The 72089-nt window shown below is 45.3% G+C and overlaps 1 protein-coding gene across 2 annotated transcripts; it reads left to right on the top strand.

The window, feature by feature from the left end:
* The first annotated feature begins 29037 nt into the window (after positions 1-29037).
* LOC147526184 (spindlin-Z-like) lies at positions 29038-54647 on the top strand. 2 transcript variants are annotated; one of them, XM_086630155.1, is made up of 5 exons: positions 29038-29046; positions 32693-32741; positions 47091-47344; positions 48315-48548; positions 51029-54647. In XM_086630155.1, exons 2-5 carry the CDS (start codon positions 32716-32718, stop codon positions 51226-51228), a joined length of 714 nt encoding a protein of 237 aa, XP_086486281.1. In that variant the 5' UTR covers positions 29038-29046; positions 32693-32715; the 3' UTR covers positions 51229-54647. The 2 variants fall into 2 exon arrangements, with proteins under 2 accessions (XP_086486281.1, XP_086486280.1); XM_086630154.1 differs by lacking the exon at positions 29038-29046 and adding an exon at positions 30453-30509.
* The last annotated feature ends 17442 nt before the right edge of the window (positions 54648-72089 follow it).

Below are 72089 nucleotides of genomic sequence, written 5' to 3'. Positions count from 1 at the left end.
TACAGGCTGGGCGGAGAATGGATTGAGAGCAGCCCTGAGGAAAAGGACTTGGGAGTGCTGGTGGATGAGAAGCTCAACATGAGCCGGCAATGTGCGCTGGCAGCCCAGAAAGCCAACCGTATCCTGGGCTGTATCAAAAGGAGCGTGGCCAGCAGGTTGAGGGAAGTGATTCTGCCCCTCTACTCAGCTCTCGTGAGACCCCACCTGGAATACTGCGTTCAGCTCTGGAGTCCCCAACACAAGAAGGACATGGAGCTACTGGAACGAGTCCAGAGAAGGGCCACGAAGATGATCCGAGGGCTGGAACACCTCTGCTGTGAAGACAGGCTGAGAGTTGGGTCTGTTCAGCCTGGAGAAGAGAAGGCTCCGGGATGATCTTATAGCAGCTTTCCAGTACCTAAAGGGGGCCTACAGGAAAGCTGGAGAGGGACTTTTTACAAGGGTGTGTAGTGATAGGACAAGGGGCAATGGATTCAAACTGAAAGAGGGCAGATTTAGGTTAGATATAAGAAAGAAATTCTTTACATTGAGGGTGGTGAGGTACTGGAACAGGTTGCCCAGAGAAGTTGTGGATGCCCCATCCCTGGAGGTGTTCAAGGCCAGGTTGGATGAGACTTTGGGCAACCTGGTGTAGTGGAGGATTTCCCTTGCCATGGCAGGGGGGTTGGAACTAGATGATCTTTGAGGTCCCTTCCAACCCTAACCATTCTATGATTCTATGATTCTATGATAATGAACAATAACATTACAGTGGATTTGAGGTATCACAGTGTGAACTTTATGTTGAGGGTAAATTTTGTGAATGAAAATTGGTAGTTTTACTTTACGTGTTGAATAGAAAATGTCACTATTTGTCTTCATAATTTTTAAAAATATATATTTTAGATGGCCACACTTTCTATTGTTATTTTATTATATTTTATACTATAATTTTCATCTTCATTTTGCACCATGCAAAATCATTATGATTGATAGTCAGATTTCTTTAGATGCCATTTTTACTTTTTAATATCTCTACACAACAGTTACTATTTAGGTCTTTAAACAAACCTCATACAGAAAAAAAAAATCTTAACTGAAGAGTCCTTAATTTATCCTCGTGTCTGATTAATATGGTATCACTATCTTTTTGATGCACATCTCCAAGTAGTATATGTTTGGTAAGTCTCAACTCTGGACATAGTCATTGTCTAGGCTGGGGTGTTGCCAGCTTCCAATGTCTGGATATATATTCTTGAATATATATATATATATTCTGATCTTGCTGTTGTTGCTTCTTCTGCTGATCATATTTCATGAGCTGTGGGTAGTGATACCGTAAAAGTTGACAGAGAAAAACCCTCTAAGACTTATTTTGAAGTTTTAGAAGGCAGGCATTCTTTATTGCAGCACTGGAGACATGGGGGATAATTCCTTCAAATGTGTCTGTTTAAGACTTAAATTACAAAGCTTTTCTTTGTGATACCTGTTCATAAGATTTCCAGGAATTCATATGCATATTTAGTAAGATATTTCCTGTAGCTTATTTACATATTTTCACACATGCTCTGTCTCCTTAATTGAGTCGGAGTGCATTGTTCTTGTTTGTTTCCACACACTAATACTGTCCTGTTCCTTCAGGAACCGTCCACCAGTACGAACTAACTACAACTTCTCCCATTTTTGTGATATGTTTACATTGGGAGTAATTTCCAACCTGAATACTGTTGGGGCACAGTATCTTACTTGTTTTCACATTTCCACATCTGCTGAACCAGTTAGTGTAACTATCAGGCCCATTTGGGGTCCTAACAACTGTTTCCTGATCTCAGATTGTCTGGTTTACTTTAAATTATCTATTCATCCATAGGCCGGCAAAAGAGATATTTGGAGGAATAGAGACTCCTATTAAGACCACATTTTTCTCAGCATTTTCTGGAATTTGTGTACAGATCCAACAATCTGATTTGTTTAGAACCTGCACTATCTATTGAGGTAGTTTTAGAGGTGAATTTTTAGCCCAATGAACAGATTGACATATTTGACGTATGGTTGCCAAACCTAACCAAATCAAACCTTTATTCATCCTGTCGTTTCAAATGATGTCGCAATGGTCCTTGTGACTGGACTTTCCATGGAGGTGATGCTTTCTTAATTTTGGGATAATGTATCCATGGTCCTTTCTCTCAAATCTTCACTGTCGTATAGGTGGTCAACAGTATCTGAAAAGGTCCTGTCCACTTCTCAGTCAATGGTTCTGAGTTCCAGGATTTCATGTAGACCCAATATCCAGGCTGAAACAGATGTGCTGGGGAATCAAGGCCTAAAGATTTGTTTAAAACCATTTGTTTATTAATTTCTTGCAGAGTTTTCCCTAACAATATCAAATACCTTCTCATGTCAGTCTCTCCAGTTATATGCATATCTCCTGGCAAACTAGGCACTTGATATGGTCTACCGTACAGAATCTCATAAGGGCTCACTTTATGTTTTCCTCTAGGTTGAATCCAAATTTTTAATAAAGCTAGGGGTAGAGCCTGTATCCAAGTCATAGAAATTTCCTGTCACAGTTTTCCTAACTGTGTCTTAAGAGTAAAGTTCATTCTCTTCACTTTTCCACTCGATTGTGGTCTATAAGGTGCGTGGCAGTCCCAGGAAATTCCCAATAATTTGCTCATTTGATTAACCACTGCTGCTATAAAATGAGATCCCCTATCTGATGACATTCCTAAAGGAATTCCAAACCTTGGAATGATTTCTTTCAATAGCATTTTAACCACTTCTTTGGCCTTGTTGATATGTCGTGGAAAAGCCTCAGGCCGTCCTGAGAAAGTATCTACCAAAACAAGTAGATACTTTAACCCCTCTTTTCTTGGCAATTCAGTAAAATCAATCTGCCAATATTCTCCAGGTAAATGACCTTCTCTATTTGTCCCAAATAAACTTTTGTTCTGGGCTTTTAGATTATTTTTGAAGCACAACTCACATATTTCAGTTACTGACTTCACAATTTCTACCATATTTCGACTGATTATCACCTTTTGTAAATGTTTTGGTAAATTTTCAGTTCCCCAATGCAGTTTATTATGTTCTTGTTGTACAAGGTTCCTCATAAGAAAATAGGGTATTACTACTTGACCACTAGAGGTCAATGCCCACCCATTCTCTTGTTTATGAGCTAGCAAGGTGTCAATTTTTGATCCTGAGGATCACACTTTGGTTCCTCTGTTAAGAGAATTCTCTTTTCTGGAACTAAGGTTAACATCTCAATGCCTTTTTCTGCAACCTTCTTTGTTGTTAAATCGGCTAATCTATTTCCTTTTCCTTGAGTGGTTTTGTCCAATTGATGTGTTTTATAGTTCATTATAGCAATGGCTTTTGGGGCTTTTACACTTTCTAATAAGTTCAGGATTTGTTTGGCATGCTGTCCTAGTTTTAGTTGGGACAGTGTTAGCTCTTCTTTTTAGCAGCTAGAAGAGCTCCGTGTTTTGGTTTTACTCAGAGGCTCGCTCTGAGAAGAATGCTGATAGCAAGTTGATGTTTGTGGTTGGACGTGAGACTGCAAGGACTTTTCAGTGTGCCGGAGTGCAGAAGCACGGTGGGATAAGGGGGGAGCATAGCTGGGACAAGGGGGCCACGATTCCCCTTGTGATTTGTGGTGGAACTTAAGATTGAGGGCCAAACTGGCCAATTAGTATTCCATATCATGCAGCGTCATGCCCAGTATAAAAGCGAGGGTCAGCCGGAAAGAAGGACTTTTGTGCTTTGGCTCTTTCACCACTTTTGCTCTTTTGCGCTTGCTGTGCTTTTGCTCTATTGCCTTTTTTTTTCCTCTTTCTTCCAGTACTCCCACTCTCGGAGTACTATCTCTCTCTGCCCCTCTCTATTTCGGGGCCTCGCGTTCGTCCGGGATTGCAGCTTCGGGACGAGACGGGCTGCGGATAAGAGGGGGTGGTGAGCATCTACACTGTGTATTACTTATCTGTATTAAATTGTTCTTATCTCAGCCCACGGGTTTCCCGTTTCTCCTTTAATTCTCTCCCTCATTCCTGGGGGTGGGGGAGGGTGAGTGACCGGCTGTGTGGGGGGGGTCCAGTTGCTGGAGCAGCCCAACCCACAACACATGCTTAATTTCAGTCCCTTGTGCTGATGACAATCCTCTTTCCTTCCAAATGGCACCGTGAGCATGTACTACCCCAAATGCATATTTAGAATCAGTCCAAACATTTACAGTTTTTCCAATACTTAGCTCCAGGGCTTGCATTAGGACTATTAATTCAGCCTTCTGTGCAGATGTTTTTGGAGGGAGAGCCCTTGCCTCCACTACTTTTTCGAGTGTGGTTACTGCATATTTTGACAGGCACATTCCATTTTGCACAAAGCTGCTACCATCAGTATACAATTCCCAGTCTGGATTTTCCAAAGGAATAGCTTTCAGATCTAGTCTGCTAGAATATGTTTCCTTGATGGTTTGCAGACAATCATGGTCTGGTGTTCCTTTGACCTGTCTAGTGGAGAGGAAGATTGCAGGGTTAACAATAGCAGTTGTTTGGAATGTAACATCATCTTGTTCCATCAGGACTACCCTATATTTTAACATCCTGCTGGGAGATAGCCAGTGTCCTCCTTTTTGTTCCAATACTGCAATGACCATATGTGGAACAAATACTGTCATTTTCTCTTTCAAAGTGAGCTTCCGGGCCTCCTGGATCAACAATATTGTTGCTGCCACTGCTCTCAAGCACCCTGTCCATCCTTTGCTCATGGGATCTAATTGTTTTGAAAAATAAACTACAGCACATCTCTGGTCTCCTACGTGCTGCTCCTACTCCTAAAGCTACTGCTTGTCTCTCATAAGTGAATAGTTCAAAGGATTTTGTAAGGTCTGGTAGTCCAAGAGCTGGCGCTTTCATTAAGGCTTGCTTAAGTTGTTTGGAAGCATTTTGACTCTCATCACTCCACTCCAAGTGATTTTTAGGTGAAATCTTTAATAGTTCATATAGAGGTTTCACTAATAGTCCGTAATTTGCAATCCACGGGCGACACCACCTGACCATTCCCAGAAACATATGTAATTCATGCGTATCCTCAGGCTCTGGAAGCTGACATATAGCTTCTTTCCTCTTCGTGCTTAGTTGTCACTGACCTTTCAAAATCTCAAATCCTAGATAAGTCACAGTTTCCTGAGCAATTTGTGCCTTCTCTTTTGACACCCGGTATCCACTCAGTCTCAAAAAATTGAACAAACTTATTGTTCATGCCAGACATGAATCTTGGGATTCTGTAGCAATCAGTAGATCATCTACATATTGTAGCACTGTTCCCTTTTCTTCATATTTCCAGTTCCTTTGCTAATTCCTTTCCTAAAATCATAGGGCTATTTTTAAACCCTTGGAGTAGCACTGTCCAGGTGTATTGTGTCTTCTGCCTCATCTCAGGATTTTCCCATTCAAATGGGAACAATTCCTGGCTATTTGAATCAAGAGGTATACAGAAAAAGACATCTTTTAAATCTAAAATAGTAAACTATCCCTGTTCCTCAGTTAGTGTGGTTAACAGAGTGTAGGGGTTAGCTACTACAGGATGAATGTCTGGATTGCTCTAAGATCTTGGACTAGTCTATATGTTTTCCCATCTGCTTTTTTTAACTGGTAATATTGGAGTATTATATTTAGATTCACATTCTATCAATAGTCTGTATTTAAGAAACTTTTGAATTATTGGAATTAGCCCTGTCCCATATCAACTAAAAATTCTACTTCCCCTCCTCCTAGCTTTATTTTAACCAGAGGTTTCGCTGGGACAGATCTCTCCAGTATCCTTTATTCAGTTTCTAAAGAAAGCAAAGCAGTAGGTCCAGTCTCTGCTTTTCGGGAGGGACACTCATTTTTCCAATGCCCTTCCTGCTTACAAAACAACATTAATTGTAAAAGAGTATTATATTTCAGAGTGCCATTCTTCCTGGCTCTCTAAAATATACAGTGGCCACCAATGATCACAATATTCTATTTATTTTTTTTTTGTTAGAGAGTCTCCCTTGAGATCTTTCCAATGCTTCAGAATACATCCTAAGGGAGATTTTTTTAAAATTTTCCCTCCTGATGAATGCTTATTATTTTCCATTACGAGATAGAAATGACAAATACAACAAATGTAACAAACACAGCTGACACAAGGAACACAAATTGGTTGAAGTGAGGGGGTAACCATGAGACACAGAGAATAATATAAGGACATGAAACACAGTACAATAACAGAATACATCCCAACTGAGATTTCTTGAGGATGCTGTTTTCAGACAGCGATGATGATGACCCAGCCTCCATGGCTTAATACTTTAATACAGAGCTCTTAAATTAAACCAAACCAGTCCAACCCTGCAGAGTTTTTGCCCCCGTCTCATGGACAGGCAACCAGAAAACCCAAAAGAATGCCTTTAAAATCTTTAAAATTTACTCACCACTCAGGGTCTTGGCTTGGAAGTTGCTGGTCCAGGATCGGGGTTAAACCAAGAATCCCTCGGTGCCAGATGAAACTCCCCTTGATGCTGGCACTGTCAGCTTTCACAAGCGAAGTCCCATCTGGGGTGTCAAAATCATACCGTAAAAGTTGGCAGAGAAAAACCCTCTAAGACTTATTTTGAAGTTTTAGAAGGCAGGCATTCTTTATTGCAGCGCTGGAGACAGAGAGGATAATTCCTCCGAACGTGTCTGTTTAAGACTTAAATTATAAAGCTTTTCTTTGTGATACCTATGCATATTCATAAGATTTCCAGGAATTCGTATGCATATTTAATAAGATATTTCCTGTAGCTTATTTACATATTTTCACACATGCTCTCTGTCTCCTTAATTGAGTCAGAGGGATGCTTTTGCGACCGACCACCGGCCCAAATTCCCTGTGTCCTTTGGTCTTCATCCAAGGTCGTTTATCCATATTTGGCTTGTTCTTAGCTTATCTTGGGGAAGCTACCGATCTTAGTTGGTACATCTTGCTTGTTAACATTCCAAAGTGGCTACTATCTTCAATTGTCTGTCTTCTCAGGCACCTACTATCTTTACTGTTTGTATATCTTCTCACAAGAAGGCACTTAATGCATCAAACTTGTCCTTAAAACACACAGCAAACCCGCGAAGCATGCAAATGGTTAAGGCCTTGGTATCAGTAGTTGGCCTTTATTGCTTTTTTAAAAAAAGTTTTATGTGATGATGGAATTATCTGCTGTATGTTTCCTAATTATAGATGTATATTATGAAAAAGCGTACCAGATAGCCATTATTAGGAGACTGCATAAACAACTCTATAATGTGTTTGTGTGTGTGTTAGGGTTTTTTTTAAACATACAAATACTGAGCAGGAAATACAGAACACTTGTTTATCATCGTAGTTTCAGACATAGCAGTCAAAATCTTTGAAAAGAACAGCAAAAGCAGTAACTGATTTCATTAGAGTTTCTAAAATTAAGATTTTGAAGACTGAAAGAAAGACCTTGCAATGTGATTGTCATGGTTTAGCCCAGCCATCAGCTATGCTACCATGAAGTGTCTCACTCACTCCTCCCTCTTCCTCCTGGTGGGGTGGAGAGGAAAAAAAATGTAACAAAGGGCTTGAGGGTCGAGATAAGAACAAGGAGAGATCACCCACCAACCATGGCCCTGGGCAAAGCAGGCTCTGGCTTGGTGACAAATCAATTTAATTTGTTATCAGCTACTTCAGAGAGGATAAGGAGAAACAAAACCAGATCTTAAAAAACAGCTTCCCCCACCCCTCCCTTCTTCCCAACTCTACCTTCTCCACTCCCAGTGGCGCGAGGGGACAGGGAATGGGGGATTGCAGGTCAGTTCATCAAACACTATTTCTGCCACTCCTTCCTTAAGGAGGAGGACTCCTTACACTCTTCCCCTGCTCCAATGTGGGGTCCCTCCCACAGAAGACAGTCCTCCACGAACTTCTCCAACATGAGTCCTTCCTGAAGGATGCAATCCTTACCCATCGGATTGCTCCAGCATGGACTTTCCCACGGAGTCATGGCTTCTTAGGGCGCAGCCACCTGCTCCAGCATGGAGTCCCTTCCCACAGACTGCAGATGCATCTTTGCTCCATCGTCAATCTCGAGCGGCCTGGGTTCCTTTCCCACAGAGACATTCCTCTATGAAATCCTTTGGGCACAGGCATCTCTGCTCCACCACGGGCTCCTCTCCCACTGGCTGTGGGTAGATCTCTGCTCCACTGTTTCTCTCATGGGCTGCAGGGGGGCAGCCTGCCATCTCACCACGGACTAGAGGGGAATCTCAGCTCCAGCATACCTCCTCCCTCTCCATCTTACAGAATCATAAAATGGTTTGGGTTGGAAGGGACCTTAAAGATCATTGAGTTCCAACCCCCCTGCCACAGGCAGGAACACCGTCCCCTAGATCAGGTCGCTCATCCAACCTGGCCTTGAACACTTCCAGGGACGGGGCATCCACAACTTCTCAGGGCAACCTGTTCGAGTGCCTCACCACCCTCATTGTAAAAAATTTCTACCATAACTCAAATTTAAATATCCCCTCTTTCAGTTTAAAGCCATTGCCCCATGTCCTATCACTACAGGCCCTTGTAAAAAGCCCCTCTCCAGCTTTCCTGTAGGCCCTCTTTAGGTACTGGAAGGCTGCTAGAAGGTCTCCCCCGAGCCTTCTCTTCTCCAGAATGAATAGCCCCAATGCTTTCAGCCTGTCTTCATAGGAGAGGTGCTCCAGCCCTCGGATCATCTTCGTGGTCCTCCTCTGGACACGCTCCAGCAGCTCACAAGAAGATGTCCTTCTTGTGATGGATACTCCAGAGCTGAATACAGTATTCCAGGTGGGGTCTCACAAGAGCAGAGGGGCAGAATCACCTCCCTCAACCTGCTGGTCACACTTCTTTGGATGCAGCCCAGGATATGGTTGGCTTTCTGGGCTGCAAGTGCACATTGCCGGCTCATGTTTTGCTTCTTATCAACCAGCACACACAAGTCCTTTTCCTCAGGGCTGCTCTCAATCCATTCTCCGCCCAGCTTGTAGTTGTGCTTCGGATTGCCCCGACCCACGTGCACGACTTTGCACTTGGCTTTGTTGAACTTGATGAGGTTCGTACAGGCTCACCTCTGCAGCCTGTCAAGGTCCCTCTCGATGGCATCCCTTCCCTCCAGTGTGTCAACCACACCACACAGCTTGTTGTCATCAGCAAAATTGCTGAGGGTGCACTTGATCCCACTGTCCACGTCGCCGACAAAGATGTTAAACAGCTCCGGCCCCAATACCGACCCCTGAGGAATGTCATTCATCACTGGCCTCCACATGGACATTGAGATGTTGACCGCAAGTCTTTGAGTGCGAACATCCAGCCAATTCCTTATCCACCGAGTGGTCCATCCATCAAATCCATGTCTCTCCAGTTTAGAGACGAGGATGTAGTGCGGGACAGTGTCAAATGCTTTACACAAGTCCAGGTAGATGACATCAGTTGCTCTTCCCTTATCCACCAATGCTGTAACCTCATCATAGATTGTCACCAAATTAGTCAGGCAGGATTTGCCCCTAGTGAAGCCATGTTGGCTGTCACCAATCACCCCCTTATTTTCCATGTGCCTTAGCATAGTTTCTAGGAGGATCTGACACTGATGAAGTTGCTAAACCATTATCCATCATATTTGAGAAGTCGTGGCAGTCTGGTGAAGTTCCCAATGACTGGAAAAGGGGAAACATAGCCCCCATCTTTAAAAAGGGAAAAAAAGAAGACCCGGGGAACTACAGGCCAGTCAGTCTCACCTCTATACCTGGCAAGACTTTGGAGCAGATCCTCCTGGCGACTATGCTAAGGCACATAAAAAATAAGGTGATCGGTGACAGCCAACATGGCTTCACTAAGGGCAAATCATAGAATCATAGAATCATAGAATGGTTAGGGTTGGAAGAGACCTCAAAGATCATCTAGTTCCAACCCCTCTGCCATGGCAAGGGAAATCCTCCACTACACCAGGTTGCCCAAAGCCTCATCCAACCTGGCCTTGAACACCTCCAGGGATGGGGCATCCACAACTTCTCAGGGCAACCTGTTCCAGTACCTCACCACCCTCAATGTAAAGAATTTCTTTCTTATATCTAACCTAAGTCTGCCCTCTTTCAGTTTAAATCCATTGCTCCTTGTCCTATCACTACACACCCTTGTAAAAAGTCCCTCTCCAGCTTTCCTGTAGGCCCCCTTTAGGTACTGGAAAGCTGCAATAAGATCATCCCGGAGCCTTCTCTTCTCCAGGCTGAACAGACCCAACTCTCAGTCTGTCTTCACAGCAGAGGTGCTCCAGCCCTCGGATCATCTTCGTGGCCCTTCTCTGGACTCGTTCCAGTAGCTCCATGTCCTTCTTGTGTTGGGGACTCCAGAGCTGAACGCAGTATTCCAGGTGGGGTCTCACGAGAGCTGAGTAGAGGGGCAGAATCACTTCCCTCGACCTGCTGGCCACGCTCCTTTTGATACAGCCCAGGATACGATTGGCTTTCTGGGCTGCCAGCGCACATTGCTGGCTCATGTTGAGCTTCTCATCCACCAGCACTCCCAAGTCCTTTTCCTCAGGGCTGCTCTCAATCCATTCTCCGCCCAGCCTGTACTTGTGCATGGGATTGCCCCGACCCATGTGCAGGACCTTGCACTTGGCCTTGTTGAACTTCATGAGGTTCTCACAGGCCCATCTCTCCAGCCTGTCAAGGTCCCTCTCGATGGCATCCCTTCCCTCCAGCGTGTCCACAATACCACACAACTTGGTGTCATCTGCAAACTTGCTGAGGGTGCACTCAATCCCACTGTCCATGTCACCAACAAAGATGTTAAATAGCACTGGTCCCAGTACCGACCCCTGAGGAACACCACTCGTCACTGGCCTCCACGTGGACATTGAACCGTTGACCACAACTCTTTGAGTGCGACCATCCAGCCAATTCCTTATCCACCGAGTGGTCCATCCATCAAAAACACGTCTTTCCAGTTTGGAGACATGGATGTTGTGTGGGACAGTATCAATTGCTTTGGATAAGTCCAGGTAGACAATGTCAGTTGCTCTTCCCCTATCCATCAATGCTGTAACCTCATCATAGAAGGCCACCAAATTAGTCAGGCAGGATTTGCCCTTAGTGAAGCCATGTTGGCTGTCACCAATCACCTTATTTTCTATGTGCCTTAGCATAGTTTCCAGGAGGATCTGCTCCATGATCTTGCCGGGCACAGAGGTGAGACTGACTGGCCTGTAGTTCCCTGGGTCTTCTTTTTTCCCCTTTTTAAAGATGGGGGCTATGTTTTCCCTTTTCCAGTCAGTGGGAACTTCACCAGATTGCCACGACTTCTGAAACATGATGGATAGTGGCTTAGCAACTTCATCTGCCAGTTCCCTCAGGACCCGCGGATGCACCTCATCAGGTCCCATGGACTTGTCCACCTTCAGGTTCTTTAGATGGTCTCGAACCTGATCTTCTCCTTCTCGCCTTTGTCTTCCGTGACTTGGGCCATGCCACTAGAGCTCTTGCCAGTGAGCCTGCTATGCACCCTCCTTGCTTCTCTAAGTATCTTGAATTCTACCATTTCATGATCGCTGCAGCCAAGGCTGTCCTTGAGCATCACGTTCCCCACCAGCCCTTCTTTGTTAGTGAGAACAAGGTCCAGCAAAGCACCTCTCCTCATTGGTTCCTCTACCACTTGGAGAAGGAAGTTATCATCCATGCATTCCAGGAACCTCCTGGATTGCCTGTGCCTTGCCATGTTGTCCTTCCAACAGATACCAGGGTGGTTGAAGTCCCCCATGAGGACCAGGGCTCATGAACGTGAGGCAGCTCCTATCTGTCTGTAGAGGGCCTCATCCACCCAGTCCTCCTGGTCAGGTGGTCTGTAGCAGACCCCTACTACTACATCCCCTGTCCCTGCTCTGCCTTTAATCCTAATCCATAAGCTCTCAGTCGGGACCTCATTCGTCCCCAGGTACACGGGAGTCCATGCACTCTAGCTGGTCCTTGACATAGAGGGCAACTCCTCCTCCTCTTCTTCCCTGCCTATCCTTCCTAAAGAGCCTGTACCCTTCTATTCTGACACTCCAGTCATAGGATTCATCCCACCACGTCTCCGTGATGCCAGTAAGATCATATCCCAACAGGCGCGCACACACTTCTAACTCCTCTTGCTTATTCCCCATGCTGCACGCATTGGCATAAAGGCATTTAAGTTGGGCCCCAGATCAATCTGACTTCCTGGCTGGAGTGGCTGGAATTCCCTTCTTCTGTTCTACAGGTACTTCCAGCATATCATTATCATTCTTGATATTCCTCCCCTCCCCCTTCGAATCTAGTTTAAAGCCCTGTCAATGAGCCCTGATAGCTTTTGCACTAAGATCCTCGTTCCCCTCTGAGAAAGGCAAGTCCCATCCGTTGCCATCAGACCTGGTTCAGCGAAAGCCTCCCCATGATCAAAGAAACCAAATCCTGTGTGACTAATTTGGTGGCCTTCTATGACGAGGTTACAGCATTGATGGATAAGGGAAGAGCAACTGACATCATCTATCTGGACTTGTGTAAAGCATTTGACACTGTCCCGCACGACATCCTTATCTCTAAACTGGAGAGACATGGATTTGATGGATGAACCACTTGGTGGATAAGGAACTGGCTGGGTGGTTGCACTCATAGAATCGTAGAATCATCTGGTTGGAAGAGACCTTCAAGATCATCGAGTCCAACGATTCACCCTGCACTGTCAGGGTCCCTAAACCATGTTGCTCAACACCAAATCTACACGGTTTTTAAACACCTCCAGGGATGGGGACTCCACCACCTCCCTGGGCAGCCTGTTCCAATACTTCACAACCCTCTCTGTAAAAAAACTTTTCCTCATATCTAACCTAAATTTCCCCTGGCGCAACTTGAGGCCATTCCCTCTCGTCCTGTCATTCATAACGTGGGAGAAGAGACCGACCCCCATCTCCCTACAACTTCCCTTCAGGTAATTGTAGACAGCAATAAGGTCCCCCCTAAGCCTCCTCTTCTCCAGACTAAACAGTCCCAGCTCCCTCAGCCGCTCCTCATAGGACAAGTTCTCTAAACCCTTCACTAGTTTTTTTGTCCTTCTCTGAACCCGCTCCAGCACCTCAACGTCCTTCTTGAAGTGAGGGGCCCAAAACTGGACACAGTACTCCAGGCGTGGACTCACCAGTGCTGAGTATAGGGGAACAATCACTTCCCTGCTCCTGCTGGCCGCACTGTTTTTGATACATGCCAGGATTCCGTTGGCTTTCTTGGCTACTTGGGCACACTGCTGGCTCAAAGAGTTGTGGCCAACAGTTCAATGTCTAAGTGGAGGCCAGTGACGAGTGGTGTTCCTCAGGGGTCAGTACTGGGGCCAGTGCTATTTAACATCTTTGTCGGTGACATGGACAGTGGGATCAAGTGCACCCTCAGCAAGTTTGCTGACAACACCAAGCTGTGTGGTGTTGTGGACACGCTGGAGGGAAGGGATGCCATCGAGAGGGACCTTGACAGGCTGGAGAGATGGGCCTGTGAGAACCTCGTGAAGTTCATCAAGGCCAAGTGCAAGGTCCTGCACAAGGGTTGGGGCAATCCGAAGCACAAGTACAGGCTAAGCGGAGAATGAATTGAGAGCAGCCCTGAGGAAAAGGACTTGGGAGTGCTGGTTGATGAGAAGCTCAACATGAACCATCAACGTGCACTTGCAGCCCAGAAAGCCAACCATATCCTGGGCTGCATCCAAAGCATCATGGCCAGCAGATTGAGGGAGGTGATTCTCTCCCTCTGCTCTGCTCTCGTGAGACCCCACCTGGAATACTGCATTCAGCTCTGGAGTCCACATCACAAGAAGGACATTGAGCTGCTGGAGCAAGTCCAGAGGAGGGCCATGAAGATGATCTGAGGGCTGGAGAACTTCTCCTATAAAGACAGGCTGAGGGAGTTGAGGTTGTTCAGCCTGGAGAAGAGAAGGCTCCGGGGTGATCTTATTGCATTCTTCCAGTATCTGAAGGGGGCTTACGAGAAAGCTGGACAGGGACTTTTTGCAAGGGCATGTAGTGATAGGACAAGGGGCAACGGCTTTAAACTGAAAGAGGGGAGATTTAGATTGGATATAAGGAAGAAATTCTTTACATTGAGGGTGGTGAGGCACTGGAACAGGTTGCCCAGAGAAGTTGTGGATGTACCATTCCTGGAAGTGTTCAAGGCCAGGTTGGATGAGGCTTTGAGCAACCTGGTGTAGTGGAAGGTGTCCCTGCCCATGGCAGAGGGGTTTGAACTAGATGATCTTTAAGGTCCCTTCCAACCCAAAGCATTGTATGATTCTATGTATTTTTATTAGTTTCTCAGAGGTTTTGCACTAACCTATATTCCCGAGTCCTAGGTTTCTTTACCGGTAGAATGGGAGTGTTAAATTCAGATTTGCATTCTCTCAATAGTCCATATTCCAGAAAGGCAGTTATTAAGGGTTCTACCCCTTGCCTCGCTTCCAATTTCATAGAGTGTTACTTCCTTCTTACTGATTGTGACCCTGCTTGTAATTCAGTCGTGACTGGGGTCATGTTCCTGGTGCATCCTGGTTTCCCAAATGCCCAAACCAATGGAATTACATGATGTCCTCGGGTATGTTAGGGTCTCCAGATAATTCATCATTCCCTTCCAGTAACAGGCAAAGTTGGGCCTTCCACGCTATTTCTTCCAGTACATGTAACTGAATAGACTTGTCAGAAAAAGCTACTTGTGTATTTAATTTGCATAATATGTCTTGTCCCAATAAGGGTAAAAAGGCATTCTGGCATATAGAGAAATTCATGAGTTGCGGCGGGTTAATGCACGGACTCCGTAGATGTGATACCAGAGACGTTTATTACAATTTACAAGCAGCTTTTATAGATTATTTTTCCAGCCACGATGTGTCCATGCACCCTTTGCTTAGTTATGATTGGTTACAACCAGTAGTGCACGTGCCTATTTTAGCTTTGCTATTGGCTATGCCTAAAAAAGCATTATTTTCTATCTGCTAAGCTGAATGTCAGCTTCTCACACTCCCTATGCCAGCTTCTCACACTCCCTTTTCCTTTTTATCCGCATTCTTCCTCTTTATTGGTGTTTCCCAACTTCATCAAGAACACAGGCTTAAATCATCAAGGTCAAACCCCAACTGTAACTGTGTGTATGATTTCACAGTTCCCCTTTTTTTGTTTTTCTATGACCATTACTTGATGAACCGTACTCTGTACCATCCACCGAAAGCATGACAATAGGCAGGGGATGATTATTACTGAGCATAAAAGGATTACTAGTAATATAATCCCTGCCTTTACTAAAGATTCTAACCAAACTGTAATTCATTCACCCGCTCCTTCAATTTCTGTATCATTTCATGAATTGATTCTGAGTGATGAGACAAGTTCATACAACACATTCCTTCTAGTATCTCACAACCATGCCCATTGTCCTGGTTTTAGCTGGGACAGAGTTAGCTCTTCTTTTTAGCAGCTAGAAGAGCTCCGTGTTTTGGTTTTACTCAGAGGCTCGCTCTGAGAAGAATGTTGATAACAAGCTGATGTTTGTGGTTGGACGGGAAACTCCAAGGACTTTTCAGTGTGCCGGAGTGCAGAAGCACGGTGGGATAAGGGGGGAGCATAGCTGGGACAAGGGGGACACGATTCCCTTTGTGATTTGTGGTGGAACTTAAGATTGAGGGCCAAACTGGCCAATTAGTATTCCATATCATGCAGCGTCATGCCCAGTATAAAAGTGAGGGTCAGCCAGAAAGAAGGGCTTTTGCGCTTTGGCTCTTTCGCCGCTTTTACTCTTTCGCGCTTGCTGCGCTTTTGCTCTATAGCTTTTTTTTTTTTTTTCTCTCCCAGTACTCCCACTCTCGGAGTACTATCTCTCTCTCCCTCTCTCTATTTCAGGGCCTCGCGTTCGTCTGGGATTGCAGCTTCGGGACGAGACGGGCTTCGCATACGAGGGGGTGGTGAGCATCTACACTGTGTATTAAATCATCTGTATTAAATAGTTCTTATCTCAACCCACAGGTATCCCATTTATCCTTTAATTCTCTCCCTCATTCCTGGGGCTGGGGGAGAGTGAGTCAACGACTGGGCGGGGGGTGGTTTGTTTGCTGGAGCGGCCTAACCCACAACACCCATGCATTAGCAATAAAAAATCTATGGCGGCTTGATTTTGCAGTGTAGCATGTCTAAAGTGGAAGCTGTAGCATTAGTTTGCTTCGCAAGCCAACAACCCAACTTATTCAGTGTAGTTAACGCCTGTGTCACTCCAGCTCCTGGTGCAAATATTGAAGCTGCAATGATTTTAGCTGGTTCCCAAAATTCTGCTCTGGAATCGCACTAGCTATCATAAGCATGCGTGCTTTGCCTATTCCAGGTGTGTCTATGACTTAGGATCATGATGGTATTGGGTAAATTCATTCCTAAAGTCTCTACAGTGCATAGATCTCCCCTTATATGCGAAGGAATACCCTGCCAAGCTCTATTATAGCCCTGCAGAAGCAGTTACTAGCATATTGTTCCCCTTTCTGGGAGTCTTACCATCTCGACTATGCCCAAGATTCTGCTGAGCAGGAGGGTGTCAATCAGCAGGGTCATCGTGGAGAAGAGAGGCAGGCACAACACCTTCAGGGCATCCCCTGTTTATCCACAAAGTATGCTCTGTGGCCTCCTTCCGCTCCGCTCTGAGCCATCTCTTTTACACCCTCAACAGAGTCTATGAAAAAGATACTGACGTGGTGTTGCTGCACGCGTGGCCAGTGCGTGCAATAAGGCTGCCCAGTATGTGCTCTGCTGGCCAACAGCGTTTTTTGTGGATCACAACATGTTGTTCAATAACAACCCTCCCAGCTTCCTTTTTCAAAGTTACGTGCTCACAACTAAGTCCAGTTAGTAATTCTTTGTCATTAATTTGATACCAGTCAATTCTTTTCCTACCAGTAGCTATGGGTGGAATCCATACACCTTCCGATCGGAAAAAACACACAAAGCATATATACAAGCAACTTTCACACGCGTAATATACCAAATAATCAGAAACATAAAACCAGTTTATATATTAACATGAAATCTTCTATTATGAGTCTTTTGAACCATTCTCCTCATTCGGCGTTTCTGTGATCTCTGCTTGTGTCGTGGGTTAGGTGGAAAACCACCCCCCCGACACAGAGCCGGTCACACCCCCTCCCCCACCCCCAGGAATGAGGGAGAGAATTAAAGGAGAAACGGGAAACCCGTGGGTTGAGATAAGAATGATTTTAATACAGATGATTTAATACACAGGATAGGTGCTCACCACCCCCTCATATGCGAAGCCCGTCTCGTCTCGAAGCTGCAATCCCAGACGAACGCGAGGCCCCGAAATAGAGAGGGGCAGAGAGAGAGAGAGAGAGAAAAAAAAGGAAAGAAAAACAACAGAGCAACAGCGCAGCAAGTGCAAAAGAGCCAAAGCGCAAAAGCCCTTCTTCCCGGCTGACCCTCACTTTTATACTGGGCATGACGCTGCATGATATGGAATACTAATTGGCCAATTTGGCCCTCAATCTTAAGTTCCACCACAAATCACAAGGGGAATCGTGTCCCCCTTGTCCGAGCTATGCTCCCCCCTTATCCTGCCGTGTTTCTGCACTCTGCACACTGAAAAGTCCTTGGAGTTTCACTTCCAACCACAAACATCAGCTTGCTATCAACATTCTTCTCAGAGCGAGCCTCTGAGTAAAACCAAAACACGGAGCTCTTCTGGCTGTTAAAAACTCTGTCCCAGCTAAAACTAGGACAGTATCCACTCCTTATTCCATACCATGCACGTCATGCTCAAACCTTACATATATACTATTCCCTTAGCCATGGGTCATTCCTCCAAAATGTGTCTTCATCTGTTACAGCAGTCTCTCAGGGCAGGAAAGATGACATGGAATTCGCTCAGTTGGTAGAACGGATGAAGCGTAGTCTTTGTTGTGTGTGGCATCTGGAGCTCGTAGTTGGTGTATCCAGCCGCCGTCTGCAGGTTGAAGATGTTGATCTCGAAGAAGTTGCTGGGTGTTTGGATTCTGACGAAGTTCATTCTTCATTAACCTGGATGATTCTTAATATAATGACATTAGTACAATGTGACAACCATAGCGATGATGGTATGCAGGGACAGGGTTATTCAGCAATTAATATCACACAATTCAATTCATTTTATCATCTATTTTCACCCAACATCAAATCCCCTTGAGGTACACATCGGACTTCCCCGTCCTTTTGCATCACCCAACAAGTGCACCCAGGTCCCTGAGCAAAAGCAATCCCACGAATGGGTTTACCTTTACCCGAGGCAGGAATAAACCAAACTGTCTTCCCGAGTATATTCCTCATGTGCACTACAGGGACTTTATCTCATTCTACAGTACGTAGAAGTTCTGATTGGGCAGGACCAGCTCGATTGGCAGATCCTCTAGTGTTGACTAATCAGGTGGCTTTTGCTAAATGTGTATCCCAATGTTTGAAGGTTCCACCACCCATTGCTTTCAGTGTGGTTTTTAGCAATCCATTATATCGTTCAGTCTTCCCAGAAGCTGGTGCATGATAGGGGATGTGATATACCCACTCGATGCCATGCTCTTTGGCCCAGGTGTCTATAAGATTGTTACGGAAATGAGTCCCGTTGTCTGACTCAATTCTTTCTGGGGTGCCATGCCGCCACAAGACTTGCTTTTCAAGGCCCAAGATAGTGTTCCGGGCGGCGGCATGGGGCACAGCATAGGTTTCCAGCCATCCAGTGGTCGCTTCCACCATTGTAAGCACGTAACGCTTGCCACTACGAGTTTGTGGAAGTGTGACATAATCAATTTGCCAAGCCTCTCCATATTGATATTTCAACCAACGCCCTCCATACCAAAGAGGTTTTAACCACTTGGCTTGCTTGATTGCAGCACACGTTTCACATTCATGGATCACCTCTGCAATAGTGTCCATAGTTAGGTCCACCCCTCGATCGCGAGCCCATTTGTATGTGGCGTCCCTTCCTTGATGGCCTGAGGCATCATGGGCCCAACGAGCTAGAAATTTTTCACCTTTATGTTGCCAGTCCAGATCCACCTGAGCCACTTGAATCTTGGCGGCCTGATCCACCTGTTGATTGTTTTCATTTTCTTCTGTGGCCCGACTCTTGGGTACATGGGCATCTACATGTCGTACTTTTACAACCAGCTTCTCTACTCGAGCAGCAATGTCTTTCCACAACGGGGCAGCCCAGATGGGTTTACCTCTGCGTTGCCAGCTGCTCTGCTTCCATTGCCGTAGCCATCCCCACAGGGCATTTGCTACCATCCAAGAGTCGGTATAGAGATAGAGCATTGGCCACTTTTCTCATTCAGCGATGTCTAAAGCCAGTTGGATGGCTTTCACCTCTGCGAACTGACTTGATTCGCCTTCTCCTTCGGTAGCTTCTGCGACCCATCAAGTAGGACTCCATACAGCAGCTTTCCATTTTCGATGCTTTCCTACAAGACGACAGGATTCGTCAGTAAACAGAGCGTATTTCTTCTCATTGTCTGATAGTTCATTATAAGGTGGAGCCTCCTCAGCTCCTCCAAAACCCAAGAGGTCGACCTCGCGTCTCCCCTGGCGCTTTTTGCCAGAGACTCCAGGTAGGACCATTCTCCCCGGCTGCAGTGTAGAGCACGTTTTTGACATCTTGTCCTGTCCGGACTGGTCCCAGGGCTACCGCATGGACTATTTCTTGTTTAATTTGTTCAAAGGCTTGTTTTTGCTCTGGGCCCCATTCAAAATTATTCTTCTTCCGGGTTATTTGATAGAGGGGTTTTACAATCTGGCTGTAATCTGGAATATGCATTCGCCAGAAACCCACAATGCCTAAGAAAGCTTGTGCTTCCTTTTTGTTGCTTGGTGGGGACATAGCTGTTATTTTATTAATCACGTCCATCAGAATCTGACGACGCCCATCTTGCCATTTTATTCCCAAAAACTGAATCTCCTGGGCAGGTCCCTTGACTTTACTCTGTTTTATGGCAAAGCCTGCTTTCAGAAGGATTTGGATTATCTTTTCACCTTTCTCAAAAACTTCTTCTGCTGTGTTGCCCCATACAATGATGTCATCAATGTATTGCAAATGTTCTGGGGCGTCACCCTGTTCCAGTGTGGTCTGGATCAGTCCATGGCAAATAGTGGGGCTGTGTTTCCACCCCTGGGGCAGTCGATTCCAGGTATACTGGATGCCCCTCCAAGTGAAAGCAAACTGTGGCCTGCATTCCGGTGCCAAAGGAATTGAGAAAAACCCATTAGTGATATCAATTGTAGCGTACCACCTGGCTGCCTTTGACTCCAGTTCATACTGAAGTTCCAGCATATCTGGCACGGCAGCACTCAACGGTGGTGTAACTTCATTCAAGCCACGATAGTCTACCGTCAGCCTCCACTCGCCATTGGACTTACGTACAGGCCATATAGGGCTGTTAAAAGGTGAGCGGGTCTTTGTGATGACTCCTTGACTCTCCAGTTGACGAATCAACTTATGGATAGGAATTAGAGAGTCTCGGTTGGTACGATATTGCCGTCAGTGCACTGTTGTAGTAGCAATTGGCACCTGTTGTTCTTCGACCCTCAGTAACCCCACAGCAGAAGGGTCCGTTGAGAGACCAGGCAAAGTAGACAGTTGTCTGCCTTCTTCTGTCTCTACTGCAGCTATGCCAAAAGCCCACCGATACCCTTTTGGGTCTTTGAAATACCCTCTCTTAAGATAATCTATGCCAAGGATGCACGGTGCTTCTGGGCCAGTTACAATAGGGTGTTTTTGCCACTGCTCTCCAGTTAGGCTCACTTCAGCCTCTAACACAGTCAGTTGTTGAGACCCCCCTGTCACTCCAGAAATACAGATGGATTCTGCCCCTCTAAAGTTCGACGGTATCAAGGTGCATTGGGCACCAGTATCCACTAGAGCCTTATACTTTCTGGGGTATGATGTGCCAGGCCACCGAATCCACACAGTCCAGTAAACTCAATTATCCCTCTCCTCCACCTGGCTGGAGGCAGGGCCCCTCTAATGCCTGTTATCATATTCATCAGAGGAATCAGCAGGATTGGAGTCAGGGTGGCTAGGAGGATCAGCCCTCCCATTTTGACTAGTGGACTGCTCACTGTAGACTGGGGCAACGGCTGTCCTGGAGGAATTGGAGAAAGTTCTATTTCTGTTGGTTCTTCCTCCCAACTGGTGTATCCTGGCCTCTAAAGCGGAGGTGGGTTTTCCATCCCACCTTCTCATGTCTTCTCCATGATCACGGAGGTAGAACCACAGCTCACCCCGTGATCTGTACCGTCTCTCTTGTCTCTCTCGAGGAGGGTAACGCCTGGTTCTGACAGCTGAAATTCTAGAACGTTCAGGTGGTGAGAAATCTACTTTTTCTCTTAATTCTCGGACCTCTTCAGACAGCTTTTCCACAGCCGCAACACAGGTTCGTATAGAAGTGTTGTCATCATATCGTCGGAGGTAGGTGACCAGATTACCTATGGATAGTGGTGCTTCATCGTCTGCGAAGTCCATTATTGCCAATGAGGTGGAATATGCTGCTGGCGCACTCCGTATAATCTTCTGCCACATTGGTCGTGTGCACCGGACGTCATCTGGATCTTCGAGTCTTGGTCCGCTTCTCGAGTCAAGATAAATCAACTCTCGCACAGCCAGTTCTCTCAGATACTGAATAGCTTTTTCTATGTTGGTCCACTTGCTTACATTACATGGCACCTCGTCCTTGTAGGGGTACCTTTCCTTTATAGCTGCCAGGAGCCGTCTCCAGAGGCTGCGGACTTGTGTCTGCCTTCCAATAGCTTTATCAATGCCTCCATCCATGGCAAGGGCTCCCAGCTGCCTGGCTTCATTACCATCTAACTCCAGACTATTGGCTCCCATGTCCCAGCATCTGAGCAACCAAGAGACAATGGGCTCACCTCTAAGACGGCCATAATCTTTTCTAATATCTCGCAGCTCGCTCATTTTTAGAGATCGGTTGGTTATCGTCTCATCTATGATGTCACTTCTCCTCCATTGAGATTTTCTCTGGAGCGAAACAGAACGCTCCCGCTTCATTTCTCGTGATGGTCCTGGTTGCTCTTCATCATCATCATCCTCTCCTCTGCGTTCTGACTTTCGCACACATTTCCTCGATTGCTCTTCCTCCAATCGTTGTGATGGCCCTGGTTGCTCTTCTTTGTCTGGTTGCTCTGATGGCCCTGGTTGCTCTTCCTCATTTGATTGTTCTGATGGCCCTGATTGCTCTTCTTCTTCATCTTCTAACTTTTGTATACATTTTCTTTTCCTTACGGGGGCAACTGATACCGTTGTAGTCTGAGTAGCTATAGTGCTTGTCATGGGAGTCGAGATGGCAAGCACAATAACCTGAGAAATAAACTGATATACACCCCTAAATGGCCGATTGATTTTGAATATATAGATAATTAAACATATATTCAGGAGACCTTGCAGGACAATCAAACCGGTTAAATTATTCCAATGATGTTCGGCATTATAAAAATCAACATAAGCTTTTGTGAATGAAAAGTCACCGGTATAATTGGCGATGATATCCGCCAGGTGACGCTCAAAATTAATAAACGAGCTCCACATCACCATCCCCCTCTGCACCGCCGAATACAAAGACTGAGCCGGTCCCAGCACCGATGATCTTACCAGTGTTACACTGTACAGTATAGCAAAGCCCTTAATTACCGATAACATACTTTTCATGCTGGTCCAACACCCAGAGCCAGAAAACTGCATAAACATTCCACCTAACATCATATAGGGTAAATAAGGCAATAAATTATAAATGTCCGGTAACATGTATGCAAGCATAACAAACAGCATTCCAGCCAGCAACATCGTTATCTCAACCCCTTCGTGCCCCACATTGGGCGCCAATTAAGACTGTTGTGGGTTAGGTTGAAAACCCCCCACACACACACACAGCTGGTCACTCCCCCTCCCCCACCCCCAGGAATGAGGGAGAGAATTAAAGGATAAACGGGAAACCCGTGGGTTGAGATAAGAATGATTTAATACAGATGATTTAATACAGTGTAGGTGCTCACCACCCCCTCGTATGCGAAGCCTGTCTCGTCCCGAAGCTGCAATCCTGGACGAACGCGAGGCCCTGAAATAGAGAGGGGCAGAGAGAGAGAGAGAGAGAAAGGAAAGAAAAACAACAGAGCAAAAGCGCAGCAAGCGCAAAAGAGCCAAAGCGCAAAAGCCCTTCTTCCTGGCTGACCCTCACTTTTATACTGGGCATGACGCTGCATGATATGGAATACTAATTGGCCAGTTTGGCCCTCAATCTTAAGTTCCACCACAAATCACAAGGGGAATCGTGTCCCCCTTGTCCCAGCTATGCTCCCCCCTTATCCCACTGTGTTTCTGCACTCCGCACACTGAAAAGTCCTTGGAGTTTCACTTCCAACCACAAACATCAGCTTGCTATCAACATTCTTCTCAGAGTGAGCCTCTGAGTAAAACCAAAACACGGAGCTCTTCTGGCTGTTAAAAACTCTGTCCCAGCTAAAACTAGGACAGCTTGCTCTGCTAATTCATGGATCTGCCTTTCTCTATCTGTAGTTTCAAAAGTCCTGGTTGGCTTTACATTTCTCGCCGGTAACCAGTATGGACCTGTGGGAAGAAGAACACAAGCAGACCCTCTTCCCCATGTAAGCAGAGGCACAGGGCCGTCCCAATGAGCTGAGCCCAGTTTCTTATACCATTGGTTTTTCTACAAAAATGGCACTGGTTTTAAAATGACAATCCACAGCCGTAGTATGTTGCCTAGAAGCAGACAAATTAAGAACATTTAAAACATATGTAGTTTTGTCTAAGGATTCCTGTGGGGAAGTATACGGAAGGTTCCCCCTTTTTTGTTTATCAAGCATTTGTTTTAACATTAAATGAGTTCGTTCAACAATAGCTTGTCCCGTAGGCGAATGAGGGATACCGGTAGTGTGAGTCACTCCCCAATCCTGTAAAAAGGCACCATACTGGACCATTGTCTGTCCCGATTTTCTTCGGTACTCCCATGGTTTTCTCCAGTGTGAGCAGTAGCAACAACAAAGGCAGAAAACATATCAACAGTTACATGCACGTATGTAGATCCACAAAACAATTGAATATAAGTAATATCAGTTTGCCATAATTCGTTGGCACATAAACCTCTTGGATTTACTCCTGCTGCAGCATTTGAAGGCACAATACGTTGACGGTCAGGGCAGGCGCGTACAATCTGCTGAGCTTGATCTGCTGTCTGACCTGACGGAGAGCATCATCTACCATCAATTGACAAACTGTAGGACTATTCATCATTCCCTGAGGCAGTACAATCCGATGATATTGTTGCATGGATCATTCATTGTTAAGCACTGGAACTGAAAAGGCAAATCTAGGACAATCGTTAGGGTGTAAATAAAAAAAAAAAGTAAAAAAGTAAAAAACCCCAGTATTTTAAATCAATCACCATCAAATGCCAACATTCTGGAATCATAGTAGGATTTGGTACACCCGGTTGTAATGCACCCATTGGTGAAATGATTGCATTAATAGCTCTTAAATCTTTTAATATAAATCTCCATTTTCCTGATTTCTTTGGGATAACAAATATTGGAGTATTCCATGGGCTAGTGGAGGGAGCTATATGTCCTAATTTGAGCTGTTCATCGACTAATTTTTGAGCCCACTCCAGCCGCTCACCTTTTAATGGCTACTGATTGACCCAGACCGGCTTGCCAGTCAACCAGTCCAGCTTGAGTCGGGGCTGGACATCAGTGACCTGTGCTAAAAATTTGTGATTAGCCTCACATTCCACTGATTCAACAAATCCCGATCCCATAATGTACATGGGACATCAAGAACATATGGTTTCAAAATAGCTTGTTTGTTACCTGGGCCTACTACTAACAAGGACTGTGCACTCCGCTGTGGGATCTGTGTTTCACCTACTCTGATCACAGCTGCCGAGGCTTGTATCAGAGGCCAAGAGGGTGGCCAGTCAGAATTTTTCACTAGAGATACATCAGCCCCTGTGTCAATTAGGCCAGAAAAAGCCTTCCCATTAGTGATTACTGTTAAACGAGGTTGTGCAGCTGTGACTTTCTGTGTCCAAAAATTTCTTGGTTGGCCTGTACTACCAAATGCTCCTATACTGCTGTGTTACATAATGGAGGTGATATGGTGCTTCGAGGCATCAAAAGCAATTGGGCTATTCTTCCTCCAGCTGGAATAGTGCATGGTGCTGAGGGAGTCTATGCTATGATTTTTTTATTTTTTTTTTGTTCTCAATTACCCTCGGGAGTAATTTCGTGGTGGATGATTGTCCCAGCAATAGTGCACATAATCCTTGTGGTATAAGACCAAAGACACCAGTAGGAATTAAATGCACTGACGTGTCAGTGATCACTGTTGATTGAAACATTTAGTTGCCAATATCTCTGCTTCATAGTGTTCCGAGCGCACATTCTTACACGCCTTTATTAAATCTGCAATTGTTTTTGACCGATTTCTAATAGGATTGATAGCTTGCCAGCAGTCTGCATTAGCATTTTCAATCGCTAACTGGAATAACAACACATCTGCAGCAGCCGGCTTTTCTATTTGTCTCTGAACTGCCATTTGTAGCTGATCAAGGAAATGCTCATAAGGTTCCTGTGCTCCCTGCCGAATGGAAGCAAAGGAAGCCTCCCCTGTCCCAAAAATCAGGGACACGTCTTAATGCTCTCTTAGCCAATTCAGTCAGTTGTTGGAAAGCCACTTGCTGTAACCCTGCCTGTGCCTGATCTTGACTGAGATGTGACATTTTATCCATCCCAAGATGTTTAGCCATCGGAGCTAGATCATCTTTTCATTGATTTAAGAAATTTAACACCTATAAGGCTTTAGCTATTCTTTCATTGGGAGATTTCCCTATCATTCCCCCTTCTTGTTTTAAAAGCATATTTTCCAAAGTACCATGTGTGCGTTTTATGATCGCTTGCCCAGTAAGATTGTAAGGAATACCAGTAACATGCTCAATACCTCATGATGACAAAAATACATGTGTCTGATAAGAGGTGTATGCTAAGGTTCTTGTGAGTGTAAACCACGAGGATTAACACCATCCATTGGTGGCATGATCATATTTTGACAGCTACTACACGATTGTACGATTGAGCGGGCTTGGTCTCTTGTTAAGCCAAATTGCCGCCTAATAGCATCAGCATTCTGATGGTAGCAGTCATGTGAGATTTGTGCCTGCATTAACGAGTTTGGTACAAGAGCTGCACTCGTGAGAGGGTCAGCTCGCCTGTTCCCTTCTGCTATAGGCCCTGGAAGTGTGGTGTGTGCTCGCAGGTGTGCAATGGAATATGCATGTTTACGGTTTTGCAACACTGATATTAATTGTTGAAATTGCTGGAACAGAAGAGGATTAGTTATTCCCGCGATGCCGATCGAGATGATGCAAGTTATAAGTGTTGGATGTGCTGCCTCTTGGTGAAACCTGGGCCACGGGCAGCGGCGAAGCGGCCGCTCTCCAGGCGCGGCCTGCGGCGGCGCGGGGGAGCGGAGGCAGCAGCGGCGGCGGCGGGGGTTTAGCCCTCTCTCCCCTCAGCCGGCCCCGGTGCAGCGGGGCGGGGCGAGGCGGGCCTCACAGGCCCGCGGGGCGGGGGGGGCGTGGAACGGGGACCCAGCCGCCCTGTGACGGCCGCCCCCGGCCGGCGATCCGGCCCTGGATCAAAAGGATTCGATGATGACTCTTCCAGGCCGGCAGCTCCACAAAGTTCCTCTGCCGGTGGGGCCGCGGGGCAGGCGGGGCCGAGGCTGCCGGTGCCACCGGGGCTGCTGGCGCTGCCGGTTCCGCGGGGGGAGGCGGACGCCGACGCCCCCTCGCCCCCACTCTCTCCCGCTGTGCCCTTCAACGCCTCGAACACAGCGCGCCAGGCTGTCAGCTGTCGCTGCGCGGCGGCATCCCCACGGGTGGCTGCGTCCCAGAGTTTAATGTCTATAGTGTCCCAACTCCTTGTCATGTATATATTTGAAGAGTTTGCCTCCGGTACATGGGCCGATACCCAAACCAGGAGTTGTATCAAGTCAGTGCTGTTGACAGTGCCATTCTGTTTCTCTAGCACTTTTGTCAACACCTTAAATACAGACTTATGTTCTGTTGAAGCCGTGCTTCCCATTGTTCCCAGTCGCTCACCTCCTCCTGTTGAGGTAATTGTCGCTTTTTCTCTTTCGGTTCCTAATTCTTCGTGTCTCCCGATATGGAAAACCCCATCGTCCCTGGCTACGCACCTGCCTTCTGCAGGAGTCACTGGTCCGGACTCTTCAGCTCTCATATCCTGCTGATAATTTCGGTCTGGACCGTTCAGCTCTCAACTGCCGATTCATCCAGCCAGGCTCCGCCGCCGTTCACTCGCACTCTGCAACTCAAAGGCCCATCAGTCAACTTGAATATCAGGTCCCTGTTCGGGCGCCATTTGCGTAGATGTGATACCAGAGACATTTATTACAATTTACAAGCAGCTTTTATAGATCATTTTTCCAGCCACGATGTGTCCACGCGCCCTTTGCCCAGCTGTGATTGGTTACAACCAGTAGTGCACACGCCTGTTTTAGCTTTGCTATTGGCTATGCCTAAAAAAGCATTATTTTCTATCTGCTAAGCTGAATGTCAGCTTCTCATACTCCCTATGCCAGCTTCTCACACTCCCTTTTCCTTTTTATCAGCATTCTTCCTCTTTATCGGTGTTTCCCAACTTCGTCAAGAACACAGGCTTAAATCATCAAGGTCAAACCCCAACTGTAACTGTATGATTCCACAATGAGTCAATTTTGTATTTCCAATTGTACACTCCATAGGCTTTAAAAACTTCTTCAACATCTGCCTTCCTGTTTCCCCAGTGATCAGTATACGAGTTTTACTCAAAGGTCCCTTGCAACTAGTAACTACAGAATGAGTAGCCCTGATATCTATTAAGAGGTCTATGGTTTCATTCTCCAGCTTTACTGGAACCAGGGGATTGGCTGGGGAGACTTTCAACTTCATATCTTTTTCCCCTGGTCCTCTTCAATCCTCATTAACATCTTCCAACAGAATAAGATCTGCATCCCTCTTATCCCCTGCTCCATTCCTTCCCTGTTGGATAGGACACTAACTTTTCCAGTGTCCCTCCTTTCTACAGATGGCACACTGGTTTGAACCTAAAAGGGGATGTCTAATTGGGATGCATCCCTGTCTAGCCCTATTCCATTCTCCTCTTCCCTGACCTCTTCCTCTACCTTTTCCTCTGATATTATTTCTATTGATTGCCACTGCTAACAGAGATGCTTGCAGTTTCATTCTGTTCTGTTTTTCTTTCTTTTCCTTTTCTCTTCTGCCAACACATGCACTCCATTATCATCCACACTTAACAGATTACATTTTTTTCACGTTTCATGATAATTTCTTAAAGAGGAAAATAAATCAACACACAGCACTCTAATCTCATTTATCCATCTTTCTACAAAACAACATTAATTGCAAAATAGTGTTATATTTCAGAGATCCATTTTCAGACCACTTTTCACCATCCTCCAATTGATATTGTGGCCACCATTGATTACAATACCATTTTAATTTATCTTTAGTCTTGGGGTCCCCTCCAAATTTACTCCAGTTCTTTAGGATGCATCCTAAGGGAGAGCAAAGGGATATCTCCTGAGAAGCAGCGGAACCCATTTTGGTACCGAAAAAGAATTTCCAACATTTCATACACAAAATAATCAAAATGAGGTATTCTTCTCCCTTCGTTACCAATACAACATGTGCACACAAAATACTACATGTAGAAACAAAAGTATGCTACTGCTGCATACTTTTCCTAGCATGACTTATACAGACCTTATCCAACTCCAGCTGCTTCCTCAGAGATCTTTTTTCCCCCCCTTTTTCCCTTAAATGCCTCTTTAAATAGCATTGCACTGTTGTGTCACTCACTGCCTGACTGCAAGAAGAAGAGTCGATGGAGTCCTCGATCAACAGGTTGGTGCATGCTGGAGTCCAAGCTGACTACCTCTCCCCATTGGTTATGGCAATATGATCCAGGCAAGGCTGTCAGCGCGGCCTCGCGTTGGATGCCAAAGCTGTTGTCCCAAATCTGGGATTCGTTTACCCAGTGTGCGAAATCATAGAATCATAGAATCATAGAATGGTTAGGGCTGGAAGGGACCTTCAAAGGTCATCTAGTCCAACCCCCCTGCAAGGAACAGGGATATCTCCAACTAGATCAGGTTGCTCAGGGCCTCGTCCAACCTGGCCTTGAACGTCTCCAGGGATGGAGCATCCACCACCTCTCTGGGCAACCTGTTCCAGTGTTCTACAACTCTCATGGTAAAAAATTTTTTCCTAATATCCAATCTGAATCTACCTCCCTCTATTTTAAAACCATTACCCCTTGTCCTATCACAACAGGCCCTCCTGAACAGCCTCTCCCCATCTTTCTTATAGGCCCCCTTGAGGTACTGGAAGACCGCTATAAGGTCACCCCAGAGCCTCCTCTTCTCCAGGCTGAACAGCCCCAACTCTTTCAGCCTGTCCTCATAGGAAAGGTGCTCCAGCCCTCTTATCATCTTCGTGGCCCTCCTCTGGACCCTCTCCAACTGGTCCATGTCCTTCTTATGTTGGGGACTCCAGAACTGGACGCAATACTCCAGGTGAGGTCTCATGAGGGCAGAGTAGAAATGCCAATATACACACAGAGTCGAGGTATTTATTGCATTTTTGTGCAAAGATGGGTGCTTGTCCCAAGACAGCACACTCCTTCCAAAACTCAGAGAGCATTTATACAGTATGTATTAGCATATTTATTGTTTGTTTAGCATATATTATTTATTAGTATATATTCATTGTTATTCCCTTAAATGATGGGTTAGTTTTCTCTCACCTAGCATGTAAATTAGTTTGCATGCTCAGTCCATTGCCTCCGCCCCTTTCTTTTTTGAGTCTGAGGTATGTTTAGGGTAGGTGGTCCATGAGGTTGCGATCTCCCCCTGCTGCCTTTACCTTTCCCCTAGTTACTGCTGACTCTTGCTTACTTTATATTTGTGATATTTTTCCAATCTCCTTAACCTTCCTCATGGCAAGATGTTTTCCTTATCAGTCTTTGAAGTCCTTGCTTTGGCTCCTCCTTTAGTGATTAATGGCTAGCAGAGTCATTAACACTTGCCAGATGTTTTGGACTTACAAGGATGTGTGTCCCTCTCTTGACTATTTTAAGGCTCCTCTGCTATCCCTCATTATCTTAAAGGAAACAAAGTCTAGTACATCCTTGCATTACTCAGAGCCTTCTCTTCTCCAGGCTGGACAACTCCATCTCTCAGCCTTTCTTCATAGGAGAGGTGTTCCATCCCTCTGATCATTTTTGTTGCCCTCCTCTGGACCTGCTCCAACAAGTCCATGTCTGTCTTGTGCTGGGATCTTCATGTACTTTGTTATCATCTCTTCTTGTAAGTAGGCTATATTCACATTATTCATCTAAATGCTATAACTTTGTATTAAACTGGGCACTACCTTAAGTTACCAACACAAGAAACTGAGCAGTACTCAGTTTGCTTAGTTGAATTTTGTTTAGAGCTAGATATATGAACAAGCAAGCTCATTTTCACCTGACAGCAAAAAAGGGTATTCTCCTCTCAAACTCTTAGTTCAGTGTTGTTGTAAATATTTCATGCATGGAGATTGTGTATGGATAGCTGAGAAATTTTGGACATAAGTGAATTTGAGAGAAAAGACATCTGACTGTAGAGCTTGAGTCCTATCAAAAATAAGAGGTGCCTAATGTGAGCAGTTACTGAACAGGGCAAACACTCAGAATGAGTAGCATGCATAGCTTCTCCTTTGTGTTTTTTTCAGCTTCTGTAATAGATCTTCCTTCTATGTACCTGTAGAGTTCCTTTTGTTTTGGAAGGCTAAATGTGTTGCACTCTATTCAGAGTCTCTGAGCAGAGGACAGAAAACAAGTTTTGTGCTGAATCACCCTGCTAAATATGTGGGTGTTTTTTCTATAGTGTTTTAACTGAGCTGATGTTGTTAAATCTTACTTTGTCTCATCAGTCAGTAATAGAAAACATGAAATCTCTGTGTTCATGTTCTTTTACTTTGTGAGAACACATTTTTTTTTTTAAGTAGTATGTTTTTAAACTTTTTTCCTTGTATAACTAAGGGGTGGCTAATGATGAGAACACTTGTTTAGTAGTTGCAGTGAAGTCCCAAAGTCTTCTGGATTTCTATTCAGACTTTTTGTGATATATTTTATTTTAATTTCTAGCTGATAGTTCTTATGAACATATTCAAAGGGAAGTTCTATTTACTTGGTCTTTTCATAGTCAAAAATTGCAAATAGGATCTTTACTGTAGTTATTTGCATGGAGGGCCTCATTTTTGAAAACTTAAAATTCCAGCTGTTGTTAAAACTGGAGATGCATCTTTCCATGTATTCAGTACAAGCTTGAGTGTTGGAAACAAGATGTATGTAGTCTTATTTTAATTCTGCCATTTCTGTCACTTGATATATGTCCTCTTTATTTCTCCATCTGAAAATCCAAAGATTAAAATATTTATGAAAACTTTTAAGATTAATTGCACTTTCAGTACGTAACTCTTGTGTGACACTACTGCTATTATGAAAATTAATTTTCAAAATACATATGCCAAAGCTATGCTTGGAACATGCATATAATGTTAAAGAATTTGTTTGGATCTGTAAAGAAACCTCAATTAAGTATTTCTCTGTAGGTATGAATTTAAACATCCTTAGATGAAATTCTGAACATGTTTCTACAGATACACGAGGGTTTTTTTTTATTGATAACATACATTTGTCCAACACTCTCTGACTGGATTCTTCTAGATATTTCATATTTAGAGAGTTTAATACCAACTTTAGTTTTTTGAAGTTATTTGACATTACATGGGACTTCGATTTAGCAGAATGATACAGCAATTTACTTAAATTACAGTACAAGTATAAGTTACATTTAGCAATTGCAATATACAGTCAAATCACAATACAGATGCAATTCTCATTACTGGTCTCCATCACTATGCTGGGCATCCCCAGTCATTGGGAAGGAATATGTGGGTTGAAACTGGCTCAAGCCTGTTGCTCTTTTCAAAGTTCTTTCTGTTAGTTGTAAAGTTTTCATATTGTATATGCTATACTGAGTCTTTATACTCAGTTTTGGCTCTATACTGAGTTTTTATACTCAGTTTGGCTAAGCCACGTATACACCCACCCATTCTGGACTCGCTAACTCAGGAAGATACGTATTTGCTGCTGCTGCTTATTATTATTAACTCAAGGGCAGTTATGCAGCCATTTGATTCCCTCAACTGTTGTAGCCATTTATCTAGAACAAAGACTACCTCCCATCTCCTTTGTGTTGAGATAAGTTCAGCTTTTTGTAACAGTTGTCATCAGTCACTCCCTACTTCTTCACTTAGCTTTGTGAGTAAATAGTCCTTGCTTGTCTCCTCAGAGCCTCCTTCCATTGTAGGAGCTCATTGATCAATCACAACATGAAGTGTTTAATTTTTTTACTTGAAAAAGAGAAGTTTTCTGTAAGATACCTTTTTAACATCGTGTATAAACACACATTATTGTTCAATAATTCCATCATTTACATTGTAGGTCATGCAGGAGTCTCTGCGAGCATGATGAAGAAAAGAAGTTCCCACAAGTAAGTTGCTAATATCTTTCCTAAAGTATAGTTCTCAATAACTGGAAGTACCATTTTAGAAATGTATCTGTATTGTTCCAGTCATTTTACTCTTGAAAATCATGTGGAGTGGTATTATGTGTGTGGAGTCAGACTTTAATTCTTTTGGGAGGACAGTGGAAAAGAATGCACCATTGGTAGAGTTCTAAACATCATTTTGAATGCTACTCTGAGAGAAATTATCCTGTCGATACAATTCTGTAATTTACTCTATAATTCAGAGACAAGAGGTTGCAAACCAGAAATTGGGCATGTACTCTAGGATTCATTACAGCTTTAGTTTTTGAAAAGGATTTTTCACCTTTTTTTTTAAATAAAGAGCATACTGAAGTACTTCTATAAGGCGGCTGCTATTTGGGTGAAGGATACTTGCTTATCCTATACATTCATGGCATGTATTATTCTCTCTACTACATTTTGAAATAGTAGCAGCTAAACGCTGCTATGAGTAAATGTGAGAAGATAGAGGTAATAGTTTAGACATGTTTGACCTTAGTGTCTAACAGCTAAATGTTGCATCTGGCTGCATCTCTGCTGAGTGAACTCTAAAATAAGCTGGGGAAAGGTGAAATTTATTAAAATGCTAATAGTTATATTTTGAGTATGAAGTCCTATAGTGGTGATATACAACATGCATCAATTCAAAGCAATTTTTTTGGCAGAAATATCTTCTGTGATTAACATTAACTGTTATTAACTGTTTCCCAGACACAACATCTGATGTAAAACTACTCTAATAATTCCTTCCACCAACTCTTCACTATTCAGTCTTATCTATCTCCATACAAGGCAAAGATAAACATTTATTTGTCTAGAGACAGGTAGAGTTAAAATTTAATTTCTCTTGTTCTTTTTCAACCGCTCAGAGAAAGGAGTGTATGATGGGAAGACTATCAGAGGTGGGTTGCCTTTTGTACTTGAGGGTGGCTAGATTTTTTCTTTATTGTTGTGTTGATATACACTTATTTAAATACCTAAATAGGTTGTATATTTTTTAGCATAAAGGCTTTTATGGGGCATATTAAGTCATGATCCTAAGTCACATGATTTTGAGGCATTTAACTTAAGCGCCCAACTGAGTTTTATGTTAATTTAGCCTAGTTTAATTGTTTAAGAATTGTTTGGTAAAGGTTTTATTTTGTACCAAACCAAGATGATTTTGTGTGCTGCTCACTGACTTCTCTGAGAATGACAGAGAGTAGTATAGAGTTGTTTTTATTTGATATTCATTGCTTGCGTTTTTGAAATGAACAGTAAGTAGTGCTGTAGACATGTTTATAGTAAACAAGTGGGATATGAATCACTTTAAAAATGTATGCTGATACTACTATGAGCTGTTACAGCAGACTATGAATTAGTAATGCATACTTTGTCATTGATTTAGTTATGATGACTTACATTCCTCATTTAAAGAAAAAGAGGAACAAGTCTACTGGCACTTGAAAGCCATAGAAGAGATTCTAAACTAGGTATAGAAGTTCATGGAGGAGGGAAGACCCAACAGGATGGAACAGGGCATGGTCCAGTAACTGAGGAAGTGATCAAATGAGCTGTGTGGATTAGTCTTATGAACTCTTCTTAAATATAATGGCAGTTAACCATTGACCCTTTTGGAAGGGGGTCCCATGGTTATAGGTCAGCTGTAAAAGGGCAGTTCTTCTGAGTGCTCTGTTCATGTCAATGGGTAGCGATGATCTCTGTGAATATGAAGTTGACCCTATTTGTGTCATATAAGTCAGTAGTCTCTTGGCTCTTATCCTTTTCACCCTTGGTGCATAAGGAAAGAGTGCACCAAACAGTGTAAGTGTAAAAACTTCCTTATGCTCTCCAGGTTTCTCATAGTTGGCAGTTGAAGGACTTTGAGGTGGAGGTTGTATCTGCAGTTTAACTACCATTGTACTTCTCCCTTGTGAATTTCTGATCACGCTTTAAACTAACTGGTGGTGGTGGGTTACTAACTGGTGGTGGTGGGTTATACTTGGCTGTGGGTCAAACTCCCACCCATCTGCTCACTCCCCCTCCTCAGTGGGGCAGGGGGAGAAAATAGGATGAGAAAGCTCATGGGTCAAGATAAAGACAGGGAGATTGCTTACCAGTTATTGTCACAAGCAAAACAGGCTTGATTTGGGGAAAATTAATTTATTGCCACTTAAAATAGATTCAGGTGGTAAGAAACAGGAAGACAAACATTGAAACACCACCTTTCCTCCCCCATTTCCCATGCTCAACTTCACTCCTTAACTCCAGACTCCTCTGCAACCCACCACCTCCAGGGTGGTGCAGGGGAAATCAGGGAAGGGAGCTTATAGTCTGTACATAACGGTTGCTCTCTGCCACTCCTTCCCTCTTGTACTTACTTTCCCCCTGCTCTAGTGTGGGTTCTCTACAGGCCACGGTTCCTGTCAGAAAAACTCTGCTCTGGCATGGGTTCTCCATGGGTTCTCCATAGGCCACAGTTCTTTCAGGAAACATCTAACTGCTCCAGCATGGGTCCTACACAGGCTGAAGTGTGGATATCTGCTCTAGCACCATGGAATACCTCCTTTTCTGAACTTGGTGTTTCCTCTGCTGTTTCTCACTTTATTTTTTCTTTTTTTTTTCCCTCCTTCTCTGCCTGTCCAATGTTTTTTTCCCCTTTCTTAAATATGTTTTCACAAAGGCACCACCAACTTCGCTGACTGGCTCAACTTTGGCCTGAAGTGGGGCCATTGCTGAGCCAGCTGGAACCAGTTGTGTCTGGCATAGGGCAGCCCCTGACTTCTCACTGAAGTCAGGCACCTACAGGTGTTGTTGTGTATGTGTGTCTGCTACCAAAACCTTGCCACATATACCCAATACACTTGTAACCCTAAGAAAATTGATTTCACAACTGAATGATGGCTTTTGAAGGAGTACGGAAAGTACTTCAAAACTTCTGTCTCTAGTAATGTGCCTCATAGATTGAATACTGAGAAAAAATAGTTTATAAAAATTCTTTGACCATATGTCTCGTGTTAGTAAGTCTGTAGTAAGATCGACGTAAGATAATGGAAGAGCAACAGATGTCATCTACCTGGAATTCTCCAAAGCATTTGACACTGTCTCACGCAACATCCTTGTCTCTAAACTGTAGAGACACGGATTTGATGGATGGACCACTCAGTGGATAAGGAATTGACTGGATGGTCGCACTCAAAGAGTTGCAATCAACGGCTTGATGTCCAGGTGGAGGACAGTGGCAAGTGGCGTTCCTCAGGGGTTGATATTGGGACCGGTGCTGTTTAACATCTTTGTTGGTGACATGGTGTTGTGGTTTAGGCGGATCCGGCAACTAAACTCCACACAGCCGCTCTCTCACTCCTTCCCCAGTGAAGTGGAGAGGAGAAAAATATAATAAAAGGACTGAGGGTCGAGACAAGAACAGAGAAGAACCCACCAACCATGGTCCCAGGCAAAACAGACTCGGCTTGGGAATAAAGCAATTCATTTTATTAACAGCTACTTAAAAGAATAAAGAGAAACAAAACTAGTTACTTGAGAGGATAAAAAGAAATAAAGCCAGATCTTAAAAACAACACCTCCCCCAAACAACACCTCCCCTCCTTTCCTTTTCTTCCCGGTTCTACCTTCTCCCCCAGCGGCACAGGGGGACAGGGAATGGGGGATTGCAGGTCAGTTCATCCCATGTTGTTCCTGCTGCTCCTTTTCTTAAAGAAGGAGGAGTCCTTACACCCTTTTTCCCTTGCTCCAGTGGATCCCCTACTCACGAGGAAAATCCACAGACTTCTCCAGAGTGAGTCCTACCCACAGGATGCAATCCTTCCCCATCGGATTGCTCCAGTGCGAGCTTTTACCACAGTCTCGGATTCTTAGGGAGCTGTTGCCCCTCTCTCTGGCATGGGTCGTCACACGGACTTTAGATGCATCTCTACCTTGTCGTGCGTCCCATGCTCCATGACTGTCCTCAGGCTCAGGCATCTCTTCTCCAACGTGGGCTTCTCCACAGGCTGCAAGTGGGTCTCTGCTCCACCGAGTCTGTCCTGGCTGCAGGGGGGCTGCCTACCGTCTCGCCACCAGTTGCAGAGGAAACTCAGCTCTGGCACACCTTGTCCCATTCCATCTTCACTGACCTGGTGTCTGTGTGGCCGTTTCTCTCAGATCTCAGTCCTCTCTGGGGTGAACTCGGCCCAGTGGCACTCCGGGAGTGGGGCACTCCCCGAGTTCCCCAGGCAGCTCCGCTGCCGCCATCCTCAGCAGGTGGTGCCTGCCTGGCGCAGGCAGCCACAGGCCAGGAGCCAGGGAGGAGGCAGTGCCCTCCTCCCTTCTCTCCTCACTGCAGGGCAAAGCACCTTTTCCGGTTCCTTTGTCCCAACTTAAATAGGGCAATTTGCAGAGGTGCCGATTGGCTCAACCCCGAAGGGGATGGGAGTTCGATCTGGTGGCCAGAACTGGGTCTGACCCGGTTCCAAAACCAGGGAACTCACAGGGAGCAAATCCCCTCTTCTGCCACCAGAACCCCTTTACATCAAACCATCACACATGGACAGTGCAATTGAGTGCACCTTCAGCAAGTTTGCTGACAACACCAAGCTGTGTGGTGTTGTGGACATGCTGGAGGGAAGGGAGGCCATCCAGAGGGACCTTGACAGGCTTGAAAGGTGGGCCTGTGCAAACCTCATGAAGTTCAACAAGGCCAAGTGCAAGGTTCTGCACGTGGGTCGGGGCAATCCCAAGCACACGTACAGGCTGGGTGGAGAATGGATTGAGAGCAGCCCAGAGGAAAAGGGCTTGGGGGTGCTGGTTGATGGGAAGCTCAACATGAGCCGGCAATGTGCGCTTGCAGCCCAGTGGGCCAACCATATCCTGGGCTGCATCCAAAGCAGTGTGGCCAGCAGGTCGAGGGAGGTGATTCTGCCCCTCTGCTCTTGTGAGACCTCACCTGTAGTACTGCATTCAGCTCTGTGTTCCCCAACACAAGAAGGACATGGAGCTGTTGGAGCAGGTCCAGAAGAAGGCCACAAAGATGATCTGAGGACTGGAGCACCTCTCCTATGCAGACAGGCTGAGAGAGTTGAGGTTGTTCAGCCTGGAGAAGAGAAGGCTCTGGGATGATCTTATTGCAGTCTTCCAGTACCTGAAGGGCGCCTACAGGAAAGCTGGTGAGGGACTTTTTACAAGGGCCTGTAGTGATAGGACAAGGGGCAATGGCTTTAAACTGAAAGAGGGGAGATTTCAATTAGACATAAGGAAGAACTTCACTCTGAGGGTAATGAGGCACTGGAACAGGTTGCCTAGAGGAGTTGTGGATGCCCCATCCCTTGAGGTGTTCAAGGCCAGGTTGGATGAGTCTTTGAGCAACCTGATCTAGTGGAAGGTGTCCCTGCCCATGGCAGAGGGGTTGGAACTAGATGATCTTTGAGGTCCCTTCCAACCCAAACCATTCTATGATTCTATGATTCATTCTAATTTGGGCCCTATTTTTAATAACTTTTCTACATGACACCATGAAATATAGAAATTGCACTGACTGTTGCTACTCTGCTTCATTTCTTCTTTTTTCTAAATTTCTTTGAACTTTCCATCATCTGGTTCTGCTAATAAAACTTTTTAGTGTAACAAGATTTTACTTATCAGCTTAATGCCTTCAAGATAAATACTCATTCACCAAGGCGAGCAGCTCTGGTGCTGACACGATCCACAGCAGAGCTCTCAACCTCAGTTTATAGAGGGATTTCCTGAGCAGGAGGAACCTCAGGGGGAACTGAGAGAGCCACCAGGAGCCCACAGCTCATGCAAGAGTGGCTGACAAGACCTGGGTGGGGCCAATAGCAGCAGTGGGAGATTTAAACAGTGTAACCAAAACTAGCGCTCAGTCACTGAGGTGAGCAGCTCCCGTGGTGGCACGATATGCAGTAGAGCTCTCAACTGTGGTGTACAGAGGGGGTTCCTGAACTGGGGGAACCTCAGGGGGAGACGAGAGCTGCCAGGAGCCCACAACTCACACGACAGCAGTTGATGAGACCTGGGCAGGGCCAGGAGCAACAGCAGCCAAGTCCCCTCCAGACATATAAAAGAAGCCCCTAGGGAGCACTAGCAGACAGGGCGAGCAAACAGGGCATGGCATGGCAGTTGGCACAGAAGGGCATGCAGAAAGTGCACTGTAGCTCTGGCCAGCTCGACCAGGAAGCAAAGGTATCCACCCAGCAGAAGGCTATGTTCACTCTAAACTCTGCACCCGCCGTGACTGACACAGCTTCCCAGACAGAGCGCCGATGGGAACACACTGCTACCCAGGTGTCAGGCTGCAGGGTGTGTCCTACTCTTACACCAGTATCGGATGGCATTAGTGAGCACACCTCTGGGAGGTATGCCCAGGTAGAGGAACTCCTCTGCTTAGTGACAGAGCTCTGAGGGGAGGTGAATAGGTTGAGGAGTATCAGGGAGTCTGAGAGAGAGAGATAGACTACTGAAATCGCACCCTACCTTCCCTGGGGCAGGCCCATCAGGCAGACATAACACATGATACTGAGGATTCCCTGTCCTCTCTCTGCCTGACTGAATGTGGTGACTGTCCTGGTTTTGGCTGGGAGAGAGTTGGCTCTTCTTTTTAGCAGCTAAAAGAGCTCCATGTTTTGGTTTTACTCAGAGGCTCACTCTGAGAAGAATGCTGATAGCAAGCTGATGTTTGTGGTTGGAAGGGAAACTCCAAGGACTTTTCAGTGTGCCGTGTTCTGGCCGGAGTGCAGAAATACGGTGGGATAAGGGGGGAGCATAGCCAGGACAAGGGGGCCACGATTCCCCTTGTGATTTGTGGTGGAACTTAAGATTGAGGGCCAAACTGGCCAATTAGTATTCCATATCATGCAGCGTCATGCCCAGTATAAAAGTGAGGGTCAGCCGGACAGAAGGGCTTTTTGCGCTTTTGCTCTTTCGCTGTTTTTGCTCTTTTGCGCTTGCTGCGCTTTTGCTCTATTGTTTTTCTTTCTTTTTCTCTCTCTCCCAGTACTCCCACTCTCTCTCTGCCCCTCTCTATCTCGGGGCCTCGTGTTCGTCCAGGATTGCAGCTTTGGGACGAGACGGGCTTTGGTTAAGAGGGGGTGGTGAGCATCTACACTGTGTATTAAATCATCTGTATTAAATTGTTCTTATCTCAACCCATGGGTTTCCTGTTTATCCTTTAATTCTTTCCCTCATCCCTGGGGCTGGGGGAGGGCGAGTGAGCGACTGTGGGGGGGTTGGTTGCCGGAGCAACCTAACCCACGACAGTGACTTAAGGGATAGAGGACAACAGCGACAAGTTCCTGCCCGGTGCAGCATGCGCATCTTCTCAGTGACTATCCCACCTTCCTAGGTGCCCTTGCAAAATAGGTATGAGTCTCTGCAAGTGAACAATACGAGGATGATGGTTCATTTAGCTTGGAGGTGTCACAAAGGTTAAGTCGACCTATGTACTGTATCAAAACTACTTCCATAAAGACAAAACGATGAGTTATTGTCATAAAATCATAGAATGGTTTGGGTTGAAAGGGACCTTAAAGATCATCTAGTCCCAAATCTCCTGCCACGGACAGGGACACCTTCCACTAGATCAGGTTGCTCAAAGCCTCATCCAACTTGGCCTTGAACACCTCCATGGATGAGGCATCCACAACTCTTCTGGGCAACCTCTTCCAGTGCCTCACTACTCTCATTGAAAAAAATTCTGCCTTATGTCTAATTGAAATCTCCCCTCTTTCAGTTTACAGCCATTTCCCCTTGTCTTATCACTAAACGCCCTTGTAAAAAGTCCCTCTCCAGCTTTCCTGTAGGCCTCCTTTAGGTACTCGAAGACTGCTATAAGATTACCTCAGAGCCTTCTCTTCTCCTCTCTTGTCATAGGAGACTCTCTTCTGAGGGGAACAGAAGACCCAATATGCAGACCAGACCCACTTCTCAGGGAAGTCTGCTGCCTCCCTGGGGCCCGGGTTAAAGATGTAATGAGAAAACTTCCTACCCTGGTATGACTCTCAGACAGTTATCCATTATTGATTTTTCAGGTAGGCAGTGATGAAGTTGCAACAAGTCCAAGGGCAACCAAGAGAGACTTCAGGGCCTTGGGATGACTGGTGAAGGGATCAGGAGCACAAGTAGTGTTTTTCTCTATCCTTCCAGTTGCAGGGAATGATGAGGGAAGGAACAAGAAGAGCCAGCAGATCAATACCTGGCTCCAAGCCTGATGTCACTGGCAGAATTTGGGGTTTTTTGAACATTGAATAGTCTACATGACTCCAGGCCTGCTGGCAACAGATGGGATACACCTGTCTCAAAGGGGAAAAAGCATATTTGCACAGGAGTTAGCAGGGCTCATTGGAAGAGCTTTAAAATAGATTTGAAGGGGAAAGGGATAAAACTAGGCTCATTAGAGATAAGCCTGAAGGCAGCACGCTAATGTTTGAGGGACAGTGTACTAGTGAGGTCCTTCGATTTGCTGTCTCAGTGGAGGTAGGGGATGAACATTTATGTGGCAGCAAAGACGCAAGGGTTATTCATGTGTTAGAAATCACGGAAGCACCTGAAAACAGTCCCATAGGAATTAGGGCTTCTCCCCTAAAAAGGTGTCAGGATCAATAGCCCAAGTGAAGTGCATCTACACCAATGCACACAGCATGGGAAAGAAACAGGAGGAGTTGGAAGCCCTTGTGCAGCCAGAAAGCTATGATATAGTTGCAATTATGGAAACATGGTGGGATGACCCACACAACTGGAGTGCTGCAATGGATGACTCTTCAGAAGGGATAAGCAAGGAAGAAGAGGCAGTGGGGTAGCCCTGTATGTTAGGGAGTGTTTTGACCATCTAGAGCTTGATGATGGTGATGAAAGGGTCAAGTGCTTATGGGTAAGAATCAGGGGGAAGGTCAACAAGGCAGATATAATGGTGGGAGTCTGTTATAGACCACCCAACCAGGATGAAGATACAGATGAAATATTCTATAAGCAGCTGGGAGAAGTCTCACAATCTCTAGCCCTTGTTCTCATGGGGGATTTCAGCGTGCCAGATGTCTGCTGGAAATACAATACAGCAGAAAGGAAACAGTCTAGGAGGTTCTTGGAGTGTGTGGAAGATAACTTCCTGACACAGCTGGTGAGTGAGCCAACTAGGGAAGGTGCCTTGCTGGACCTGTTGTTTGTGAACAGAGAAGAACTTGTGGGTGATGTGATGGTTGGAGGCTGTCTTGGGCACAGTGATTATGAAATGATAGAGTTTTCGATTCTCATAGAAGTAAGAAAGATGGTTAGCAGAACTGCTACCTTGGATTTCCGGAGGGCAGATTGACCTGTTTAGGAGCCTGGTTGACAGAGTTCCTTGGGAGGCAGTCCTGAAGGGCAAAGGAGTCCAGGAAGGCTGGATATTCTTCAAGAAGGAAATGTTAAAGGCGCAGGAGCAGGCTGTCCCTATGTGCCAAAGGATGAGCCGATGGGGAAGACGACCAGCCTGGCTGAACGTTCCAGCTTTGAATGGAACTCAGGAAAAAAAGGAGAGTTTATGACCATTGGAAGAAGGAGCAGGCAACTCAGAAGGACTACAAAGATGTCGTGAGGTTATGCAGGGAGAAAATTAGAAGGCCCAAAGCCCAACTAGAACTTAATCTGGCTACTGCCATAAAAGATAATAAAAAGTGTTTCTATAAATACATTAACAGAAGGAGGGCTAAGGAGAATCCCCATCCTTTATTGGATGCAGGGGGAAACATAGTGACAAAGGATGAGGAAAGGACTGAAGTAATTAATGCCTTCTTTGCCTCAGTCTTTTATAGTAAGACCAGTTGTTCTCAGGGCACCCAGCCCCCTGAGCTGTAAGACAGGGACAGGGAGCAGAATGAAGCCCCCATAATCCAAGGGGAAATGGTCAGTGACCTGCTACGCCGCTTAGACACACACAAGTCTATGGGGCTGGATGGGATCCACCCAAGGGTACTGAGGGAGCTGGCGGAAGTGCTCACCAAGCCACTTTCCACCATTTATCAGCAGTCCTGGCTAACCGTGGAGATCCTCATTACTGGAGGTTAGGAAATGGGACACCCATCTACAAGAAGGGCTAGAAGGAGGATCTGGGGAACTACAGGCCTGTCAGCTTGACCTCGGTGCCGGGGATGGTTATGAAGCAGCTCATCTTGAGTGCCATCACGCGGCACGTACAGGACAACCAGATGATCAGGCCCAGTCAGCATGGGTTTATGAAAGGCAAGTCCTGCTTGACTAACCTGATCTCCTTCTGTGACAAGGTGACTTGCTTGGTGCATGATGAAAAGGCTGTGGATGTTGTCTACCTGGACTTTAGAAAAGCCTTTGATACTTTTTCCCACAGCATTCTTCTGGAGAAACTGGCTGCTTATGGCTTGGACGGGTATACTCGTTGCTGGAAAAAACTGGCTGGATGGCTGGGCCCAAAGAGTTGTGGTGAATGGAGTCAAATCCAGTTGGCAGCCAGTCACAAGTGGTGTTCTCCAGGGCTCAGTATATGGGCCAGTTCTGTTTAATATCTTTATCAATGCTCTGGATGAGGGGATCGAGTGCACCCTCATTAAGTTTGCAGACGACACCAAGTTGGGCGGGAGTGTTGATCTGCTTGAGGGTAGGAAAGCTCTACAGAGGGATCTGGACAGGCTGGATCGATGGGCCGAGGACAAATGTATGAGATTCAGCAAGGTGAAGTGTCAGGTCCTGCACTTGGGTCACCACAACCCCATGCAAGGCTACAGGCTTGGGGAAAAGTGGCTGGAAAGCTGCCTGGTGGAAAAGGACCTGGGGGTGTTGGTCGACAGCCAGCTGAGTATGAGCCAGCGGTGTGCCCAGGTGGCCAAGAAGGCCAATAGCATCCTGGCTTGTATCAGAAATAGTGTGGTCAGCAGGACTAGGGAAGTGATTGTCCTTTTGTATTCGGCACTGGTGAGGCCGCACCTCGAATACTGTGTTCAGTTTTGGGCCCCTCACTACAAGAAAGACATTGAGGTGCTGGAGTGTGTCCAAAGAAGAGCAACAAAGCTGGTGAAGGGTCTGGAGCACAAGTCTTATGAGGAGCGACTGAGGGAACTGGAGTTGTTTTGTCTTGAGAAAAGGAGGCTGAGGGGAGACCTTATTGCTCTCTACAACTACCTGAAAGGAGGTTGTAGCGTGTCAGTCTAGTGGTCAGTTGTAGGTTGTCGGTCTCTTTTCCCAAGGAATAAGCAATAGGACAAGAGGAAACAGTCTCGAGTTGTGTCAGGGGAGGTTTAGATTGGATATTAGGAAAAAATTCTCCACCAAAAGGGTTGCCAGGCATTGGAACGGGCTGCCCAGGGAAGTGGTTGAGTCACCATCCCTGGAGGTATTTAAAAGGTGTGCAGATGTGGTGCTTAGGGACGTGGTTTAGTTGGTAGAGTTGGCAGCGTTATGTTAACGGTGGACTCGATGATCTTAAAGGTCTTTACCAACCTAAATGATTCTATGATTTCTATGAAATAAGAGGATCTGAAACTTACTGCAATTGAAGGGCCATTTACAATGAAGGCATAACTGATGCATGAAGAACTATTTTTAGGACTTGGTGTTATCTGTTTTTCCTGGCTCTGTGTGTTTTATATATGTAAAGAAATTGAAATATTGAATGTCTAGGGGATTGAAATGTTATCTCAGTCTTTAAGAACAAAACTTTGTGGAATTTTAAAGATAATTCTAATAAAACAGAAGGGAAACATTTTGGGCTTTCTGATTATAGCATCTCAATAGGTTATGTATGTGTGTTACTCTGCTTATCACAAAAACAACATACTATTGAGATAAAAAGCGATTTGAGAAAGTTATTATTATCTTATTTGAAAGTATACTGGTAGCTATTATTACATACCCATTTTTTTATATTATCACATCCATTTTGAAAAAGGATAATAAGGAGGACCCTGGGAACTACCAACCAGTCAGCCTCACCTCCGTGCCCAGTAAGATCATGGAGCAGATCCTCCTGGAAGACATGTTGAAACATATGAAAGGCAGGGAGGTGATTAGAGAGCCAACATGGCTTCACCAAGGGCGAATCATGCCTGACTTATCTAGTGGCTATGATGGGGTGACTGCATCAGTAGACAAGGGAAGAGCAACTGATGTCATCTACCTGGATTTCTGTAAGGCCTTTGATACAGTCCCCCCCAATATTCTTACCTCTAAATTGAGGAGAGATCAGTTTGACGGATGGACTGTTAGATGGATGGACTGTTAGATGAATAAGGAATTGGCTAATGGCTGCATTCAAAGACAGCAGCTCAATGTCCAAGTGGAAACCAGTAATGAGTGGTGTCCCTCAAGGGTCTGTACTGGGATTGAGTGCACCTTCAGCAAGTTAGCAGATGACACCAAGCTGAGTGGTGTAGTTGATTCACTTGAGGAAAGGGATGTCATCTAGAGGGACCTTGACAGATTTGAGGAGTGGGCGCATGTGAGACTCATGAAGTTCAATGAGGCCAAGTACAAGAGCCTGCACCTGGATTGGGGCAATCCCCAATGTCAATATAGACTAGGGGATGAATGGATTGAGAGCAGCCCTGCAGAGAAAGACTTGGGCATACTGGTGGATGAAAAATTGGACATGAGCCGGCAATGTGCGCTTGCAATCCAGAAAGCCAATTGTATCCTGGGCTGCATCAAAAGAAGCGTGGCCAGCAGGTCGAGGGAGGTGATTGTCCTCCTCTACTCCACTCTTTTGAGACCTCACGTGGAGTACTGCATCCAGCTCTAGGGTCCCCAGTGCAAGAAAGACGTAGACCTATTGGAGTGGGTCCAGAGGAGGACCACGAAAATGATCTGAGGGCTGGAGCACTTCTCCTATGAAGAGAGGCCGAGAGAGTTGTGGTTGTTCAGTTTGGAGAAGAGAAGGCTCCAGGGAGACCTTATTGTGGCTTTTCGATATATGAAGTGGACTTTTATGAAAGACAGAGACTTTTTACCAGGGCCTGTAGTGACACGACAAGGGGCAATGTTTTTAAACTGAAAGAGGGGAGATTTAGATTGGACATAAGGAAGAAATTCTTTATGATGAGAGTGGTGAGACACAGATTTCCCAGAGAAGTTGTGGATGTACCATCATTGGAAGTGTTCAAGGCCAGGTTGGATGGGGCTTTGAGCAACCTGGTCTAGTAGAAGATGTCTCTGCACACGATAGAAGCGTTGGAACTAGATGATATTTAAAGGCTGACCATTCTACAATTCTATTATTTGTAGTCAGTTAGAAACCTATGTTTTCTTTCTTATTGCATGTTCAGATGCAAGCAAAAATAGTTTTTCTTTGGCAACTTATTCATTTGAAAATCATATTTCTTACTATATGAACTACTACAAATGAGAACGAGTGACTGTCCAGTAGTACAGCCTTCAGACAAAGAAAAACTTGAACTGCAAGTATACCTAGCTGCTGCTTGATTTGTAACTGCATTTATAATGCTTTTTGCTCTCTCCAAGATGTTTGAAATTATAGTTGCCAATTTGAACTTAATTATGTCATCTTTTTCCATCATATTTTTTAAAATGACTGAAGCTTTTCACTTAATTGTGCAAATTTAAATGTTATGATTATGCTTTATAGGCAGAAAGTAAAATTAACTGTGTGGTTAAGCATAAACAGTATTATTTTACCTTTTTCATCTTTAACTTTTTAGTTTCAGTAGTAGTTGATTTTATTCTGTGAGGATACCTTAAAATGAAATTAAAATTCATTAAAACTAAATAAATTAATTGCATGCAAAGCAAACTCATTTTCATTGTGCCCAAGATCCAAATCTCTTATCTCATTTCTTCATAATAAAATATTACTAAAACTATTATAAATTTTTTTTAAAGTAAGACTTGAGCAAGAACTAGTATTTGAACATGTGTTCAAGTTTCTGTGGAAAATTAGAACCAACTTTGCAGAGGAGTGCCTCTTAACTGGAAGAGGTTAGCATTTCTATAATACTCCTAACTTTGACAACACAGATTATGAATGCAGATTGACCTCCTTGATAAGGTGAAATCATCACAAATGTTAAATTTAACAAAAGATACTATGGAACTCTGCTAAGATTTTCATGGAGAATGAAAGTCTGGAGGTGGGACAAGCTGCGGAAGGAATTGTACATCTTGTTTTTAATAGAGTTATGATTATATCTTCAGCATTACTAATTTTATATGCTGTTTATATTATTCTTTGAGACTAATTATGAGACTTTACTGATAATGTATCTTTATTAATATATAATATATTGCCTTCTTAAAGCATATAGCTCTTGTCCGGAGTAGAATTTTGAGTATGTACTTGTTTAATGCTATGTTTGTATCTGTGTACAGAAAGCATAGAAACAACGTTGGACCAAGCAAACCTATTTCTCAGCCACGAAGAAACATTGTAGGCTGCAGAATACAGCATGGCTGGAAAGAAGGGAGTGGACCTGTAACACAATGGAAGGGCACAGTTCTTGATCAAGTTCCTGTAAATCCCTCTCTCTATCTTATAAAGTATGATGGATTTGATTGTGTGTATGGACTAGAACTGCACAAAGATGAAAGAGTTTCAGCACTTGAAGTCCTTCCAGACAGAGTTGGTAAGAGGTTTTTTGCTATATGCGCATGTGTTGTCAGAACATTTAAATTTTATTACATTACTTTTCATCACATGGTGGATAATCTAAATGCTCTGTTTATTTTTTCTTGATTTCACAAAGATTTGATTATACCAAATCTTTTGTCTTTAAATGGTACGCAGTAAATTCTGTATTTTTTCTTGTTTAGAGTCTTATCCCTAACAAGCTTATGTACATGTAACATTGATATTTCTATTAAAATTTAAACTCTGAGCCAGCTGAGAAATGTCCTGGCTATATTGTCTTGTGTGTGTTTGACAGTAATTATGCATTTGGTTGTGGTTTTTTTTCATGTGCTTTCCCTAGATATTAATACAAATGGAGGGAAAAAAGCATTTTCTAAGTGAAATGACTAGTTACGAGGCTTTATTGGGTTTCATAATTAGCACTAAATTGTTAAACTACAGAATTTTCCAAACCGTAAAGTTTAAAGTTTACCCTAGTAATTACTTATTTCTGAATGGAATAAGTTATTGTTTTTCCTAACTGCAAAGAGATCAGTAGCAGTCTCTAGAATGAGGTTAGGGGAAACCAAACTGAAAACCTCCATTGATAACTTCATACAGCTGCTCTGTGATGTAACCTCTCTTCCTCCCCTCCCCTCCCAATGCAAATATTTAAAATACAGACACTATTCTTTGCTGTGTCCTGTATTGGTCTCCCTTTACCTTGCATTATGATAATTTGATTAATTGGAGGGGGATGTACAATGATGGAGAATGTTGATAAGAGTGTTAATATGTTAAAATAATTCTTCAAGTTCTGCAGTTCTTTGATCTTTAACTCTCTGGAATGGACAGTATTTGTTTTGTATGAGAATTGACTAAGTTTCAAAAAAATTTATTCATGAATCTGGATAAAGATTATTTTTTTACAAATACTTATTTCTGTACTTTTGAATGGACATACTTATGAACTGCTACCATTTCAGCTTCATCTCGAATTAGCGATGCCCACCTGGCAGACACGATGATTGGCAAAGCTGTGGAACATATGTTTGAGACAGAAGATGGCTCAAAAGATGAATGGAGGGGGATGGTCTTGGCTCGAGCTCCTATTATGAACACATGGTTTTATATTACCTACGAGAAAGATCCTGTCTTGTACATGTATCAACTCTTAGATGACTATAAAGAAGGTGACCTTCGCATTATGCCTGATTCCAGTAAGTAGACTAGTTACTTTTTTCTTCTGGAAAGCAACGTCTCTCTTTGTATTATTGTTTGGCTTACGGTTTATGTATGGAAAAGAGAGTTGACAAGCAAAGACCTTTTTTTTAAGTATCAAAACTAACAAAGGTTACAGTACAACAGAAAATCTATCTGTATTAAACAACTTCTGAAATGTTTTACTTGAATCAGTGGTGAAATATGCAATAAATACTGGAAAATCATTTTCCGTAATAATTCCTAATTCTGATAAAGATATACATACTATTGTGGAAGAGATTACACTTAGATTTTTTTAACAGAAATTGACAAACTAGAAACCTTCCACTGTTATTTTCTTGTAGAAGTGTCACAAATCAAGAGCCATCTCAAGGAACTATATTTCTGAAGCAATTCTTTTAAGAATAATGTTTTGGGGCTAACTAAAATAGTCAGTTTAATTTAGTTTGGAAAGCTTTTGAATAGTTTCTTGGAGGAAAGAAGCACTAATCTTTTGAAAACTCATTTTCTCTCTGTCGTGGGTTAGGCTGAGTCCGGCAACCAAACCCACGCAGCTCTCCCAGTCCAGTAAAATGGAGAGGAGAGAAAAATGTAATAAAAGAGCTGAGGATAGAGACAGGAACAGAGGAGCACCCACCAACCACGGTCCCGGGCAAAAGAGGCTTTTTCTTAATGCAAAACTATTTATTAACAGCTACCTACAAAAGAGAAAAGCACACAAAAATGGTTACTTGAGAGAATAACAAGAAAACAAGGCCAGGTCTTGAAAACAACACCACTCCCCCCCCTTTGCTTCTTCTTTCCGGCTCTACCTCCTCCCCCCAGCGGCGCAGGGGGGCAGGGAATGGGGGAGTGCAGGTCAGTTCATTCCAAGTTGTTACTGCCGCTTCTCTTAAAGGAAAAGGAGTCCTTACACCATTGTCCCTTGCTCCAGTGGATCCCCTACTCACGGCGAAAGCGTGAATCCTACCCGCTGGGGGGCAAATCCTTACCCCATCGGATTTGCCCCAAGTGCGGGCTTTACCAGTCCTGGGCTTTTAAGGAGCTGTAGCCACTCGCTCTGGCGTGGGTCATCAACAAACTTTAAATGTGCTCCGGCGTGGGTCGTCATACCGACCTGAAATGCGTCTCCGTACAGACTTTAAATGCATAAATGCGTAAATGTGAAATGCGTAAATGTGTCTCTACCTGTGCCCATGATTCACAATAGTCTCAGGCTCAGGCATCTCTTCCCGACGTGGGTCATCCACTGGTTGCGAGTGGGTCTCTGCTTGCTCCACCGAGGACTGTTAGAAAGGGGCCGCTCGCAAGGGGGACTCAGCCGCGGCACACGTTGTTCCGTTCCATCTTCACTGACCTCTTATCTGTGTGGCCGTTTCTCTTAGATTTCAGTCCTGTCTGGGTGAACTCGGCCCGGCGGGCGCCCCGGGAGCGGAGCTCTCCCCGAGTTCCCCAAGCGGCTCCGCCGCCGCCGCCATCCTCGACGGAGCGGGCCCGGCCCGGCCGGGAGCGGGGGGCCGTGCCCCCCTCCCGTCTCCTTGCTCCTGGGCACCGGCACACCTTTCCGGTTCCTTTGTCCGACGTAAATAGGGCAATTCGCAGAGGCGCCGATTGGCTCAAGCCCCGAGGGGGATGGGAGTCCGGTGTGATGGGCAGCTTCTGCCACCCGGACCTCCCCCCCATTTCAAACCATAACACTCTCACATGTTTAAACACATAAACAGGAAAAATTTTTCAATAGATTAGGAGGTATATTTTTTCTTCCTTTCTTGAAGTGAAAGTTATTGAGTTCTTTCCTATAAATATAGAAGGATTTTCACAGAATCAGTATTGTTCAAGAGATTTGAATAGCTAGTACAAAAAAAGAAGAAAAAAGTTTGTCAAGAATATCATACTCTCATTTCTCTCCTGCACTTCAAAAGCATTTCTCTGACAGAGTGTCAATTTTGGCTTTAAAGTAAATTATTAATTAGATGACTAATGTTTGGCTATGCAATGCACTACATAATTATTATCTGAAATTCATTCATTGAGTTTCTGAGACTATCTTAGCTTGGAGGATGTGGCTTTGTTGCAATGGCATGTTTTTAGGGAGAGGGAGTTCTAGCACACCTGCCTTTCTGTTAAAGAGACTCAGTGCCTTGTTCTGCTGGGAACTTTAATTCAGTTATCTACAAACATGTTCTGTAATTGGTGTGTAAAACTTCGGTCAAAAGATTTACTTTTCTAACCAATTGAAGTGCTATTTTTTACTTCATAAAATTGAAGATGGTATTACAAAAAAAAAAATCTGTGACTACTTTCTAGAAGCATGACAATATTTAGGCACTTGTCTGAACAACTCAACTTGGTTTAGACATACTCTGCATTTTAAATTTGTGATTGTTTCTTAACTTTTAAAGAAGACTCTGCAGTTTTGTATATTGGAAAAAATCCATAAATATCTACCAAAGTACATTGTATTTTCATATTACAGATGATTCACCTCCTGCAGAACGGGAACCAGGTGAAGTTGTGGACAGCCTGGTAGGCAAACAAGTGGAATATGCCAAAGAAGATGGCTCAAAACGAACTGGCATGGTCATTCATCAAGTTGAAGCCAAACCGTCTGTCTATTTCATCAAGTTTGATGATGATTTCCATATTTATGTCTACGATTTGGTGAAGACATCCTAGACATCATCATGAACTTCTGCCAAATTTGTGGAACTATTAAATGTAAAATTTGTAGACACAAAGACTTGACCGTTTTTCAGTTAAATGAAAGCTTAAATGTCCCTGCGAACCCACAATCTCTGCCAGCAAAACTGTTTTGTTCTGAATAATACAAATTTATGTGAACGTGACACATTTTGCATAAGAACACTCCTTTTCTTGAAGGAAGTCGATATATTTGGGTGGGAGGGATTTAAAAGCAAAGAACAACTGCAAATTCAAGATCCGTGAAGTCAATCTAGTATTGTAATCTAGATTTTTTCATAGATTTTAACTTTTTCTTCAACCTTCCACTCACCTGTTCAACTGCCACATGCAAGTGTAGTTTACTATTTTCGATATGCCTTCTTTTGTAACATTAAATTTAATTTCTTGGCTACTGGCAGTCCTTGTTTTCTGGATTGGGACAGAGGTGACTCTTCCAAAAGATTTAAACAGTTTGTGTAGCAGTAAGGAGTGCCTAACCCAAGTAACATCAATCTACTGTGTTTCTACACTTTATTTCAAATTAAGCTTTTTAAGAACATGCAGTACTTGTGCATTTTTACTAGTCACAGGGCAGTAGGATATCAAGTGTTTGACTTACGCACCTTTCAGTGAAAAGGCTTTAAACTATAAAAATATATTTAATCTGTATAACCAGTTAATTAGAAAATACAGGTTAAGGGCCTGTGTTTACAAGTTGTAGGAACCAGTAAAATACACACAACAAAGCTGCCTTTAATCCTAAATGTTGTACTCTGTTTTGTTATAAACATTTCTTAGCAGAACCCAAGTGCTTGGTGCCACAAGTTTAACAGTATATATGCTACTTAAGAAGACTTTAGACTACGCATTGGCAATCAGTAGTCTCTCATTTAATATCAGAACCTAGCAACCTGGATGTTTGTGTGTGGACATAGAAACCTAATAGTAGTTAATTTTTTACATGGTAAATACAATCTTATGGGTGTGGGGGGTCCTTTTACACTGAAGATCTCCTTTAGAGAAGGAGAAGCATTTGTTGCCTTCCGCTCAGTCTGCTGTATTCCTTTGCTTTGTTTTGTTTGGTTTTTTTGCTATTGTTTTTAACCATTTTGGTTCAGGAAGACATCTCAATGTATTCTTTTTCTGGCTTTTCCACATAAGGAGTGTCCAGATAAATCTACAGTTTAAACCTGTTATTGCCTTTTGTGGTGTCCTTGCTTTGAGGTATGCTGTTAACATGAATTTCATTCTATGAACACTGGAGTTCTGCATGCCAGTGGTGTACTATTTAATGGGAGCTATAGACAGTCTCAGTGGTTCAGTCATCTGCATTAGATTGTGGATGTAAATAGCAGCCCACAACAGCAGAATCCTTTCACGGTTTTAATCTTGCAAGATAGTTGTAAATCAAGGTCAGGGTATTTGTTGGTTTTTTAAGTACAGCAACTTTTAAAAGCATCAGAATTGTAACAAGGATCAGCACAGCAACAAAATTGTCATGTTAAAGCAGAGCTCTACAAGCTTCAAAGCACCGCTTCACAGAAATACAGTATGTGAAGAATGTGAATACAGTCAACACTATTGATGGAAAGAAGGAATACATAGATATCCAACCTTATGCTGGTAGTGCAAGGATGCAGGAGAGGTACTGTTAATTAGAGATCAGAGGTCTGACCTCTATTGTGGATATTCTTGATATCAAAGACTCAGTGGTTTAAGCCCCTTTCTGTCTATTTTTTTTGGCCCGATTTCATATTTTAGCCTTAAGGCTTGTGCCTCATTATGCTGTTAAATGGTAATACTGTATAAATATAGTATCTTAATTCTTTGTCCCTTGCTACTATATTGCATTATGTTCTGTATTTCATCATGGGCAACCAAAGGCAGGCTATTGTCTTTCAGTTCACAGCTTCTCAATCCAGTCTTTAAGCACTAAGTATCTGAGTCAGTAAATTTTCATTGTGTTTTGAACAAAGTGAGCAGATTTGCAACACAGTGCTTTCATCCCGCAGATCTGTTATATGCTTTCTATTGACTCTTAAGAGTCCTGCATGTAAATCTCAAGGCTGAGCCTGGCTCCATGAGCCCAAGTTGATATTTGTGGCACAAGAATGAGTGTATTGATTACACACAAAATACATTAATAACTTAGTACAATGAGTTTTGGGCTTTACATCTAAGGAATACAAGGTTTATTTTGAAATATTCGACGTTTAGGTCTACTGGAACATTTTTAGCATTAAACTTGCATTTGTGGGTTTTATGCAAGCCACTCTAATACACCACATATTTTGCTAATTAGAATATAATCTATATACCACCAAATTTTATGGTTGTTTTTAGATGTCCCCATCGTCTGTTGCATGGGGTTTTTCTTTTCATCTTTTTTCTTAAGGTTTGAGGAGGGGGATGTTTTTGGTTTTGTGGTTGTTTTTTTTTTAATAGCTTAAACCACCTTTTTGAGACTAATTCCACTCCCTGACATCTGCTTTGGGCATTGTTTTAGGCTCATGTTTCAGATCTGCATACAGTGCTTACATTACCCTAGTAACTACACGTTGATCCCTTGTTCTAGGGATTCAACATTACTTTCCAAATTTATCATAGGTCTTGTGATGACACAAGCCATGGATCTTTGTATAAAAGTTATTGGCCTCTCTCATTTACCTGCTATAGTATTGTTGTATATTGTGTGTGTGCATGATGTCAGGCTGCCATGTAAAACTTTTAAAAAGGAAAAAAGCCCTTAAATGCAGACCATCCGTTTTTGCATGCTTAGAAGGTTAGAACGTTCAATGTAACAAACTAAAGTTGCATGTTATAATGTTTAGGTTTGGGTTTTGTTCTCTTCTTATTTTGTGTTCAGTTTTTGTGAATTTGCTTATTGTGCTGTTTGAATGGTTGTTAGTAGGATTAAATGCACTGGTGAGGCAAACATAGTGCTAACGGAAGGTAATTTTCCAGTTGTATGTGTCATACAGCATTTGAAGGGACCATGTATTCTGTTCAAGAATAAATAAAATCACAATCGATAAGTAAAACACTACATTTTTTTTCTTTTCAGTGCCAAACCCTAAACTAAGTTGGACTACACAAAGACTGAAATACTTTGGGGAAAATCCTATTTCTTACAATAGGTATAAGTCTTTAAATTAATTATTTAAAAATGGAGGCTTTATCTTCAGATAGAATAGATTACAGTTGCTTCAGGGAAAAAGAATTATGGTAAAAGCAGTTTCTGGTTCCTTGAAAATGCTGTACTTTTTGTATTTTACATCATTAGTGCAATTTGGATGGTTCTTGGTGTGTGTATAGTTCAAAGGTCTTCGTGTTCACATTTTAAAATTAGGTAATGACTTCATCTTTAGAGCTCAGTTTCATTATTTTTATTTTATTTCTCTGCATTTAGAAGTATGAACACTTTAAATCTGTTACTTAATTCTGTAAGTAATTTTTATAATTATGATGTAACTCTATCCTTAAAACATTTAAAATAAATCCTTTATGTGCAACTCATGACTGTAAATTTTATTCTCATGAGCAAAATGTAGTGATGTGACTTCAGACTGTGAAGAAGCAGTTTAATCAGTATTTTAATTAAAAAGGACTTAGTATTTTAAAGTTGAGCCATGTATACAGGTATAATACTTTCCTCTATGAAATAAGTTTGCTTGCTTGCTGTCAATTTTTTTTTTCCAAGTATGAATGTCGATAAGATGGATTTTGACTTAGGTAAAGCATAATGCTTAAATTGTATTTCACCAAAAGCAGAAAAATTCATCCTCAGGGGTTTATGTAAGTCTGTGAGGGAGCCTCTTATTTTCCAGAACACACTATAGCTCACACTGTTAGCAGTAGTTCAGCAGTGGGGAACAGAAGAAGTGTTCGTCAGTGTTTAGCTGTGTTGTGGTTTAGCCCAGCAACTAAACACCATGCAGCCACTCGCTCACCCTCCCCCACTCCTGGGGAATGGGCAAGAGAATTAAAAGGCAAAAGGGAAGGAGACTCATGGGTTGAGATAAGAACAATTTTGAATAAGAATAAGAATAAGAATAAGAATAAGAATAAGAATAAGAATAAGAATAAGAATAAAAAAGAATAAGAATAAGAATATATATGTTGTGTAATCATAATATATACAAACAAGTGATGAACAGCATAATTGCTCAACACTTGGTGACCAATGCCTGTCCCCTCCCAGCAAATGATCCCAAAACAGATGAGTCCCGACACCACAATCCTGGATGAGTGAGAGGCCTGGAAACAAAAGAGAATGAGCGAGAGAGACAACTCCAAGAAAGAGAGCCCTCAGAAGAGCAAAGGCCCTTCTTTCCGGCTGACCCTCATTTTTATACTGGGCATGACGCTGCATGATATGGAATAATTCATTGGCCAGTTTGGCCCTCAATCCTAAGTCTAAGTACAAATCATAAGGAGAGTCGTGGACCCTCTGTCCCGGCCATGCTCCCCCCTTATCCTGTTGTGCTCCTGCACACTGGCAAGAACACGGCAGCTGAAAAGTCCTTGAGGCCTCAGTGCCAACTATAAACATCAGTGCGCTGTCAGCGTTCTTCTCAGAGCAAGTCTCAGACTAAAACCAAAACATGTAGCTCTTCTGGCTGCTAGAAAGAAGAGCTAACTGTCCCAGCTGAAACCAGGACATATATGCATAACACTTAACTATTCTACTTGGATGTTAATTACTGCTTTCTGCTGCAGGTCACTTTGTAGGAGACCAACTGGAAGAACTGTTACAATCTAACACCAAGGCTAACTTGTGACCCCCTGGAACAAAGAACTATTTGCTCAGAAGGGTGCCAACAACGGCAGGAGACAAAAATTCAATAAGGGAACAGGGGATGGAGATTCCCTGAGGCTTTCTGAGGAATGTCTCAAACGCTCACAAGACGCAAAAAACCCTGGAGCGAAACTTTCTGACCTTGGCCCTGAGACTAATCTGCCACCTGACAGAGGGATAGTCCGTAGCGAACAGTGGACATAAAAGGGGAAGGCAAGTGCCATTGAGTAGGACTTCTGAACAAGTGCTCCTACACACCAGAAACCCCTGTTGGCTGGACCAACGCTGGAACCCGGACCAGTGATACCTCTCTCTCTCTCTCTCTCTTCTTCTTTTCTCTTCCTTTTTATTTCTTTTTTCTCTAATAAGTAATGCAAGGTATAAAACCTCACACACATGGTGAGCAATAAGTATTTCTGCTAGCTAATTATTTACTGATGAGCCTAACTATGGAATAAAGGTTGTTGCTTAGCCACAGACCTTGAGTCCATTCTCACCTTAATCCACACAGAGGGAATCCGGGAATCTGAGTCACCTCTCCCTTCTTCCTGCCACTGTATCTGTGGACCCTTAATTGGGACGTGACGTGTTCACAGGCAAGTATTTAGGATGTGACATTAAATTGGCGTCACGGACAGGATCCCCTTGTGTTGGAAGGTCTGTAAGGGGATACTGGCCCTCCACCAGGGAAGGGACAAGGCAGGGAGAGCCAGGAAGTGATCTCTCAGCGATAAGCCAGGAGAGGTCCAAGCAGTGGTGAGCCATAGCTGCCCAGGAAATGCCAGCACTCAACTGCTCCCCCATTACTGAAAAACTGAAGGAGCATAATGCACACCCCTCCTGTGGATACTAAAAAGCTAGCAGCAGAAATTTTCCAGCTACTGCAGCATCCTGTGAAAGTTCTTTTTCCCATGCAGGCTAGCTGAGAAACAGTTTGAGGCTTTTGTAAACTAAGACTCTACCTTGCACCTGTAGCTTGTTATGCAGTCTTGTTTATGGCACACTGGGAAAGTTGTTTTGAAATGGGTGTTGTAGCATTTAGCCAATCACTCTGGGAGGTGGATGGTCAAGCAATCAATTGCCTTGGCCATCCTTGTGAACCATGTTATATATACAGATTTGTAATTAATTAAAGGTTGGTTGGCGTTGGCATTTTCTCTTGGACCTGAATTCTGTGTCGTTCTTCTCTCCGTCCCCGGCACAACAGCGACATTTGGTGACCCCGACGTGATACAACCGCAACTGAATTTAGAAGGTACGTGCTCCCCCTGAGGCTCCGGGGACGGAACTCTACACTGAAAAGACGGGGCAAAGCTCCGCGAAAGAAAGCACAATATTAAAGCACGATATTTTCTGCCTTCAAAAATGTGATAATGATCGCGGGAGCTGACATAAGTGATGAAGCTCTCTGTGAATTGCTAAATTGGGCAGCAGAACATGAGGTTGTAGCTGATCTGAACACTGCCCTTAACCCAGAAGCTTGGGAACTGTTAGGGGATAAGTTAATTCATGAGACCGTGTTTGGAGATAAGAGCGTGCTCGACCTGCTACATACGTGGTGGTCCCTATACGGTATAATGTGGAAGTGGACAGCAGGAAGAGAAGGAAAAGAATTACCGGGCTCTGACGGATCTGCGGGTGAAGGCTCTGAAGGGGACGATGAGTTATTTGAGGGAACACTGACCCCGGACAGCACAGGCAGCGTACCTGCCGCGTCTCCGCTGCCCTCGGGGACTGAGAGACTCGCGGGGACTGCGCGGAGGTCCTACCCCTCCCCGCGGGATTATGTTCCGCCTGAGTACCCCTCACCAGTGGAACAGTTAGCAAAACTAACCGGTCAAAGCAAAGCGTTGGAGCATCCCCCACCCTCCTCCCCAGCGGCCCCCCCCTCCTCCTCTGCACTACGGCTGCCCGTACAGCCGACTACTTCAGTTACTACAGCGGGATCTGTCCTTCCTACGGCTCCGCCATTGCCGCAGCCAGGCACGGCAGCCAGGGTTCTACCACAACCGGGAGGGACAGGAGGTATCATGGCGGCGTCGGCTCCGGCGCCTTTGTGTCCCGTGCCAGCATCCGCGCATTTCCCGGCGCAGACGCCGATGGCGGATTTCTCGGCACACCAGCGTACGGCGCTTTTGCGGGAAATATTACAGCAACTAGTGGTGCTGACGGAGGCGGTGCAGCAAGCACCGAGCGTGGCGCCGGCAGCCCCCCCGACGGCGGCCTCGGAAGTGGCACCGAAAGTAGCACCGAGTGCGGCGCCGGCAGCCCCGGCGGCGGCGCCTGCACGGACAGTGATGCCGTCGCAAGCCGCAACGCCCCAAGCTGCATTGCCGTGCGTAGCTCCGCAACCGTCCACAGCCTCCGCCGCTACACCACCCGCTGGCCCGGCGCCTGTGCCCTGCCAGCCTTCCTCATCCGTGAGGCCTGACGATGGAAGCAGTGTTACTGCGGACTCGCTTACTACACTGCGGGAAACTGTGGCGGTGGTCAGACATCGGCAACCAGTAACACAGCTGGCCTACAACCGTCCTTGGACGCTTCCTGAATGTAAGGTGATCGTGCGTCCAAAAAATTCGAAACGGTTTTGGGAAGCGGTCAAGAGGTGGGCTCTGGAGGTTGGGGACTGGGATTTAATAGAGAAAGTCGGGATGCCTAAAGATGAAAAGGGACCTGAGCAGGTTGTTGCAGTGCCTCAAGGTGCTGTGCAGGTAGATCAAGGTGGTAGTGAACCCACAGAGGGTATCATCCAAGCCTTTCCTGTACAGAAAGCTCTTCCTAACTCAGGTCAGTCTGACCAACATGAAGTTATCGCTTGGAAAGTGGTCCAAGATTTACAATCCAAAGTGGTACAATATGGGCTAGGGTCTCTGGAAGTCATGCAGATTATTAGAGTGCTGAATACTGACCTGCTCCCTCCATTTGATATTAAGCATTTAGGTCAGGTATTATTTCAACCTGTACAATATTCAGTTTTTGAGGCCAATTGGAGAAGGATGACTGAAAAAGCTGCAGCTGGAAATACGCAACTGCCTCCAACTGATCCTAGATATGGAGTTCCGGCAGATGCTCTTATGGGAGCTAATGCCTTTTCTGATCAGGCTCAGAAGATTGGTATGGGAGCCCTATTAAAAGGCATGGACATGGCTGCTCCTAAAACACGATATGTGAAAATAACTCAGGGGCAGAAAGAGCAATTTTTATCTTTCGTGGAAAAGATTGCTGCAGCCCTCGAGAAGCAGGTCAAAGATGAGACCTTGCGGCAGCTGTTGTGCAGACAACTAGCGAGAGATAATGCCAGTGATGAGTGTAGAAAGATCATAGATGCTTTGCCAAGGGAACCCACACTAACAGAGATGGTTGAAGCCTGTTCCAAGGTGGGATCTGAGAATCCTAAGTCTGCTCTGGCTGCAGTTCTGCAGCCTATTCAATTAAATTCTGATCATGGACTGAAAAGGCTATGGCATCTGATCATTATTAGCCAGCTGGATTGAGTTGAAGATAATGAACTAATGAACTAATCAACTCAAGGTACCGATCCTGCCTACAAGAGGCAGGCCATTTCCTCCTGGCTGCGGAAGATGCAACAGCGTCCTTGGTGCCGCAGCCCAGGCTGGTGAGCAACAAAAGGCAACCTAAGGTTGAGAGCAAGCAGAAACAGATTAGACAAAAGAAGAAAAATAAAGAGAACAGGGGAGCTGCTCGCTGAGAGAGATGTGATAGGCCAGGTCATTTTGCAACATACTGTGAATCTGTGTACCATGCCAATGGTCGACTTTTGATACGCTCGGGAAACTCGACCAGGAGCGCAAAGGGGATGTGCGCTCAGGCACAAATACTTCCCCAGGGCATGGCACCAACACAGGCCTACTCAGCCAGCTTAGAGCCAGCACCCAGGGATCAGCCAGGGGGGATGTGCACACCGCAGCAACAGTCATCTTAGAATCCTGTCGTGTTTATAAGGTTCCCTTGGATGCATTTGGGCCCCTAGGACAGGGACTGAGTGCATTGCTGGTGGGAAGATCTAGTGTCACCACTCAAGGGATCTTTGTACACCTAGGCGTTATTGATGCTGACTTTACAGGCCAGATTTGTGCTATGGTTTCCACACCCACCCCCCCGTCACTGTTCCTGAAAAGACTCGAATCGCTCAACTTGTGCCTTTCAAGTTGTGTGTTCCCAGGACAGAACAACGAAGTCGTGGAGATGGTGGCTTTGGATCCACGGGACCTCCGCAGGTCTTCTGGAGCGCAGACATCTCTAGCCAAAAGCCGCAGATGACGCGTACCCTAACTCTACCAAATGCCCAGCCGTCCAAGATTCAGCTCCGAGGTTTGATCAACACGGGCGCTGACGTGACAATCATCTCCTTCTCTGCGTAGCCTCCTACGTGGCCTTTAGCTCCTGTGGGGTCAGCCATTGCAGGGTTGGGGGGAACCACACAGAGCTATTTAAGCGAACGACCTGTGGTGGTGAAAAATGCAGAGGGGCAAACAACTACAGTTTGGCCCTATGTCACTGCAGCTCCACTTAACCTCTGGGGGCGGGATGTATTGGCAGCTTGGGGGGTACGGATTGGGACAAATTTTTGATGGGGGCCACTGTGCTGAAGGGCGCAGAGTATCCTACGCTGCCTTTGCGGTGGCTAGTAAGCAAATCCATCTGGCAACCCCAGTGGCCCCTACCAAAAGAGAAACTAGTCGCCCTTCATCAGTCAGTTCAGGAACAATTACAACAGGGACACCTTGAGCCTTCCACTAGTCCCTGGAACACTCCTGTTTTTGTAATTAAGAAAAAATCAGGAAAATGGAGATTGTTGCAGGATCTCTGAAAAATCAATGCAGTGATGGAAAGTATGGGGGCATTGCAGCCTGGTATGCCCTCACCCACCATGGTTCCAGCAGGGTGGGAAATCCTGATCATTGATTTGAAGGATTGCTTTTTCACAATCCCCTTACATCGTGATGACAAACCAAAGTTCGCCTTTACTGTGCCTGCGGTTAACAATGCTGAACCTGCAAAGAGATATCAATGGAAGGTCCTACCTCAGGGCATGAAGAACAGCCCGACTATCTGTCAATGGTACGTTGTTCAAGCTTTGTCTGGAATCTGTGAGCAGTTCCCTGAAGCATACTGCTACCATTACATGGATGATATCCTGGTGGCAGCATCCACCCAGGACGAGCTGCTGAGGATACAGCCTCGGCTGCTCGCTGCTCTGCATTCTTATGGATTTCAAGTGGCTCCGGAGGAAGTTCAACAGCATCCTCCTTGGAAATATTTAGGAGTCAAAATTCTGGACCAAACTATACAACACCAAGAGGTACAATTCTCGGGTTCTATTAAGACCTTGAATGATGCTCAGAAATTGCTGGGTATCATCATTTGGTTACGCCCTTATCTAGGGCTAACCACGGCACAGCTTTCTCCGCTCTTTAATATTTTAAAGGGGGACCCCGAGTTGAATTCACCTCGGAAGTTGACTCCTGAAGCGCGACAAGCGCTGGAAGAGGTTCAACAGGCTGTTTCTGCTTGTCAGGTTTATCGAGTGAATCCCTCCACTGATATCACTGTTTTCATTACCACTCCAGATTTTCATCCTACAGGTATCATTGGCCACTGGAGTAAACAGTGGCCCGACCCTTTGCATATTCTGGAATGGGTCTTTTTGCTGCATCAACCAAAAAAGACAGCATCCACATTGTTTGAATTGATCGCTTGTCTGATAATCAAATGCCACCAACGGTGTTTGCAATTAATGGCAGCGGATCCTGCAACAATTGTTCTTCCAGTACAGCAGGAGCACTTTGAGTGGAGCCTTACTAACAGTGCTCCTCTGCAAAGTGCGCTGCCAAACTTTTCGGGACAGATTGCTTATCATCTGCCCAGCCATAAATTACTGCAATTGGCAAAATCGACAAGCTTTACCTTGCAGCCAAAAAATAGTCGGGTGCCAGTACAAGGACCCACCGTCTTCACCGACGCGTCCAGGAAAACTGGGAAAGCTATTGTTACCTGGAAGGAGGAATCTGAGTGGCAGGTGCTGGAAGGCCACGAGTCAGACTCAGCCCAGTTGGTTGAACTGAGGGCCGTTGCCATGGCTTTTCAGCGGTTCTCTCAGGTACCTTTGAATTTGGTCACTGATTCTGCTTATGTAGCAGACATAACCCAATGCTTAGATTGTTCACTTTTGAAGGAAGTGAATAATGCGGCTCTGTTTTCACTATTGAAAACTTTGTGGTGTGCAATTCAAGCTCGAGTTCATCCGTATTACATTTTGCATATCCATAGTCACACCAACTTGCCAGGTTTCATAACAGAAGGCAATGCCAGGGCTGACATGCTAGCTAACCCTGTGTGGGTAGCGCCTCAGCCTGACAAAATTGCACAAGCCAAGGCATCGCATAGTTTCTTCCATCAAAGTGCACATACCCTGCAGAAGCAGTTTCACTTGATGCCAACTGAGGCTCGGGACATTGTCAGCGCTTGTGCTGACTGTCACGGACTCGCTGCACCTCTGCCATCAGGGGTAAACCCCAGAGGCCTAAAAGCCCTGCAGCTTTGGCAGACGGATGTAACGCATATTCCTGAATTTGGCAGGTTTAAGTATGTGCACGTGTCTATTGACACTTTCTCCTCAGCTGTGTGGGCGTCTGCTCATACTGGGGAGAAAGGTCACGATGTCATTGCCCATTGGAAACTCACTTTAGCGGTCTTGGGCGTGCCTTTTTCTGTGAAAACCGATAATGGCCCGGCCTAGGTCTCACAGAAGATGCGGCAGTTTTTACACCTATGGGGTGTGAATCATGCTTTGGGTATTCCGCATTCTCCTACTGGCCAAGCCATTGTTGAACGCGCTCATGGCACTCTGAAGTGTGTTTTAGAGAAACAAAAAGGGGGAATGCATGGAGAAACCCCACAGAGTCCCCTAGAAAAAGCATTATATACAATTAATCATCTCACAGTGCCATCAAATTCAAATAATCCTGTTATTCTGAATCATTTTCTTTCGTTGCAGACTTCAGGTGAGACGCACCTGCCTCGAGCGAAAGTCTGGGTACGGGACCTACTCACTAAGATGTGGGAAGGCTCGTGTGAGCTTATTGCTTGGGGTCGTGGGTATGCTTGCGTTTCCACAGATACTGGGGTACGATGGCTACCTGCAAGATGCATTCACCCTGATCTGCAGCACCAGAAGCAGAACAGGCAACCTCCAAGGCAACCTTCAAATGACGGCCAGAATGTGGATCATTCGATTGATGATCCTCCTGATGACGACCAAGACATCGATGTAGAAGAGTGCAGTCCCTGCACAATGTCCAAGTCACGTAAGACATGTACATGCCTGCAGCAGGATGCCTGCAAGCTCTTTGTCGATAACAGGGCAAGGGGATAACCAACACTAGATCCATATCTGGTGTTAATGTCTGGGAGGAGTGTGAAACCGGGTGGAGGTCCGGTGGTCTCATTCCTCCATTTTTCTGCCCTGGACAAAACGAGCTGTTACCTACACCCATACATGGTGGAAATTGATGGACTTTGTGCCATTAACATAAGCGATAAGCTTGTCTACAGTCATCCCCACACGCATGTCCACACTAATGATGTAATGTAGATCTTGGGTACAAATATGCCCCCAATTTCGACCCCAAACTGGGATAGGAGAAGACTCGATGCCATACTGACGGACTGATTGAGGAATTCGTTCCCCTCTCCACCCCCCCACTTAGGACGCCTCGTGGGTAAGGTTCTCTGCCTCAATCTATGCTGAGTGATATTTTTGTCCTTGGTGTATTTGGTATTTTGTCCCCGGTGTATTTGGTATTTTGTCCCGGGTGTGTTTTGCTTACTAATGCAGTTTGTGCATTAGCGGGCTTATTCTGCCACGTAGTCGGGCTGCAACAGACCGGCTGTGAGCTCTTGGTATCAGACCTGTACGGTCTGTCTGGTAGATCAGCCGTAGCTCTGCAGTTCGTTTATCAAAGGCAATATCAAAAAGAACCTGTAAATGTTGCTCTTGTAAATAAACCGTCCTTGTTCGTGCCCCCCTCCCGATTTTGTTTGTCTTGCATATTCGGTGTCGGCCCTAGGACCGGTTTTATTTCCCCTCTATTCGCAACAATCGACCATCAGCCCGGTCTTTCTACAAGCAGAGACTGAACTTTAAGTTTCTTATGTTATGGAGTCAGAATGTAGAGCCCTTAAGGCTATTTAGAATTAATGACTGGACGTATAACTGGGTTTGCTATATGTGTATCTCTTATGGCATTGCTGGAGAATCTCTCTGCCTACTTTAAATTAGTCTTAAACAAAAAGGGGGAATTGTGGATACTAAAAAGCTAGAAGCAGAAATTTTCCAGCTACTACAGCATCCTGTGAAAGTTCTTTTTCCCGTGCAGGCTAGCTGAGAAACAGTTTGAGGCTTTTGTAAACTAAGACTCTATCTTGCACCTGTAGCTTGTTATGCAGTCTTGTTTATGGCACACTGGGAAAGTTGTTTTGAAATGGGTGTTGTAGCATTTAGCCAATCACTCTGGGAGGTGGATGGTCAAGCGATCAATTGCCTTGGCCATCCTTGTGAACCATGTTATATATACAGATTTGTAATTAATTAAAGGTTGGTTGGCGTTGGCATTTTCTCCTGGACCTGAATTCTGTGTCATTCTTCTCTCCGTCCCTGGCACGACAGCGACACCCTTCCGACCAGGAATGACCTGGTGTCCTGGTTTTAGCTGGGACCGGGTTAGCTCTTCTTTTTAGCAGCTAGAAGAGCTCCGTGTTTTGGTTTTACTCAGAGGCTCACTCTGAGAAGAATGCTGATAGCAAGTTGATGTTTGTGGTTGGACGTGAAACTCCAAGGACTTTTCAGTGTGCCGGAGTGCAGAAGCACAGCGGGATAAGGGGGGAGCATAGTTGGGACAAGGGGGACACGATTCCCCTTGTGATTTGTGGTGGAACTTAAGATTGAGGGCCAAACAGGCCAATTAGTATTCCATATCATGTAGTGTCATGCCCAATATAAAAGTGAGGGTCAGCCGGACAGAAGGGCTTTTTGCGCTTTGGCCCTTTCGCCGCTTTTGCTCTTTTGCGCTTGCTGCGCTTTTGCTCTATTGTTTTTCTTTCTTTTTCTCTCTCTCCCAGTACTCCCACTCTCGGAGTACTATCTCTCTCTCTCTGCCCCTCTCTATCTCGGGGCCTCGCGTTTGTCCAGGATTGCAGCTTCGAGACGAGACGGGCTTTGGTTAAGAGGGGGTGGTGAGCATCTACACTGTGTATTAAATCATCTGTATTAAATTGTTCTTATCTCAACCCACGGGTTTCCCGTTTATCCTTTAATTCTCTCCCTCATTCCTGGGGGTGGGGGAGGGGAAGTGACCGGCTGCGTGGGGGGGTTCAACCTAACCCACAACACCTGGGCTCGTAATAATTAGCATAGTCCAGAAGCGGTAGCAGAAAGAATTACCACACCTACTAAAGAGAAAAGACTGTGACCAGGAAAGGGAAAAGCCATAGTGTGCACTGTTGGGAGTAGCACTAGTGATGGATCAAAAGAACAGGCACTTAATTAAACAAGCTAGTGGTATGTTGTGGTTTAGCCCAGCTGGTCGCTAAGAAACCACACCGCCGCTCGCTCACTCCTCCCCCTCGGCAGGATGGGAGGAGAAAATTGGAAGAAACAGAGTAAAATACATGGGTTGGGATAAGGACTATTTAATAAAACACTGTAAAAAAAACCGAGAAAAGAGTAATAACAAAGATAATATTAATAAAAAGAGAGCAGTACAAAAGGAGCAGTACAAATGCTTACTATGTCGACCGCGGAAGCCAGAACCTCGCGCAGCCCAGCCTGCTCACGACTGCTGAAGATGCGAAAAAGCCTCTCCATGGTCTAGCTCCCTCAATTTATAGTCTCTGGGCATGACACATATGGTATCGAATAGCCCTCTGACTAATTCTGGTCAGTTGCCCATGCTGTGCCCCCTCCCACTTTTCCTGTGAGAGGTTGTGATAGTTTGATGTGTGGGGGGTGTTCTGGTGGCAGGGGAGGGGATTTGCTCCCTGTGCCACCAGATCTGAGTCCCATCCCCCCCGGGGGAGGTTGAGCCAAGGCGGCGCCTCTGCGAATTGCCCTATTTAAGTTGAGACAAAAGGGGCGGGAAGGGGCTTTTTGCTCAGGAGCGAGGAGAGAGCAGGAGGGCGCTGCCCTCGCTCCCGGCTCCCGGCCGAGCGGCCGCTCGGGCCCGGGCCGGCGCCATGTGCTCAAGATGGCGCCGGGGGAGCCGCATGGGGGACTCGGTAAGCGCCCCACTACCGGGGTGCCCGCCGGGCCGAGCTTCCCCAGAGAGGATTAATATCTAAGAGAAGACAACCACAACGACCGGGTCAGCAAAGATGGAGCAGGAGGAGGTGTGCTGGAGCTGAGGCTTCCCTTGCAAATCGGTGTGAGATGGCAGGCGGCCCCCCTGCAGCCAGGGTGTACTCGGCGGAGCAGCGACCCACTCGTGGCCTGTGGAGAAACCCACGTTGGGAAGGAGATGCCTGAGCCCAGGAGAGGTCGTGGAGCAGGGGATGCGCGACCAGGTACTGTTGATAATGGGGCATGGAATGCACGACGAGGTCGTGGAGGCATCTGGAGACCGTGGGACGACCCACGCCGACGCGAGTGGCAGCAGCTCCCTAAGAGGCCGAGACTGGTAAAGCCCGAACTGGTGCGATCCATGGGGAGGATTGCAATCCTGCGGGCAGGACTTACTTTGGAAAAGTTTGGGGACTTTTTCTTTGTGAGTAGGGGATCCACCGAAGCAAGGGAAAAATGGTGTAAAGACTCCTCCTCCTTTAAGAAAGGAGCGGCAGTGAACAACATGGATGAACTGACCTGTACTCCCCCATTCCCTGTCTCCCTGCGCCGCTGGGGGGAAGACAGAGCCAGGAACGAAAGGAAAATAGGGGGTGGGGAGGTGTTGTTTTAAGATCGGGCCTTGTTTTCTCTTTCTCCTCTCAAGTAACCGGTTTCGTTCCCTTTTGTCTTTTGTTTAGTAACTGTTAATAAATTGTTTTGTTTTATTAAGAAAGCCTGAGTCATGTTTTGCCCGAGACCATGTTTGGTGGGTGCTCCCTTTTTCGGTTCTTGTCTCGACCCTCAGTCCAAAAACCACGACAGAGGTTAACTCTATCCCAGACAAACCCAGGACATGGTGAAACAGTTAAATCCTTGCAAGAACGAATAAAAAACCTGCAGAGGCAACTAACTTCAGTTCTGTCAGACACATAGGACAGAGAAAAAAAAATTATATTCTGAATTACAGGAATGGAGACAAGGATTTCCCAATCGGTCTGAGCTTGATTTTGTTCCCAGTAGTGAACTGGGATTTACAAGCTCGGCACAGTTGGCCGAGAAACAAAACTTAAAATCTTGGTACCTGATTAAGGAATTGGAAAGTAGCTGAGAAATATTTTACCCCAAGAATGAGGAGGCGACATCAAGGCCCCTGATTAAAACCAAAACTACTGATAACAGCCAAGCAGGGGCAGCTCCGCAAGTTACCACCCGAACAGTACCTTAGCAACCACATTATCAAAGATTCAGGAAAAATATAGTAGGCTAGTTCAGGAGAAGGAGACAGAATATGTATGGAGAGTTTCATTAATGGGCAATCGAGTCCTGCTCTCAGATGAGGCACAAGGATATTGGGGATCCAATGTATTTTTAACTACTGATGATCAAAGAGAGCCATGGTTGTTAACGGGGGACCTCCATACCAGAAAGGTTTTAATTGCTTGGCCTGCTTCATCACAGCACGTCTCATGCTCATGGAGAACCTGTGCAATAGTGTCCATCGCTAGGTCCACCCCTCAATCACGAGCCCATCTTTATGTTGCATTCCTTCCTTGATGGCCTGACGTATCATGGGCCCAACGAGTTTAAAAATTTCTCACCCTTGTGCTGCCAGTCTAGATCCACCTGAGTCACTTTACTCTTAGCAGCCTGATATGTTTTGATGTTCTTCAGTTGCCCAACTCTTTGGTACATGAGTATCTACATGACGTACCTTCACAACTAGCTTTTCTACCCAGGAAGCAATGTCTTGCCACAAAAAGGCAGCCCAGAAACGTTTGCCTCTGCGCTGCCAGTTGCTCTGCTTCCACTGCTATAGTCACCCCAACAGCACATTTGCAACCATCCACAGAATCATAGAATTATAGAATTACAGAATGGTTTGGGTTGGAAGGGATCGCAAAGATCATCTAGTTCCAACCCTTCCTGCCATGGACAGAGACAACTTCCACTAGACCAGGTTGCTTAATCCCTCATCCAACCTGGCCTTGAATACCTTCAGGGATGGGGCACCCACAACTCCTCTGGGCAATCTGTTCCACTGCTTCACCACCCTCATTGTAAAAAAATTTCTTCCTTACATCTAATCCAAATCTACTCTCTTTCAGTTTAAAGCCATTGCTCCTTGTCCTATTGTCATGGTTTGAAGTGGGGGGGGAGGTCCGGGTGGCAGAAGCTGCCCATCAGACCCGACCCCCATCCCCTCGGGGCTTGAGCCAATCGGCGCCTCTGCGAATTGCCCTATTACGTTGGGACAAAGGAACCGGAAAGGTGTGCCCTTTGCCCAGAAAGGTGTGCCCTTTGCCCAGGAGCGAGGAGAAGGGAGGGGGGCCCTGTCATGGGCAGGGACGCCTCTCAACTAGATCAGGCTACTCAAGCCTCTGTCCAACTTGGCCTTGATCACCTCCAGGGAGGGGGCATCCACAACTTCTCTGGGCAATTTATTCCAAAGTCTTACCACCCTCGTACTGAAGAATTTCTTCCTAAGATCTAATCTAAATCTGTTCTCCTTCAACTTAAACCCATTTCCCCTTGTCCTATCAGTGGACACTCTTGTAAAAAGTCCCTCCCCAGCCTTCCTGTAGGTTCCCTTCAGGTATTGGAAGGCAGCTATTAGGTCCTCCCAAAGTCTTCTCTTGTCAAGGCTGAACAATCCCAGCTCCCGCAACCTGTCCTCATAGCAGAGGTGCTCCAGCCCCTGGATCATCTTTGTGGCCCTCCTCTGAACACGCTCCAACAGATCTATGTCTCTCTTATGGTGGGGACACCAGAACTGGACGCAGTATTCGAGGTGGGGTCTCACAAGAGCAGAGTAAAGGGGGAGAATCACCTCTCTCGACCTGCTGACCACACTTCTCTTCATACATCCCAGGATGCGGTTGGCCTTCTGGGCCGCATGAGCGCACTGCCGGCTCATGTTGAGCTTCTCATCTATAAACACCCCCAAATCCTTCTCTTCAGGGCTACTCTCAACCCACTCTGTGCCCAGTTTGTATTTGTGCCTAGGACTGGCCCGACCCAGGTGAAGGACCTTGCATTTTGACTTGTTGAAGCTCATGCAGTTAGCACTGGCCCATTTCTCAAGCCTATCAAGGTCCCTCTGGATGGCAGCTCTTCCCTCAAGTGAGTCCACGGCACCACACAGCTTGGTGTCATCGGCAAACTTACTGAGGGTGCACTCAATGCCGTCATCCATGTCGCTGACAAAGATGTTGAACAGCACTGGACCCAGAACAGACCCCTGAGGAACACCGCTTGACACTGGTCTCCATGTAGACATTGAACCATTGACCACAACTCTTTGAGAGTGACCATCCAGCCAGTTCTTTATCCACCGAGTGGTCCATCTGTCAAATCCTTGTCTCTCCATTTTAGAGACAAGGATGTCATGTGGGACAGTGTCAAACGCCTTGCACAAGTCCAGGAAAATGACATCCGTTGCTTTACCCATGTCAACCAGCGCTGTAGCTTTGTCGTAGAAGGCCACTAAATTAGTCAGGCACGACTTGCCCCTAGTGAAGCCATGTTGGCTGTCACCAACCACTTGGTTATCTTTGATGTGCCTTAGTACAGTGTCATGGTTTTAGGCTGATCCAGCAACTAAAACTCACACAGTCTCTCCTTCTCCAGTAAAGTAGAGAGGAGAGAAAAAAAAACAAAGGGACTGAGGGTTGAGACAAGAACAGAGGGAGCACCCACCAACCATGGTCCTGGGCAAAACAGGAAGAGCTTTTCTCAAAGCAAAACAGTTTATTAATGATTACTTAGAAGGACAAAGGGAAACAAAAACCGATTACTTGAGAGGACAGAGAGAAACAAAACCAGATCTTAAAACCGACACCTTCCCCCCGCCCCCACCTTCCTTTTCCTCCCGGCTCTACCTCCTCCCCCCAGCAGCACAGGGGGCAGGGACTGGGGGAGTGCAGGTCAGTTCATTCTGTGCTGTTACTGCTGCTTCTTTCTGAAAGGAGAAGGAGTCCTTACAACCTTTTCGTCTGCTCCAATGGATCCCCTACCCACGAGGAAAAATCCACAAACTTCTCCAGCGTGAGTCCAGCCCACTGGAAACAATCCTTCCCCACAGATTGCTCCGGTGTGGGCTTTACCACAGTCTCGGGTACTTAGGGAGCTGTAGCCACTCGCTCCGGCGTGGGTCGTCGCGCAGACTCCAGATGCCTCTCTGCCTTGTCGTGCACCCCAACATGACCATCCTCAGGCTCAGGCATCTTCTCCCCACGGGCTGCGAGTGGGTCTCTGCTCCTCCGAGGCCGTCCTGGTTGCAGGGGGGCCGCCTGCTATCTCACCATCAGCCGCAGGGGAAACTCGGCTCCGGCACACCTCCTCCCGCTCCATCCTCACTGACCTGCTGTCGATGCAGCTGTTTCTCTCAGATCTCAGTCCTCTCCAGGTGAACTCAGCCCAGTGGGCACCCCGGGAGTGGGGTGCCCCCGAGTTCCCCAGCTGGCTCCGCCGCCGCCATTCTCCGTGGGCGGCGCCGGCCCGACGCAGGCAGCCGCCCGGCCGGGAGCCAGGGAGCGGGGGCAGTGCCCTCCTCCCTTCTCTGCTCGATCCTGGGCGAAGCACCTTTTCCGGTTCCTTTGTCCTGACTTAAATAGGGCAATTCGCAGAGGCGCCCTATTGGCTCAATCCTGAGGGGGATGGCAGTCTTATCTGGTGGCCAGAACTAAGCCTAACCCGGATCCAAAACCGGGGAGGTCGCAGGGAGCAAAACCCCTCTCCTGCCACCAGAACCACCCCCCCTCCACATCAAACCATGACATACAGCTACCAGGAGAATCTGTTCCATGATTTTACCTGGCACAGAGGTAAGGCTGACTGGTCTGTAGTTTCCTGGGTTGTCCTTGGTCCCTTTTTTAAAGATGGGGGTTATGTTCGCCCTTTTCCAATCTGTAGGAACCTCACCAGACTGCCAGGACCTCTCAAATATGATGGCTAGTGGCCTAGCAACTTCAGCTGCCAGTTCCTTCAGGACCCATGGATGTATCTCATCAGGTCCCATGGACTTGTGCACCTTCAGGTTCTCTAGGTGTTCACGGACCTGATCTACTCCTACCCTGGGTGGTTCTTCACTCTCCCAGACCCAGCCAACATCCTCTGTGATTTGGGTGGTGTGGTTCGAGTGGTTGCCAGTGAAGATTGAGGCAAAAAAGTTGTTGAATATTTCAGCCTTCTCCACGTCCTCAGTATCCAGGTCACCTGTATCCTTCCGGAGAGGCCCCACATTCTCTCTCGTTTTTCTTTTTTTTCTTTCACATACCTATAAAATCCTTTTCTGTTATTTCTAATATCACTGGCCAGATTTGACTCTGTCAGGGCCTTAGCTTTTCTAACCTGGTCTCTGACTACACGAGCAACTTCCTTGTAATCATCCCAGGTTACCAGTCCCTGCTTCCATGCTTATCTGTTTCAGGATCTTTAGTTCGGGACGAGACGGGCCTCGGTCAAGGGGTGGTGAGCAATGACACCGTACATCACTCGTTCGTTTATATTTATCATTGTACATATCTGTACATATATATATTGATAGCAGTAGTAGTAAATTGTTCTTATCTCAACCCACGGGTCTCTTCTTTTCTTCTTTAATTCCCTTCCTCATTGCCAGTAGGTGCGGGAGAGTGAGTGAGTGGCTGTGAGGAAGCTGCTGGATCGGCCTAAACCATGAGAAGGGCTCTATCCCACGGTACTCTACCAAGCAGATCC

Source organism: Tauraco erythrolophus, chromosome W (genome assembly GCF_009769465.1).
Source record: "Tauraco erythrolophus isolate bTauEry1 chromosome W, bTauEry1.pri, whole genome shotgun sequence".
Taxonomy (NCBI): domain Eukaryota; kingdom Metazoa; phylum Chordata; class Aves; order Musophagiformes; family Musophagidae; genus Tauraco; species Tauraco erythrolophus.
Note: the sequence above shows the minus strand (reverse complement) of the source record. Positions and strands in the feature narration are given on the sequence as shown.

Excerpts from the sequence above, each read along its gene's own strand:
- LOC147526184 (XM_086630154.1), top strand. The coding sequence starts at position 30,485 with ATGTACTTTGTTATCATCTCTTCTT. Across the intron at positions 32,742-47,090 it reads AAGAAAAGAAGTTCCCACAA|AAAGCATAGAAACAACGTTG; the intron begins GTAAGTTGCTAA and ends ATCTGTGTACAG. Across the intron at positions 48,549-51,028 it reads TCGCATTATGCCTGATTCCA|ATGATTCACCTCCTGCAGAA; the intron begins GTAAGTAGACTA and ends TTCATATTACAG.